The sequence below is a fragment of the Globicephala melas genome, chromosome 7 (assembly GCF_963455315.2).
Source record: "Globicephala melas chromosome 7, mGloMel1.2, whole genome shotgun sequence".
NCBI classification, from domain to species: domain Eukaryota; kingdom Metazoa; phylum Chordata; class Mammalia; order Artiodactyla; family Delphinidae; genus Globicephala; species Globicephala melas.
The window spans coordinates 56,602,843-56,672,718 of NC_083320.1; the positions used below are offsets into that span (position 1 = coordinate 56,602,843).

The 69,876-nt window shown below is 49.1% G+C and overlaps 4 protein-coding genes across 5 annotated transcripts in view; all 4 read right to left on the reverse strand.

The window, feature by feature from the left end:
- Positions 1 to 13,302: 13,302 nt before the first annotated feature.
- Positions 13,303 to 14,631, reverse strand: HOXD1 (homeobox D1). Its single transcript, XM_030849619.2, has 2 exons — positions 13,986 to 14,631; positions 13,303 to 13,637 (listed from the first exon to the last, which is right to left on the reverse strand). The coding sequence occupies exons 1-2, from the start codon at positions 14,629 to 14,631 to the stop codon at positions 13,303 to 13,305; spliced, it is 981 nt and encodes a 326-aa protein (XP_030705479.2).
- A 14,905-nt stretch (positions 14,632 to 29,536) lies between these two features.
- HOXD3 (homeobox D3) lies at positions 29,537 to 32,989 on the reverse strand. Its single transcript, XM_030851291.2, has 2 exons — positions 32,449 to 32,989; positions 29,537 to 30,294 (listed from the first exon to the last, which is right to left on the reverse strand). Exons 1-2 carry the CDS (start codon positions 32,987 to 32,989, stop codon positions 29,537 to 29,539), a joined length of 1,299 nt encoding a protein of 432 aa, XP_030707151.1.
- Positions 32,990 to 48,398: 15,409 nt separating this feature from the next.
- HOXD4 (homeobox D4) lies at positions 48,399 to 49,693 on the reverse strand. The gene is made up of 2 exons (XM_030851344.2): positions 49,273 to 49,693; positions 48,399 to 48,742 (listed from the first exon to the last, which is right to left on the reverse strand). Exons 1-2 carry the CDS (start codon positions 49,691 to 49,693, stop codon positions 48,399 to 48,401), a joined length of 765 nt encoding a protein of 254 aa, XP_030707204.1.
- A 20,047-nt stretch (positions 49,694 to 69,740) lies between these two features.
- Positions 69,741 to 69,876, reverse strand: part of HOXD8 (homeobox D8) — a 1,211-nt gene continuing 1,075 nt past the window's right edge. For both annotated transcript variants that reach the window (XM_060301480.1, XM_030851332.2), the window contains exon 2: positions 69,741 to 69,876. This exon is cut by the window's right edge. In XM_060301480.1, coding sequence (XP_060157463.1) covers positions 69,741 to 69,876 — 136 coding nt within the window.

A 69,876-nucleotide genomic window follows, 5' to 3' on the forward strand; every position in this document is an offset into this window, starting at 1 on the left:
GAGTGTAAATATTTAACCTGGGAAATGCACACCAACCTGTTGTTACCCTCCTTGACCTATTAGCAGAGAACAGAGCCCAAAGGGAATAGGAGACTGGCCAGATACATTTGAATCTGGGGTGAGTCCAAGGAAGATCTGAAAATGTAGCATCTCCAGGTGTTGGAAGGCCTCCTGAGCAGTGGAGGAGTGCTTAGTAGGTGAGCAGAGAGTACCCCCTACACACACACACACACACCCCCCACTCACCCCAGACACACAGAGAGAGAAAAGTTTGGCTTCAATTATCCAGAAGTTTGCAATCAGAAAACCCAGAAATAGGCTTTTTAAATTTAAGCATATACATAATGGATGTCATTTTGAAAAATACAACTTTATCTTTAAGTGACTTGTAATGGAGGTGAGGCACAGCAAACTCATCTGTTTTGAAAACTCTATGCTAATTTAAACAAGCCAGACACAAATGGACAGGTATTATGTTTCACTTATGTGAGGTGCCTAGAATAGGCAAATTCACAGAGACAGAAAGTAGGGTAGAGGTTACCAGGAGCTGAGGGGAAGAGTAATGTCGAGTTAGTTAGTTTTTAATGGGTACAGAGTTTCAGTTTGGGAAGATGAAAAAGTTCTGGTGATGGATGGGGTAATGATTGCACAACAGTATGAATGTACTTCACACCACTGAATTGTACATTTAAAAATGGGTAAAATGGTAACTTTTAATTTATGTACATTACCATGATAAAAAAAAATTGTTTTAGTCATTTCTGTTTCTAGAGCTCTAAGGTCTATATCTGGTCTTATCACTCCTCTTTTGCATCAGTCACTAACACCTTCCCATTTTTCCTCCAAAGTGCCTGTTTTATGTTTTTGTCTTCTTTGCCTCAAGACTTCAACATCTCTCACCAATGCTATAGAAATGAACCCTGAAATGGCCTGGATGACTTCCATCTCTTCCCATCTAATCCATCTTACAACACTGCTTTCCATGTCATCTCAGAGCTTAATACTCTCAGTGTCTCGTTCTTGCCTCTAGAAGAAGCTTAAAAGGTAGTAAAACAGTCTTCTCTCTCACACAGAGCGAAACCCAGTATATGTAGTGGTAGATACATGTCCTTTTTTTTTTTTAATTCAAATTTAACTGGGCATCCCATCTTTTTTCTTTTTAATTGTTTATTTATTTATTTACTTATTTATTTTTGGCTGCGTTGGGTCTTTGTTGCTGCGCACGGGCTTTCTCTAGTTGCGGCGAGTGGAAGCTTCTCTTCCTTACGGTGCATGGGCTTCTCATGGCGGTGGCTTCTCTTGTTGCAGAGCATGGGCTCTAGGTGCGTGGGCTTCAGTAGTTGTGGCACATGGGCTCCGTATTTGTGGCTCGCGGGCTCTAGAGCGCAGGCTTGGTAGCTGCAGCACATGGCCTTAGTTGCTCCTTGGCATGTGGGATCTTCCCGGACCAGGGATCGAACCCATGTCCCCTACATTGGCAGGTGGATTCTTAACCACCGCACCATCAGGGAAGTCGCAAGATACATGTTCTTAATGTGCATTATTTCACTTATTTTGATTGGAGAAGGGCGCATTGAAATTTTGGGTACAGTTTAAAAAACAATAAAAGAGACCACTCATGTAACCAGGTTAAGACAGAACATTGCCAGTGAGTGCTTTAGAGCTGACTTAATCCACGACTGACTGGAAGGTGTGGGTAGACCCACAGGGGAGTTATGACAGAAGGAGCCTCAGAAAAAGGAGATACAGAGACAAACTTGTCTTACTTTTTCATTCTAACCCAAGCATGGAAGGAAGCACCTTCTAAAAGGATAAGAGTGGAGCACATGGACAACTTTCTAAAAGAAAAAATCTCTCCAGTAATTATGGTACATAAAATCAGTATAACACCAAACATAGCAAAAATGGGTGTGGTGGAGAATCCAGAGTTAGGAAGATGAGCATATTACAGTTCCTGCCCTGGAGGAGAGAGACGTGGACGCAGATCATTGCAATAACCAGCAATCCGAATACAATAAAGATGTGTATGAAGTACAGAGTGGAGCACAGAAGGGTGTGGAAACAGAAGGAATTAAAATTAATCAAACTATGAAACCAAGCAAGAAGCAATTGGTAGTGAGAGCTTTGTTATCATTTAGTCCAAAATTCCCACTTTGAGCTCAGAAAGTTCTTCAGAACCAAAAGAGACGAAGGAAAAAACCCCACTCTTCTCCATTGCCAGAGTCTGTGAAGCAACTCCCAGCAAGCTCCCAGGGGTTGTAGGATCCCCTTCTCCAGAGATCTCATGATCCACCCTGCAGCCTTATGTATTCAATGGGCTGCCAAAATTATTAAAGCAACTGGATGCATGCCCAACTGCCACTTCATTTTGTGCTGTGTAGACACCGTCCGCAGCATGTGAAGCTCCCCTAAAGCACTTAACGTTATTTTTGGACTCGTCTGATCTCCCTTACTCCTGAGTTTATAAGTTCCTTGAGGGCAGTGCATCACACAGGGTTCTGAGAGACAAATATTGCACCCATTCAAGCCAGTTTAAACAGAAAACAAAAAAGATTAATTTTAGTTATATCTCCAGGAGGGCCATGGAACTAGGCTTGCAGGTGGCTCCACAGGCGGCTGAGAACACCCTGAAAGTAAGTCAGGCTCAGGCCCCAGAGCTGGCATCACCACCACGGCCACTAGAATCAACCGTTCCTTTCCCTTAAGGAAAAGTGAAGGGCTGTTACGGGAAGGAAAAGTGGATACTGGGCAGCCCAGAACAACCAAACGACGGCAGCCGTTGTAGAGCAGAGGCTCCACAGAATGTTCACAATTTCAGGCAAATGGAGATATCCAACACAGTTTGAAAAACATAGGCATCTATTTTAAGTTTTCTCACACATACGTAGAGGTATCAAGTTGCTAATGAAATAAGCCAACTTCGAAATAAAACAGTGAAAGAACTAGCATTTTCTCATCATGGTTATCTAATTCCTAACTACCCTCTTAGAGGCTTAACTAGACTCGTTCTTTTGTGTGTTTATCTCACAGACCACTATGAAATTTTGTCTTTCTGCAACAGAAATGAAAGAAAGAAATTAAAGAATATTTTGGTGTTGCTCTCCAGGAAAATGCAAAGCTCATTAAAACTGTGCATTCATAGGGACTTCCCTGGTGGCGCAGTGGTTAAGAATCCACCTGCCAGTGCAGGGGACACGGGTTTGAGCCCTGGTCCGGGAAGATACCACATGCCGCAGAGCAACCAAGCCCGTGTGGAGCAACTAAGCCCGTGCTCTAGAGCCCACAAGCCACAACTACTAAGCCTGTGTGCTGCAACTACTGAAGCCTGCGCGCCTAGAGCCCGTGCTCCGCAACAAGAGAAGCTACCGCAATGAGAAGCCTGCGCACCGCAAAGAAGAGTAGCCCCCGCTCTCTGCAACTAAAGAAAGTCCGCACGCAGCAAGGAAGACCCAACGAAGCCAAAAAAAAAAAAGAATACGCATTCTTATAAAAAGTTTGTTTGTATCTTTATAAACTTGCTTTTAAAATAAAAGGCAGGGGCTTCCCTGGTGGCACACTGGTTGAGAGTCCGCCTGCCGATTCAGGGGACACGGGTTCGTGCCCCAGTCCGGGAAGATCCCACATGCCGCGGAGCGGCTGGGCCCATGAGCCATGGCCCCGGAGCCTGTGCTCCGCAACGGGAGAGGCCGCAACAGTGAGAGGCCCGCGTACCGCAAAAAAAATAATAATAATAAAATAAAAGCCAATATTTCTTTAGTTTTGCTTTATAAGTACGGAAAAAATGATACTCTGAAGTGTAGTTTTCCATATTTCTTGGTTCTCCATTTTCCTTAGGCTAAAGGTATTCTTATGCTAGTCATGAATTCTGCTTTTATCAGCACAATTCAGAGCTGGTTTCCAACTGGTAGGATGAAAATTGAACATATGTGACACCCAAGTACTGAATTCCCTATTGAAGAAATGAATGATAGACCTTATCTATCATTTATTTGACTCGTGTGTACACCCATGTATATTACAGACATTTTTATTTAATTATTCAGGAATTGGCACATGAGATGCATTATCTAATTCCTCTGGGGTCTTCCACCGGCAAAAATAAATGCAAAGAATGTGGCTACCAAACGCATTTTTCCCTTTTTCATATATTTTAAAGTAACGACTTTATTATCTCTACATTTAATGATTCATTATTTGAAAATTTTAAGCAATATAGAAATGTACTACAGAGAAAACAAATCAACAAAATTCTACTATGTAGAAATAATCATCATTAATATTAACATCTCTATATATACATAGATGTGAGGAATGATAGATGAACACATAGAGAGATAGTTTGGTACACAGAAATAATTTTATAAAACTGGCTACATACCATGCATATTATTTTTTAAATAAAAATATTAAATTTAACAAAAGGGAGAAACAGGTAAAACTAACAGATAACTGTTTCTTCTTCACTAAGAGAGCAGCTTCTAATAGAGCCTTCTGACATTAAGGGAAGAAAATATTTAAAAGTTTGGATTTTTTAGTGACCCAAATGTGTTTTTGAATTTTATTAAAGTGTCCCTAATGCCACATAACCTTAATTGAGAAAGCTTTAAGTTAATTCTATTTGTCCTGAGTTCAAATGATAATTATGTTTTATAACTAAAATTGAAAGAGGACAGAATTGGAAAATATGAAACTGTTACTTATGAATAACCCGGGGCTGGCTTGCCTTTGTCCTTGTGATGCATACTGAGTTAGGGACAGGTATAAAACAATACTTTTATTATCTTTGATCATTCAGAATGAAGATTATTCAGTGCAGTGGTATAACAAAATATGTAACTTACAATAGCCTGTGTTTATGTGGGATGAGTTAAGGAACCTGTAACATTTTCTTATAAAATATATACATTTTCAAAATCGAGGGCCAAGGCAAAAATCACAAACCTTCGATAACAGTGGACTTAGTTCTTGGATAGTGTAAACATGTGACAAATTCCAAAGCGTCTTCAGAGGTACAAACACAGCTGCTTTTGAATTTTGCAAACGAACCATATGCTGCTAGAAAAATAGATTATTCTGATTGCATGTGGGATTTTATTTGCAGTCAAAACAGAAGAATAAATTGGGCTTTTTGTCAGGTAAACTGAAGAAAATGCAAATTGCTTTTAAAGTCAATTGAAGATGTTAGGGACAAATAGTATGCTATCTTCATCTGAATGAGAAATATTATAGTTTAATTTGTCCTTTGGAGCTCAGTTTATTTATTTACATTGAATCTATCTTTTCTACAATTCTTTCATAAGCTGATAATTTCTTTCTTGCCCCCTATAGTGAAGCCAACACAATTCATGAATTTGAAATGTAGCTCAGGTTTCAAATGGAAGAGAAGATATAAACATTTATATATGGTAGAATAATAACTCATGCAAGCAATTGAATACTAACACTATTTTGACAATTAGGTCCTAGGCATTTAGGAAAAATAAAATACTTTCTATTTATATAGGACTTTATATAAGACCTCAAAGTGTCCTTTTCGCAGCAAGTTGTTTTGTTTTGTTTTGTTGTTGTTGTTTTAGGTTAAGAGCAGGCTTTCTTAAACCCACAATGGAAATAGTTATAGGTTTATGCACAGTTGAGAAATTCACAATTCCCCACTGGCAGAGTAGGTAAAGAGAGGAATTCCTCCTTTCTGCAGTAACAAAGGAAAAAACGTGGTTGATCATATTTTAACTTTGAAGTCAACAGAACACAGCAGCCAGAGTCTATTTTTAAGGATGATCCATTCAACACAGGGAGGTGTCCCAATGTAGGAAAGTCATGTAAATCAGCACTTGGTTCTAATTTATGACACCTGACCCTTAAAATACCAGGCATGTCAATTCACATGTCCTTTGGATAGAGAAAAATTGAGCAGAAGTGTGATGGATTTAAGTTTTCTGCGTCGCCTGGAATGATCCAGTAAATTGAAAGCAGTGTTTAATGGCCTAATGCCCCCTTTATTTTTATTTATTTATTTATTTTGCGGTACGCCGGCTCCTCACTGTTGTGGCCTCTCCTGTTGCTGAGCACAGGCTCCGGACGCACAGGCTCAGCGGCCATGGCTCACGGGCCCAGCTGCTCCGCGGCATGTGGGATCTTCCCGGACCGGGGCATGAACCCGCGTCCCCTGCATCGGCAGGCAGACTCTCAACCACTGCGCCACCAGGGAAGCCCTAATGCCCCTTTTGGTTTTTATTTCCCCCAGGCTTCTTCTAAGGTCCTGGGCTCTTACTTAATTCAGAGAGTTCTCAGCCACTGCTCTCATCAGGTATCCATTAAGTGCCGTTTTACCTTAGTCTGTTACCATGTGCCACCAAATTTTGCTAACTTTATCAATAACCCTAGGACTTTACTTATTCTCTCCAAACTGATTCTCTGCAATTCTTGTTTTCTTCTCAATATCTCTTCAATTCTGATTGTTAATATTCTGTGCCTGGCACCCAGGAGCTCAATAAATATTTGTGGTATATCTAAATTATTTCTCTCCTTTAGCCTGCATCTTTTCGTTCTGGCTGCCTATTACAACTCTCATAATTCATTCTGTGTTAGTAATTAGTGGTTGTTTATTAAGCATCAGACATTGTGCTAAGCAGTCTGCATGTATTATCTCTGTTCATCTCCAAAAGTCAATGAAGTAAGGACGTTATCATTCCCATTCTTTTTTTCTTTTTCATTTTGTTCGTTGTTCCTTTTGCTGTGCAGAAGCTTTTTATTTTATTTTATTTATTCTTATTTTATTTTTATGGTTACTTTGGGGGGTTTTTAGGCCGCGCTGCGTGGCATTCGCGATCTTAGTTCCCCCACCAGGGATCGAACGTATGCCCCCTACAGTGGAAGCCTGAAATTTTAACCACTGGACTGCCAGGGAAGTCCCGTTATTATTGCCATTCTTAAGGGAGGAATGTAGAAGCTAAGTGTTACTGAGTCATCTGTCCCAGCATTTGCTCCCAAGCCTATCTGCCTCCACTCTTGTAACCACTACATTTAATTGTTTCCAGACCTTTCTTAATAAACTCCACACTAGACCTTGTTTGGTTTCAACAATCCTCCTCTAAAGGTTCTGCTCCCATAAGGTCCTCAAGTAACTGTAACTGTAGTAATTAACACAATATATTAGAAAGCCTCAAACAACAACCAAAGTGCATTATAAATTATAGTCTGAAAGAATAAAATGGATCGTTTTAGACAACATTCACACTCTTTGTTAGTTTACAATGTATTCAATCAAAAGAATGTGCCTCGAGGCACAATGAAAGAAGTCTATAGTTCTCCCTCCTTCACCTGCTGGCCTGCTATTGGTATTTTATCCTGTGGTCAAGAATAGCTTGTCTTCTACAGTAAATAATAAAATATAAAGAGTACTTAGCAAATAAGTGGTTATAGTGTTCTTCACCTGGTAGAAGAGGCACTTAACAAGTAGCACTGTATGCTTCATCTACTAAAACTGCATTCAACTTTCAGCAAATAGTATAGAGAGAGAACTAATGAGGGAGGGGGAAGAGGGAGACAGTGGCAGGGAGGAAGAGGGAGAAGGAAAGAGAAAGTGAACGAGAAAGAGGTCTCATAAAATGGCAGGAGGTTCTAAGTGCTGAACAAGTAATACAAACAATAAATGCTACAGAAGCTCAGAGGAGCTCACTTTAAACTTGGATGATGCAAAAAGATTTTACAGAAGTGATAGGATTTGAGCTGTGCCATAAAGGATGACGTAGGATAGGCAAAGAGAAGGTGGGAGAAAATTACAAGAGAGGAATGTAATAAGAAGTGGTTCAGAGGCAGTAAAGCATAAATTGCCTTGGGGAAAGAATGAACAGATCACACTACCTGGGGTTAAGTTTTTATGTCAGGCAATGGTATGAGATTAACATGGATGAATACAGATGTTGGGGGACTTGAGTCTCAGGCTAAAGACATTTGAGTTTCTCCTACTGACAACCAACCAGGAGCTACCAAGGATTTAAAAGTGGAACAACAGGATGGTCCAGCGGGTAAGACTCCATGCTTCCAATGCAGGGGGCCCGAGTTCGATCCCTGGTCAGGGAAGTAGATCCCGCATGGATGCCACAACTAAGAGTCCGCATGCTGCAACTGAGACCCAATGCAGCCTAAATTAATAAATAAATATTTAAAAAAAAACAACCAACAGTGGAACAACATGGTGAAGAAGTGGCTTTAAAATGGATTGGCCGAAGAGACTGAAGGCAAGGAGACAAGGAAGGCATCCATTGCACAGATGAATGATGATGGAGCCCGTGAAGGAAAAATAGGCAGAACTTGGTGACTAATGGAAAGCAGGAGTGAGTTGGTTATCCATATCTCTTGTCTTCAACAGAACGAAGCATTTACTTTGGAGTCCCACATATCTTCAAAGAAGACAAATTCAAAATTACTTCTTTATTCTGAAAGCTTGAAATATGGACTTAAGAACAAGGAGATTGAGAATCTGAATGTAAAGCGCTGACACCCATTTGAAGTTTCTTAGTAGACCCTAATTTATCTGTTCAGAGCAAAGTGGTAACTTCAGGGGAGGGGGCTATCACCATTGTTCATTGTTAACTTTTTTGTGCATCAAGACCCATGAGAAACATTACCCAGTTCGCACACACCACACATACATTCTAAAGCTCCGTAGGTTAACTTACCAAAGACTCAGATATTACTTCAATAAGTGCCTCTTGTGGATGCTAATCTTACAGAGCTACATTATAGTTAAATAAACTTTTCAGTAATAACCAGCAAAGGATTATGGAAGGATACTAAGATGATAAGGAAATGTAATGATCATCCAGACCAGCCCCCTTCATTTTATAGGAGAAACCAAGACCAGGGAAGTTATTTTCCCATTTAATCCGAAAATACAACTACTGCTAAAATCCAGGTCCCCTTCCTTAAGAACAGTGTTCTTATTTTCCCAGCCCTCTTCCTCAGCCTCAGTGATTCCACCCTTCCAGGAAATGCTTAGAAGTCAGCAGTGCAGCTGTGTCATCTTTAGCTCTACAATTCTCTTCTCTTTGTATCATTGAGAAGGAAACACACCAGAAAAGAACCTCCAGGATGAGACAGAGCTCCCACTCCAAGGCAGTGAAGTAATTCATCCAGCCGGCAGTCCAGAAGAACAGAGTGGGGTTGAGATGCTCAGAGAGCAGAACAGAGCCCCAGTCTGCCATTGTTCACATTACCTACTATTTGATACACTTGAAGAGGAGCAAACAGTAATTCTGGCTCCAAGATGTCGGAGAAAAGCAATTATTGATATCATCTTACAGGCAATGGCTGGGCAGTGGGAATAGAGCAACCATTTCAGGAAGGGACAGAGATGAAGCCAGAGAAACTTAAACTTCACTAACTTGGGCCCTACCAGGTCTAGGGAGGTGCCCTAGCCATTTTGTATTTATGATTTTGAGGCGTTTTTTTTTTTCTTCAAGAGTTTCCCTCAAATTGTAGTTTAGGCTGCACAAAACCCCTAAGAATGGGATGTGCTAAATAGTCTAGAGTCCTCTAGAAATGCCTCGAAGATGTCAGTGACCTGCTTTATTAGCTATTACAAGTCCAAATGACCACTCTTTGGCTGTTCTTTATAGTTATTAAATATACCCATAAGACTATTAGAAATAGACAACATAGTGTTTAACACTTTACAATCTAAATAATAGACCTTACTTTCATACCAATATTTAGGATTTCTTTCCATTTGGCTTGAATTAAACAGTTTCTATTGAAATTATATCTCTGCGTAACAAGTATAACTTCAGAAGCGGTTACAAGTGAGATGTTAAATAGAACTATCTTGTATATTTGTTGCATGTTCAGGCCCCAGAAATATGCTGTAGAATTCAAAGCCATGAAAATCTTGATTTCTATTTAGGTAGAGATTTATCATTAGTTGTGAGATACGTCCAGTATGGTTTCACTTTAAAACCACAAATCAAGTTTTAACAATGAGTATTTTTCTCGTTGAGAGGTCTGTGGTCAAGCTAAACATCTCTTAGAAGCTGATTAGGTCCTGATGTCTTCAAATTCAATATTCAGCAAATACAGAGCATTTGTTTGGCCATAAGAAATAAGAACTTCGGAGTTAATGCAACTCTCCTGAGCCTGTTCCTCTTTTCTGATGACATGATAATCAGACATAACCTCTTCTGGTCTTGGGCCTCACCTTATGTAAGATTGAGGCAGAATAAATCACATACAATTAATCTTTTGAGGATCTAGGTGACATTGCTTTTGGTTTTTACATCAGCAAGTCCTTTGTTTGCCAGTAGTCAGGAACAGTAATGAAAAGTTTTTATGTTATTAAATGCTTTATTTCTTCATCCTCACTCCCAGCTATCCTGAATCCAGAAAAATAGACACATGGTCATTCTGTGAAGACAAAAGAACATTGAATAGTTCATTATATAACAGATAGAGCTGTCCACTGTGTATTCATTCTTGTAGCGAGTTGCTAGAGGGTAAATTAGCATATTTAGTTCGAAACCTTATAAAATAGAAATGGGATGGATTGTTTTAGCAATTTCACAATTTGTGTAGTAACCATCATACTTCATCGAGGATCTGACTCAAAGTAACACAAGGCTCTGAATAATGGGAAGGGGAATGTTCTACAAACATCCACATGGGCCAGGTTATCTCCAATGGTGAGATGTATTTAATAATGTCAAATATGCACTTTTCCTGTATAAATACAGTATCACTGTAATCCTAGGGGCTGCATTCTCAGAACTGAACTCTTTCTTCCAATGATAGGCCTAAAACAAAATTGGCAGAAGTCATTGAGTTGTTCCTGTAACATGTTCATTGCTGGAAGGGACCTCCAGAGGTCACCTAGTTCGTCCCAATCTCCAGCCAGGACTCTCCCTAATACTGAATATAGCTGTAGAGCGATATGCATTAAGAAAGCTTTTAAAGATCCCTGGGGTTGGTCAAAAAATAGCTAATATTGGCCTGATTCATAGAACAGCATTATACGTATGACAAAATAGCCACCTTCATCAGGGAAGACATCCATCAGGGCTAAGTGCTAGTAGTAGCTTCAAAAGGAAAAGCTTTATTTTCTCAGAGAAGAGGGTGGTAGATTAAGGAAATGACCAAGCGTGTTGGTATTTTTTTGTTTAGGTGCACTTTTGAATGCTTATCAAAAAAGAAACATTGTCTTGTCAAAGACCACTGCAGGGTAAGCCCAGAGAGAGCTGTGAGCAAGCAGATCACAAGTCTTTAACGAGTCCTTTCAAATGGCTACAGAGCTCAGAGGGGGAGCTGTTGTCTCAAACAAGATCCGATTAGCATCAAGTTAGTGAAGGGCAGATGGTGAAACACAAGAATAATATTGACAGACCTGCTTTTTAAATGATATCTTTCCCCCCTAATCAGCTGAGTTTGTTAGAGCTGATCATTTTATTTCTTCAAATCCATTCAACTGTGGGTGCAATGGACAAGAGTTTAAGTGTAACTTCAATCTTCTAAGACAATCACGACTGTTTTATAGGGAAAGTATTCCTCCACAGTTATTAAACTTCTGAATTATTGGGTTGAAGTACTACACTAGAATCTAGAAATTCAGCTAACAGGAGAGCTGAAGCTCTTAGCTGGATTATTTTGGGCCTTTAAGCCTTTCAGTTGAACTATACAGAGAATTTAAAGATAGAGCTATAGCTATCTATAAAGTGAGGGAAATGACCTGCCCTCTCCCCCAACAATTGTCCCAAGTATCCAGATGATTTTGTGTATTAACACCACAGTTTTTCAAATCATATTTGAAAAACCACAGTTGCCTTCAGGGATGGGAACTGGGGGGCTGGATGAAAATAAGGTTAGAAGTTTTTTATCACATACTTTCTTGCCAACTTTCCAATTTTCTGCCTGTACTTCTTCCAAAGAATTCATTTGAAAATATATCATTTTTTAAAAAACAGAAAGGCACCCCTGTGCTCTTACAAGGCTAGACAGTCCGGGTTACAGGAAGTGGAAAGCTGCGACTACTGGCCTCTCCCATCCTCCTTTGTAATTCTTGACTTTGGAAATGGGAATTCAGCCACTGAGATATTTTGATGTGCAGCTACCTTTCTCAGAACACTAACCAACTAACAAAGTCTTCAAGTTGTCTCTCCTCTTCCTTTTGTGAGAGCAGGAGAGAAAAAGACAAGGAGATCTCTCTGCAGTGTCCCCTTGGCTATACAACATTCCCACAGTGGACATCTAAACTTAATGTGCAGTCTACATATTCACCATAAAACTAGGGCACTTAAGGTAAGGAAATACTTCCATAATTACTTGGATATTGGGCAGAGTAGAGTTTTTTCTCCCTTAAACGGCTCAGATAATCGTCCCTAACTAGTTCACATACACAGCCTTTAAGAAGTGTTGTTTTTTAAAGTTATCAGCCTAACAAATTCCCATAGCTGGATCAAGAAATTCCAAACAGAAGAAACTGAATCAGCTTTAAAGAAAGATAATCAAAACATAAGAGTGTAAGGAAAAGCAAAAGGTAGCACATTCTGTTTTTTATTACAAAAAAAAAGTTCAAACCCTTTACATGCTATGACATTAAATGTCATATATGAGTTCACTACAAGCAAACCTCTTAAAATATATACATACTGTATATATTTACATTCAAGTTTGAGTAACTGGTGTCAAGGTATAGTTCAGGATCTTTACCCACCCTGCGGATTTGTTCAGCTACTAACTAAACAGAGATTGTATCTTCACTCAGGCACATGGAGAGGTAGAAACTGCTTTTTAAAAAAAAAAAAAAAACCTGTAGTGCAAACATGAAGATCATTGCTGAAGCAGCTTATACATCAAGGAGGCCCTAACTATAACTAGCTTTGGTCATCTCTAGAAGCTGAATACATGTAGTCTTGTCTTTTAAATTAAAACCAGATAAAACTTTGGGTAGATGCTCTTCTGAGCACATCAAGGTGTTGGTTGAGCTCAGCAAGGAATGCTCTGCCACTCTGCACCGAGAATTGCACATGACTAAGTTAGGCAACATAGCAGCAGGGCTGGGCGGGCGGCTGGGCTCCTTTTCCCTGATAAGACACAATTAATACACAGATCGGTGGCTTTAGAGACTTCAAATTAACATCTGGACACCCACAGCTCCGAACTCAGAAGCCACCAGGATACTTCCTCTCCCAAGTGAAACCTCTTATTATTTCTTCCCTGCCCACCTCCATCCTAAACTGAGCTAATAAGTCCAGATAGGGGTGGGGTGGCCTGTAAGTTCTACAGGCCACAGTTCCTCAGCCTCGTGACTAAGGCTCATGAAGGTTCTTGGGCCTGAGAAGGGCTCCCCAGGTTCTTGCCAGACTTGGTGGGGCTCGTTCCTGAGAGGGGAAGTTGGAGGGAAGTCACGGTGGTGGCCAAGGGCAGAAGCCCTTCTCGTTCCCTTTTCTTCTGTTTCATCCTGCGGTTCTGGAACCAGATTTTGACTTGGGTGTCATTCAGCTGCAGTGAGTTGGCTATCTCGATTCGTCGGGCCCGAGTTAAGTACTTATTGAAATGAAACTCCTTCTCTAGTTCTGTTAGTTGCTTAGTGCTGAAATTCGTGCGGATCGCGCTGGACGAGTTGGCGGCTCCATACTTGGCAAATTTGCCTGCAACGTAAAGACAGGGAATCAGCGGGGCGAGAACACGCGGAGACAAGGCTCGGGAGAGCTTTGGGGCCACATTAGAATCAAAGTCACTCTTGGGTCTCCGAACACAGTTGTGCCAGGAGAAAAGCTTCACCGAGTGCTCCTTCCCGCAATTTTCTCAACGCCTGGCACTCGGGGCACGCTCAATGGAATTCGCCTGCTTTAATGATGCCTCGGACCGCGTTTCCCCCATAAAACCCAAACCGCCGTCCAGAGGGACAGCTACAGCACGCCCCCGGCGCAATTACGCGAGGCAGGCTCCGTCCCCAGCCCCAGTGGCGTCCGTCCGTCCAAGGCCCAAGCACTTACTTTTTTTCGGGGCGTTCCTCTTCACTTTCATCCACTCGAACGTGCTGAAGGCGGCGGGGAGGCCGGAGGAAGGGGACGCAGAATTGGGGTAGACGCCGGGGGCGGCGGACGCGGTCTGGAAGGCCCCGGAGTGGTCGTCGGCCGGCTCTTTGAGACACGCCGGGAAGGGGGCGGGCTCGCCGAAGGCCGCGTAGTCCACCTGGCTGCTGAGGAGGAAGGAGCCGCCGCCCGAGAAGACGGCCGAGGTGGCGTAGTGGACGTGCGCCCCGCCGTCGTCGGCCGGCCGCCCGAGCGCGCACGGGAAGTCGTACGGGGGCCCGGGCCCCGGGAGACCGTAGTCCGCGCCGCCAGTCGCGGCAGGTGCCGTGCCCGGCTCGTAGGTCCCCTCCAGGGGGCACGGGGCGTACGCGGGCGCGGCCGGGGGCGGCGCGGGAGGCTGCGCCGGAGCAGCCGGGGGCGAGGGCGCCGCTCGGGCCGCGGCCAGGGGCAGGCAGCTCACGAAGGCGCCGTCGCCTCTGCCTATGGGGAAGGCGGGCTGCAGGACCACTGGCCGAGCGTCGGCGCGGCACAACTTGGGCGCAAAGCTCAGCACGTCGCCGCCGCCCCTGCCGCTGCCGCACGACACGTAGTCCAGGTAGGAACTCATGGTTCCGGTCCACCCCACCTGAGCGCACCGGCCGCGCCCAGGTGCGGGGCCCGCAGGACCGCCGCGGTCGGCGCCGCTCCGCCTTCCCTCTCTAGCCGAACTACCCTCGCCGAGCCATGGCAAGCCAGCTGGGGGTAAATAGAGGCCTAATATAGGGGCGGGGTGGCTACGTGGCGCCGGCCGGCCAATGGGCGCCGTCTCAGCACGGCCTGGGTCCCGACTGGCGCGCCGCTGCACGCGCCTGCCCGGCCGCCAACTTTGCCAACCGGCGGGTGGCCGCCGACCAGCGCCCTACCCCAGCCCGGCGGAGAGGCGCCCTGGCCTGGGGCTGCGTGGGGAAGGGCGGGGCGAGAGCGCGGGACGCCTGCTTCCCGGACAGGTATTGGACCAGGTGGGGGCAGAAAGGCAGGACTGGCCGCTCGGGTGAGGACAAGAGGATGGAGAGGGTGTGAGCTCGTTCTTCTGCATCGTGGGTGGCTAGTCTCTCGGGTGTGAAGGGTGGGCGCCGCGGTGTGGAAAGTGTTAAAAGGCCATCGGGGACCGCTCCTAGCCTCCTCCTGGGAAGGTAAAGTTATTCCTCTTCCCTTTTTCTCTGAGCCCTTAAGCGCTTTCAGTGTTCTTGGCACTCCTCCTAATCTCTCTCCTAAACCTTGAGTAGACGTTTAATTTTTCCTCTTTTCCCTCTCGCCCCTATTCTGGGGACTAAATTTTATGCTGTAGGTGCTGTGTAGCAGGGGCGGCACAAACTCTTCACTTTTAAGCTAGATTTTTCACGTTATTTCGCAGCTTCTTCGATTGCTTCCATTTGTGGCGGCATCATAAGGGCGAGTATTGGAGTCCAGGGGTTTGATTTGGACAGAAGAAAGTTTCTGCCTTGTGGGACGTTTAGCAGATTCTCCCCCTCTGACTAGGTTGTAAAATAAAGAAACTGCCCTTGGAGTGGAACGCTCGTTGTGCTGCTCTCTTGGCGGTTGGCACACGCACCGTTGCTGCGCACGGTTTCTCCGAGGCGCTTTGGCTTCAGGGAGCAAAGGCTTCCCAGGGACCGGTCAGATCTCAGAGGTTTGGAGAGCCTTGTACCTCGAAGCAATTAAAGCTTCTGTTCCATCAGATAAGTGCTGCGTCGTCTCTTGCGAGTGAAATCTGAGGTCTCACAATGTTAATGGGCTCACGTCTTTCCCTTGATAATATGGTTTTGTTTACTGAGTGTAGAGAGACGGGAAATAAAAGCGCAATTGGCACAGGAAATGAAAAGTAGAATGGTTACAAAGACAAGCTTTACATGGATAAACCTTCCAACTTCCTTGAACATTTTTTTAAATGTTTCCCTCTTTGGGGCTCCAGGACAAATAACAAATTAAATAAATAAATGTTATTTACACACAGCGGTAATGAAAGAGGGTGGTTTCCTAAAACTCTGTGTGAATAGAGAGTCTACTTTTGGCTTATTCAAGTGCCCTTGAGGACTTGATCTATTACAGCCTCTAAGTTATGGTGACCGAGGTTTTATTATTGTTTTACTGATCCACTTGTCCTGAAAGAGCGATTGAGCCCTTGCCTAAAATTCCAGTCTGAGGAAGTCTGGAAAATAGGAGCTTTTACAGTCCAGGGAGCCAGTTCCTTACAGGGATGTGAACTTGTGAATAAACAGAGCCACACCAAAAGTGTTACCAGTGTTGAGGCTGAAGTTGAGCCAGGATGGGGGAGGGTTGAGCCTGGAGGGGAGAGGGTAGGTAGAGGGTAGACAGCTAGGAATGAGCACAAAGCTAAAGAGGTCGAGGATTCCTGCACTGCTGAAGTTCTTGGATTTAATTGGGAAATAAAATCCTGGGCTGGAAGATAGCCCTTCAAACTTGACATTGCTACTTCAGTTCTCTCCTGTAGCCAGTCCCACAACAAAGGTCCTAAATAGGTTTGTTTTTTTTAATAGTTTTTAAAAAGAGAAAAAGGCTCTTCTCTAGCACCTTGGTTGGGAAATGATAGAGCTCTTCAGAGCTAGCTCAGGCGTCACATATAGATGCATTTCTTCACTGTCCTCCTTCTGTGCCCTTCTGCAAAAGTATCAGCAGGTCAGATGCTGCTGAGTTCACAATGCCCCCTCATCCCCCCACTGGCTAGACTTTAATTTTTACCAGTTTTTACCAGCACAATGTCTCAGCTCTCACACTCTTGTCTCAAAACTATAAGACCCCGCTCTCAAATGGTACTCATCTGATCACAGCTTCTAGGTCCAGAGGCCCCAAGGGGTCAAGAAGGAAGGGTGGCCTTGTAAACGTCTCTAGAGAAAGACACCAGCTGGCAGAAACCCGGATGTAGGACAGGAAACCCAGCCTGATTGTTTGGCAAATCTGACCGAAACCTAGCAAATTAAGGGCCTTTTCTCTAAGGTTTCAGGAAAAACAGGCAGCCTAGGTGCCTTGGCAACCTTCATTGCAACAAAGACCAGGTTTTTAATGCTAAGCGTTTGGAGCAAAGGTTGGGTCCTTCATGTCACAGTTGAGCATTGACTTTGGTGCACCAGTGAGCTGTGCACACTATTTCCCCAAAGAGAAATTTTGGAGATTGAGCTTTTGCTGAGAGAAGAGAATGTCCTGAAAGGGACATCTAAAATTAATCATCTAAAAATTAGATTTTAAAAATCGTGCTATTTTAACAACTGTGGGTGAGGGTGGGTGGGTGGGGTGTTCAGTATGTGTTCAGACCCAGTAGCAGTTCCCTGATAACTGCAGGCAGAGAGCTACATTCTGTTCCTCCTTCTCTCTACTCCCTTTCGTCTCCCAGCCTTTGGCATATGCTACACCTTGGGGCTCAGAGTGGCCACATCTCCACTCCTGGGCTGGTTCTTGACTTACTCAGGATGAAAGTCAAGACTCTGATCATCTCAGACTCAGATTCAATAAACATTTGCCAAGGACCTACTGTGTAAGAACTTTTTTGTTAGGGGAAGCTTAGGCTGAGAAAAAAGATATTCTCAAACCAAAGGAACAAGGGATTCATTTCTGGCACATGTTAGCTATACTATAAATCTACTCTAGGAAAATCTGAATCTATAATTTTCTAAGGAGATGTTGGAAGATATTATTGGGGCAATTGTGTGTATAAAGATACGAATATAGGATATTTTTGGTAACTTTAAAGTTTGTCTCCTAGAAGTTCACAGAGTATGGACGAAATGTCTTACTGATTTTATTGCTTGTTCGAGTCATGGATTCTTGAGGGTCACTTACCCTGCTGGGTCTTGGTGCTGTGAGTTCTCAGCAGGAGGTGACAGCCTAGGGGCCTGATTGCCAGGTTGTGTTTGATGTAGGAATGCTTTGAAATCTGTCCCATCGTACTCACCACAGCAGTCACCCCCTAACCACCCCCCAGGACTACCCTTCTCTCCCACTCAAACAACAGTCTTCTTTTCTGCAGACAGAAGTGATGGAGGGTGGCAGTCTGGTCTTCTGTGTGTTTACAGTTGTTCCTAAGAAGCCTCTTACAATCCCTCTCCACAAGCCCCACTGTGTTATCCCTTGGAGATGCTTGAGCACATGCAAACTCTTGGCTCCACAGCCCCAAAGGACAGAAAGGCTCTTGCTTGTTGGGATAAAAAGGAGGGTTCTTTTCTCTTAAGCAAGATTTGCAGCTCTCTGCAGCATCCTTCTATCCTAAGGTAGAGGTAGGGATGAACGGGATCCTAAAGACAGGAATTCAAAACCTGTCTGAAGTCTGATAACGTGACCCTCCCTGAAGAAAACAGTTTAGTGTGCTGTGCCTTTCCCTAGAGTTTTGTGAAAGACTTGTGGGTCAAGCCCGTGTCTGGCACACAAGAGGCATTCGAGAAATGTTTGTTGGCATATGGACACCAAGAGGGGAAAGCGGGGGTGGGGGGGAGCGGCGGTGGGGGGGAAGAATTGGGAGACTCGGATTGACATATATACGCTAATATGTATAAAATAGATAACTAATAAGAACCTGCTGTATAAAATAAATAAATAAAATTCAAAGGGGAAAAAAAGAAACGTTTGTTAGGCAGAAATAAAAATGGACAGAATGGTGTGTCTTCACCATGACCAATATTGGCTAAAGGATATCCTTAGATTATTGGCTCCCGGCACCACTCCAGGTGGGTAGGAATCACCAGAGAAGCTTGTTTAAATGTGCAGGTTCCTCAGCCTCCCCTGCATCCCCACTGAGCTTCTAATCTACTAGGTCTGGCTCAGGAGTCTTTCTTTTTAATAAGCCTGTTGGGTGATTCTAAAGCAGTGTTCTTCGGAACCACACTTTGAAAATTTCTGCTTTAGGAGCGGGGGTGGGGGGGCAGTGTGGGGAGAGAGGGGTGATTCTTGACCAGCAAGTGAGAGTTCATGGCTAAATGGAGCAGGATTATACCTGAAAAGTGTCCAGAAGCCTGTTGGGTAGTAGGGGCAGAGAGGTCAATGTCAAGGTCAAACTTAAGTCTGGCTGGGCTGAAGTTCCAGAAAATATCCTTAAAAGGTAGTCAGTAGGAATGTCTCAAGTTTTGCTGACAAAATAGTGCTTTGAAGAGACCCAGCTTACTTCTTGCCACTTCCCTAACTTGGCTTTGAGAATGCCAGTGGGGTAGGAAGTGAAAGAAAGGATTTGTCTCTCCCAATCCCTTCAGAGAAAGATGAGTGGCTCTGAGGCAATGGGAAGAAGGAAGGAGTAGGAATGGGGGTCTCAAGAGAGAGGAGCCAACTCTCATTTCCTTCCATGTCTTCCAGATTGCCTGGAATGAGCACTTGAGCCCTCAGGATCCAGAGGGGGCCAACCGTCCCTTGGCCTAAGGTGTGACTCTCACTCTGGCTAGAGATTGACCTTTAGCAGCATAAGATGTCAATGCTAGGAGACCCCTTAGAGATAAGCGACATCAAACCCCTCATTTTAGTGGGGAAGTTACTTTATTTACTCAGACTTTAAAAGACAAAGCCATCCTTCAAAAGATGAGGGAACAAGCTTGGGTCTCCTGAATCCCCACAGTGTGCAAAGAGGACGGAGTCAGGCAGCCCGTCCTGTGCACAGTGGTGGCCTCCACGCTGAGCAACAGAGTAGTGTTCAAGGACACCACACTGCCAGTGGGGCTGACTGGGAGGCCTGCAACCCTCCCTTTGCCATTTGTTTGCTAAACCTGTGCCCCAGACTTCTGAGGTGCCACCTTGAGCTGCTCCTGCGAGAAAGGGCAGAACTGAGCCCGGGTCCTCACACCCTCCACCAAGCAAAGGTAAAGGATCCCCTCATTTCCTGTTCAGTTTGAGCAGCATCAGGGCCCTGGAGACAAAACAAGAGGCGTCCCTAGATTAATGTAGCTGGATAGGCAAGTACAAATAAGGACATGTGTGAACACACATAGGTACACCCAGGTCAATTATACTGATCTTTTTTTTTTTTTTTGCTCCTTTATCTTTATAAAGGGTATTAAGTTTGAATTTACATGGTTCAAGATTCAAGGGTACAAAATGGTGTGCAGTGAAAGCCCTTCTCCCACCCCTGTCCCCAGCCACCTAGTTCCCCTTCACATGGACAACAATTTTCCGAGTTTCTTCACCACTTTTATGAGTATATCTTTCCAGAAATACTTTATACCTTTACAATTATAGACAAATATATATTTGGTTATAGATACATCTCCCCGCATTTTTCCACAAATGATAACATATTACAAGACCCTTCTGCACCATGCTTTTCCCCCTATTATATCTTGAAGATCATTTCATACAGAACTTTCTACTTTATTTTTACAATTTTATGCTGTTCTATTGTATGCATCTACCACAACTTATTTAGCCAGTCCCTTATTAATGGGCATTTATTTTCATTTTGGTATTAGAAACACATGTTCAAATTTTTGCCTATTGGAAAAATTCCTAGACATGAAATTACTTAGTCTAATGTATGTACACTGGCAATTTTGATATATATTGCTAAATTGATCTCTTTAGAAGTGAATCAATTTATACTTCTACCAGCAGCAAAGGAAAATTCGTGTTTCCCCACACCTTTGACAAGTCAGTGGGATATTAAACTTTTTTTTATTTTTGCCAATCTGATCAATGAAAAATAATACCTTTTACTTACCCTTATAGCATCTCCAAAAATGTCATTCTTCCTTATCGTATTTTATCCTCTTATAATTTTATTTTACAAACGCTAATACTGACATAGAAAAAAGATAAACAATTTACTGTAGTCACATCCAATGTAAATGGCCAAAGTCAGATGTTCAGCACTCTTTCCTATACTACACTGTGCCACAAGGAAGCCTAAGGAGGTTCAAAGAGCATTCCCTGAAAGACACATGGTATAAAAAAAGCACAGAAGCTTTGACATCTGCTAAGAGCCCTCTCCTTTAGTGGTCTGATACCAAGACCACATTTCTGCATGTTCCCCTGGAGAGTACCCTCTGGAAGCTGAGGGACTCTGATTAGCAATCTGATCTGACCTAGCCCTAAGCATTAGGTTGGATTCAATATCTGGGAAGCAGTAGGGTGTTGTTTTTAATTTCCCTGAGACATTTCTCACTGGCCACCCAGGATCTAAGTATTGATCATCATGGTGTGGGTAAGAGGACGTTTTCCCTAAGTTTTAGCATTATATAGGACACTCACTTGGACCTGGTAAAGATAATACCTAAGTGTGGGAGTACACACACACACATGCACACACGCACACTGCTCTAATGATAAACTTACAAAGTAGATGTCTTTATTGACTGTTTTATTGATGATGAAACTGAAGGCCAGAAAGATTCAGTGAATTTCTTAGGGTCACACAGTGTATCAGTTAGCAAAGCAGAAACAAATGTACAGAGACCTAAACCTGAACTCATTCATTTCCCCTATGGAGTCTTCTCTTCCCCCTCCACTGTTCGTTTTGGTGGATGACCTGACTACCCCCTCAGGCGTCAGAATCCTAGGGATTAATAACCACAACTCCTCTTTCACTGATCCGATTGATCACCAAGTCCTGTGAATTCTTCCTCCTAAATGCTCTCCTCTTCATCCGTATTCAGTTTCTTCCTCTCTAGGCTTGATGATGGCAGCAGCCTCCTCCTTTGTTCTTCTTGCTTGCTATCTCTCCTTTGTCCCCTCAGACATAGTATCCCCAAGAGTCAGCTTTCCAAATACAGATAATAGGTAACCACATGTCCCAGCTTAAAACCTTCAGTGGCTCTCCCTTGCCTACACATTAAGTCCAGACGCCTTTCCATGGCCCTTACACAACCTCTCTTGTCCAGCCAGATGCCCCACTCCAGCTCCTATCCTTGTTCTAGGTCCACACCTTGCTCTTTCTTCCCTCCCTGCTTTTGTATGTGCTGCTCTCTCCACCTGGTATGTCCCTCCTTCCTGGGCCTAAAAAAACTCCTGTACTTCAGGGACCCAAATTCACCTCTTCTGAGAAGCCTTTTTTGACACGACGATACTGTTAGTGGAGCCTTTATTCCAGGAACATTTTGGCCACACCTATGTTATAGCATCTGTCACACTGTCTTAGGATTAATTCTTTTTCTCCCCCCAGTAGATCGAAGGGCGTACACATCAATTTTGTATCCCAGAGCCCAGCACAGTGCACATAGGAGCTGTTCAGTAGCTATTGGTGAAGGGAGAGAGGACTCTGAACCAAGGACAAGAGTATTTTAATTGTATTTTAATTGCTTGAGAAGTTCAGGACCCTGTGCAAGGCTTAATGCTTCAGTTTATATCTTTCTGAGGAAAATGGCAGTAGACCATTCCTCCAGAGCAAGTTTTTTCCACCCAAGAGGACGGTGAGAGAGAAGAGGGCTGAGGGGAGGGAGAGAAATCTGGGACTTTCTATCCTTCAGGGGCTCTTTCCTATGGGCTGAGGCAAACACATTAACTTGAGAAACTTCTCACCTGTTGTCACTTAGAACAAAGGTTAAAGAGAGGGTAGCCCAGAACTCTCTTAGAACTTATTACAGAGAGGACAACAGGTACCGCTCAAGAGGGGGTACAAGGCCCGGGCTACCCGCTCATCCAGGCCTTCCTGCTGTGAACAGCTGTAAGACTTGAAGCCTGCCCGCGCCCCGCCCCCACCGCTTGCAGTCTCCTCCTTCACGGTGTTTCAAAAATGAACCCAAAAGAGCCAAAGCAGAAATACTGCAATCCTTCCCTCACACCATAAAAGAGAGAAGAGACATATCATTGTGGTTAGTGTTCTAAGTGTATTTTTATGGTTATTTTAAATGGCATTCAAGTTTAGTTCCAAGTTCAATAGGGGTCTCATCCTGCTTCCTCCCACACAAATAGTCCTGCAGGTGAATGAGAGAACGAAACTAGTTCAGCGTCTCCCCTAATTCTGATCCCTCGGGACATCGTGTATAAAACTCTTAAATAAAAGTGTATGCAAGAACCTTCCGACCCACTGAGATTTTTCTTGTCCTGCCCTCAGAGATGGATTTGTCCCTTTCTGGGGGGACAGGAGCGTTGAAGGGGGTCGGGGGGGGCGGCGGGAGGTGCGTGGGAGGCGGGGCTGGGAGGCGTTGGGGCCGGGCAGTTGGGGGGCCTGCGCGCCCTGCGTGCTCCGCGGGCTGGGCTGGCGGGCGGCCGCGCGGCCGCGGTGCCCTCGGGCCTCGCGCGGCAGAGCGCGTGGCGGCGGCTCGCGCCCTCAGCGCTCAGCCTGCGTGCCTGTGTCTCCTCCGCTTGCGGTTTCTGGTCGGATCCCAGCTGGCCCGGACTTGCTCCGAAGTAGGAGGGACCGCTGTCGAGCGAAAAGTGCACACCGGTGATTGATGAACTCTTAATAGGACTAACCTCTCCCGCCCCCACCCTAGACACACACGCAGAGCAGGCCTTCACCCCCGCCCCTCCCCCGGCCTCCCCGCGGGCCAGGGGGACGCGGTCGCCAGCCGGTTGGGTGATTAACTCACCGTTTGTCTCTCAGAAAGTGTTCCAGGTGGATCAGGAACACCCACCCGCCCGCCGCTCCGCGCCGCGCCGCCTCCGGGAGACGGGATCGAGCGTGCGTCACATGGCGCGGGCCGAGCCGGCCTTTGTGCAGCGCGACCGCCCCGCCGCCCCGGGAAGGCGGCGGCTATTGTTCCCCGCGGGGGTGGGAGGTGCTCGGACTCGGGGTCCACGCCAGCCCCTCCCCAGTGTGTCCCCAGGTTCGAGGATGGGTGGGGGCCTCCTTTGTGTGTTTTCTGCCGGCGGCGGAGATGGCATCGTTGCTGCCCCAAGAGGTTAGGAGACGCGGGTGAGGGAGGTCAGTCGTGGCTCTGCCACTGCCTGGAGCTCAGCCCAAGTGACCCAGTTTCCCGCTCCCTTGGCCCTTGGGCCCTTGTGGAAGTTGGGAGGGATGTGGTATTTGTAAGGCAGCACTCTGAACAATAGAGCCATCAGAAGACCTTCTCCCTGTCTCCTCATAAGTCAGGGACACTCTTTTCCGATCCTTCAAAAAGGCCCTGGTCCAACAGGTCCTCTTGGCCCGGTTTTAGCCCCACTTCCCCAGCAAAAACACTGCATTTCTATCGGGGTTCTCCATGCATCCTCATTTAAATTAAGATCTCCTCCTTGGGCTCTTACTAATGTTAAAATCCTATTCGAATGGTTTTCCAGTTATTATTCTTCCATAACAATGATCCAGACTAGATATAGGAACCAGTCAAGATATTTTGCCACAAGACCTGGGACAAGAAGACTTCCGTCATATCTCCCATCATGCTGATCTCCTGGGGACCCTTCGCCTGCTTCTGCTACTGCAAATGACTGGACATGCATTTATTTACCTTGGTTCTTCCTGCATGTGTGGAAACCTTTTGTTCACTGTGCTTCAGGCTGAACCGGGCCTGAAAGTGGGTCTTTGAATTGTCTTTGTACTTTCCTAACTTGCCAAGGTGAGTATGAGACCTGAGCGAAGTGTTTAGGCATGGGCTTTGGGCCAGGTATAAAAATCCATTGGGAACCAACTTTGAGCCCCAAAAATAAGGGCATTTGTAGCTGGAGTAGAATACAAGGGAGCAATGATAACTAAGATTTCATCCTCTGTGATGATCCTCTCCACTACCAGTATCACCAGTGTAGTAAGTACAGAGGATTCATCTACCCTATCTTTTTTCTCTCCATCCCAGCCTTCTGCAAGAGAGGTCTAAGTGAGCCAGTAGTCAGAGGTGATGAGGGTGTGGCTGGCAACTCAGCCTCAGCTCCCTGTGCCCAAAGTGTCTAGGGATGGGTCTGCTCACCCAGGCCCCTCTAAGGGAAGTTGCAGTGCCCTGAAGTAATCAGGCTGTAGGCCTGTGGGGACTGGAGACTTCTGTCTCTCTTTTTATTTTTATTTAATATAAACTTCTGTTCGCCCTATTCTTTTCTTACAGTTTCTGAAAGAAGGAGCAGAGTAAGGCCAAGAGTTGCCAGATGAAGAGGACCTTCCTGCATCTAACTGGGATTAACCCATTCTTGTCTATAGGAGGAAGTTTCAACTAATTCTCAGGATAAAGTCAAAACAGGCCTGTGACTGTTCCTTGAATATTCATGGTGTAAACAAGCTTCTGGCTCCCCCAGGTCAAGCAGAGAAACACTTTTTATTAGAATGTTGGGTTTCTTCTTTGTTATTCAAACATACACCCACACACATATCCTCTTCACCCTCCCTAATGAAAAACCTCAACAGATGGGGAGCCTAGGCTCCCAAGCCTGCTGGCTGAGAAGATCACTTCACTCAAGGGTCAGTTGGCTGGTACTGAATGGGGGAGGGAGAAGGGACGAGTAGCTAGTATAGTTAATCACTATTTTTTAATACTCCTTACAGATAGAAATTCAAAAACTCCTTTTCAGCAAGGTTAGCAGCCTCCCTCCGGGGCCTGGGAAACTAATTTGGCTGATGTGTCTCTGATAGAGACTAGGCTTGGGTTGCTCCAAGGGGAAAGCACTTGCTCTGTATTCTCTCCCTCTCTCATCTGAACGCCTGTACAAAGAAATGGTACAAATGGAGGGTTAACTTAATGATTCCATCAGAGGCGGATTCTTCTCTGTCAGGTCGCTGGATAAGGCTGAGGTCTGAAAGCCAGGAGGTAGAATGTGTAGTCGCCCTTTCTTGCCACCTTTCCAGGGGCCAGGACTACTCTTCAGGCCTTTCCTCGGCAACTTCCCCACCCCCCTGGCTAGCTCAGTTGGGTCTTCTGACTCCACTCAGGCTGGGTCCTGAGTTTCTCCTCGTAGCCAGGGCAGGCTCTCCCTCGGCCGAAATCTTTTCCCACCCCACCTCCCATTTTGTAGCTGGCCATTCCAGCTACCTCACCTCAGCGCTGCTTTAATTCACGTTTGACTGCCTCGACGGAGCAACCAGGGGCTCCCGAATGACCGCCACCCCCCATACGTGGGCCTGGGCTTGAGGCCCCGAGCCCTTTCTTCAGGTCCCAGGAGACTCCCCCACAAACTCCCTGATCCCACCTCCCTCAAAGCGTTCTCTGTAGGACAAAGGCAGAGCTGGCCACGGCCACAGCCAGACAGCCATTTCCTTCCCTTGCGCAGACGAGGTAAAAGCCTCCTGGAGCCCAAGGCCCGGAGAGAGGCGGGCCCCTCACCACCTGCCGGTGTCGGCCCCCGCGCCGCCTTTGTGCGGCCTCCCCGCCGCGGGGCCCGTGGGAAGCCGCGCGCACAATGGCGCCGCCGCTCCCGGAAGACCCGCTGCTCCAGGCGCCCTGGACCCAGCGCCCGGTAGCGAGAGGCCAGCAGCCTCGAGGCCGTGGTGAGCTCCCCACGGCCCCCCGCGCGCCGCTCCCGGGAAGAAGCCTCGGTCTGAGATGGCGGTTTCCTTCCGCTGCAAACTTGCCCCTTCCCGCTGCAGTCCGCTCCGGGAGAAGGAGAGGCCTGGACCCGGAGCGCCAGGCCGGGCCCAGGGCTCCCCTCCCCCACTCTTCTTTCTCTGCTTTTCCGAGACCTGGGAGGGAGGAGGCGGGCGCCTTCGCTGATAGAGCAGCTATTGTGACCTTCCCTCGCAGAGCGGGAAGCCAGCCGGGTGTACACCGCCGGTGGTGGCGGGGGAGGAGGCGACTGTGTGCAAACCTCGGGGTGCGGAGGGGGTGGCACTGGGAAATAAAGGTTTGCAACCTCGGGCATTGGAGCCCTTCAGAGGGCGTTTGGTTGTGTTTAGACTCCGGTGCTTCCTAACACTAATTGCAGGCTCAAAAGCAGCAGAATTTATGGCGAAGGCCAAGGCGGCTTGTTTATAATTTATGAAGTTTTAAATGGCCGTGCGCGGGCCCCCGCTCTCGCCCTGGTCGGCGGCCGCGCAGGAAGCGCCCTCCCCAGATTCGCCGCCGCCCTCACTCGCGCCGGGAGCCACCGAGTGTGGCTATCGTATGACGCTCACGCCAGTGGCAGGAACGGATCCATCCGAGCGGCTCTCAGAAGCTTCAGGGAACCTTTCTCCAGAGGTGAGAGAGGACCGCAGGTTTGTCCGAAGAGAACTCCCACCCCACTAGCGAGGGGCGGCTGCGGCTGCCTGAAGAGGGAGCCCCCAACCCCGCGCTTCTTTCAGCCCGAGTGTGAGAGGAGGCTATGTCAGCCGGGATAGACACCGTTTAAAATCTAATCCATGAAACGCTAAGCCGCAGATGACACTTGGGGCCTTGCAGACACCCGCAGACTCAGCAGATACTCCTGCGGTAACACACCGCGCTGGAAAACGCCTGGAGCCATGATGCATTATGTATTTTTATTATTTATGGTGGGAAGAGGAGATGAGGGAAAACCGGGCGGAATCTAAACAGCCTGACAATTCATCTGTTTAATACTTAGCCAGTTAAGAAGGGTTGTTGTAATCCCTGCAAGGCAGCAAGCTCTTCTTTGATTTCCCTAATAGCTTTAAAAAATAATTCCTTACAAGACAATTAGAAATTCTGCCTATGGATGCAAATTTCACAGAAAAACAATTTTAAGCCTTGAAAGTGGGTAAAATATCCCTTCGGTTGAAGTCATTTATTCTGTTGATACACTTCTACAACATGTATACTTTAAACCTGCTCGGATGAAGTGAAATTTAGCAAAAAGGATAATCCCCTCCCACCCCCCAATCTAACATGCCATTTTAAAAACAGCACAGAGGAACAAGAAAACTAAATATTATTTTCAGCCATCACTATTTAGCGAAACACAAACATCCAAATAGAAACGATTGTTGTTCCACCAGAAGATCAGAAGTTAAATTATTTCCACACAATAGGAATGTCACCTCGTGTCACCGGGGATGTAGTAGGAGTTGCATTATTTGTCAAACCAAATAGAGATGCGTGGGCCCACTTTGCTGAAATACAAAAGAATTGAACCTTATCTGAAGGCGTTCTCCGAGTGCCTCCTTCTAGAGAAGCGGGGGTAAGTAGTGCGCCCCAGCTAAAACCACACTAATATTTACAAAATGGTTATAAATCCTCGAAGACATTTTGCCCATTTTGTCCAAAGAAGCAGGAGTGAACAAAGTGTTTATACTTGTTATGTTCCATTAATGAAACTTTTATTACTTTACATCACGGGGAACGTTTGTCTTCTTGAGAAATGAACTACTGACTTCTATAAGGAAAAAATCGTGACAGAATTTCCTAGAGAAAAAGCTTAGGTGCATGGCTTCAAATGATTATTTCTTTTTCAGCATCTTAGCTTTTTCATAGCTCAGTTCTTCTTATGACTTCTCTTGTGTCTTTGATTGTCAGTTTTCTTTCAAAGTTTATTTTTTACTACTTAGCGCAGAAAAGTGAGCTCTGGCCTCCCCAATGTAAGTGCAATCTAAAAAAGTGGATTTGTGTCTAGAAAGAGGGCAATAGAAAGAGCAAAACAGGCAGCAGTGAAACACCCTACCCAGGTCATCCCACACAAAACATTTCTAGGTTTGCATCCTCAAATATTCCCCCCCCACACACACACAACCTAAAGTCAATAGTTGGAAGGTAATCAAGTATCCCCAGAACCAGTTTGTGTACTGGATTCCAAATAAGTGGAAAAAATATTTCAAAGTGTCAGCCTACTGGGGGGCCTTCCACCGGGATTGTGCGCAAGATAAGGGTAGAGTGATCTACTTGCAAGTGTGCGTGATTAACACAGATACACTTAAGACTGAGAAAATTTTTTATTTTAAATATTTGTTCAAATAGTACCAGACAATTTGAAATCAATAAACTGTGTCGAGTGGCGAGGGCTGTGGCTATTGGGAAGAGAATAACGGGTGTCATGCCACGCCATGGGGCCGCCTGACTCTACCCGTGAAGGACAATTTGCGGTCTTAATCCTTTACATCAACTACACACACCAGCCACGGTTACAACTGTTCAAAACTACTCTCTCAACTAGTTCAGACCAAGGGGACTAAAGAGGTGAAATGTGGCCCCCGCGGCCTGGGAGCGCGTTCCTAAGCTCGGCTGGAGAATTCTACAGATATACACATAAATACATTAAGACGAGGATAAATAATCAGGAAAACGAAATGACTCGCTTCAAATAATAAATACAGATCGTTGAGTCCGATGCAATCCTTACGGGACGGGAAGAAGCATATAAATTAAGGTCTCCGCAACTAAACTAGACGCGGGCCATGCCCGGACTCGCCGGGTTCTGGACCCTCTGCAGGGCGCGTCGCCGACGGATCTCAGACTTACCTTCGGGACACCATTACCAGATTAGAGTCCCTCGGTCCGCAGTTATGTGGCACTGTCAGGCTTACAGAGGAGAATCCTTGCGGCTGATTTATGGCGAGTCACCCAAAGCAGGGCGAGCCTGGAGAGGAGGCCCAGACGCCTGCGCCTCGGCCGCTGTTGGCCCGAGACCGGAAGACAGCGACCGGGCCAGAGCGAGGGCGGGGGTCACCGAGCTGCCCCGCGGGCCCCGCCCGCCACCCCCGCCACCCCCGCCACCCAAGCAAAAGAGGTAATCGCGCCGCGAGTTCGGGCCGGTGGCCGCCGCTACAGATGCGTCAGTTTGGGGGCCTCGGGCAGGCGTCCCTGAGACGAGTGGTGGGCCGAGAGATCTGTGTAGGTGGGATGAGGGTCACACGGTCCGTGGTGGTGATTGCCGGGAATCTGCGCAGCGCAACTGTAGTCCACGCTGGCTGAAGATGGGTGCGAGAGGTGGCCCAGGTTGAAGACGGGCCCGGATGCGGGCGCCATGGAGTCGACGAAGTTGCCGCCCACGTACACCGGGCTGCCCTGCAGGTTGGCGCTGGCGAAGCCGCCGCCGTTGCTCGCCATGGGGTGGGGCTCGAATTCGGGCGCCGCGTAGCGCTTCTGCTGCGGCAGGCAGCTGCTGAGCGGCGCCGTGTAGGCAGCCAGGCCGTACATGTTGGGCTGAGATTTGGCGAAGGCGGGCGGCGAAGGCGCGTCGTAGGCCAAGCCGGGCACGGGTGGAAGCTGGCCCGAGTAGGCCACGTGGCCCGCGGCGCCGCCGAGCGGCGGGCTGCGCTCCGGGGACTGACCGGCCGGCGAGTGCAGGATACCCTTGGCCTTCTGGTCCTTCTTGTACTTCATGCGCCGGTTCTGGAACCAGATCTTGATCTGCCGCTCGGTGAGGTTCAGCAGGTTGGCCATCTCCACGCGGCGTGGCCGGCACAAGTAGCGGTTGAAGTGGAATTCCTTCTCCAGCTCCACCAGCTGTGCACTTGTGTACGCCGTGCGCACCCGCTTGGACGCTGGGCCCGGTGGGCTCTTGTCCTCGCAGCTCTCTCCTGGGCAAGGAGGGAGAGAGAGGGGACGCTGAGCGGGAGAGGTGGGGACACCCTGGGCCAGAGAGAGGTGCTTCCCAGGCTCCTGCCTCTTCCTCCCTCCCTCCCACCACCTTAATCACGGATGGAGTGGGGGAGGGGCGTTTGAGAGGTGAGATTCCAAGAGATTCCAAGAACTCAAAGGCCCCAGGCCTACTATCAGTGGCACCTGAAACTCCCATCTGCCTTCTGAAGTCCAACTCATTCTGCCCACCCCCTCCCCTTCAGCCTAGCCCATCATCTCGTCCCAAAGGCTGAGGAGGAGTTTAATGAGAGACTAGTAGCAGCTGGTAAGGCCTTCCCCCCTGTCAAAGCAGGGCCAGACTTTTTTGAACAGTCCTTCCAGCCTCTACAGCTGGGAAGGGGGTTGGGGGGGTGCGGTTGGAGGCAGCCCCAAACTGCCTTGCTCAGAGTCTGGCTCCTGGGCAAAGTACCCCAAGCACCGAATGAGGGTGGAGATCCTGGCACCTCACTCCAGCTCAGCTGTACCCATGAGCTCAGTACCCAAATGCAGGGAGGTGACAAACCATAAAATTACAGCCCCAGAGTTTTAGAGGATCCAAGACCAGGCTGGGCGTATTTTGAATACTGCAATGCTAGGAGCAGCAGCCTCAGCCCTGGTTTCCACCACCCCTGCCACCTCTCAGCAGCTTGTCCACTCCCTCCCTGGGAAGACAAATGGATTTCTCCTGGGAGGGAGGGCCTGGGTGTGCAGCTGAGAAGGAGGGGCAGAAGGAGAAGGAACTTAAAGACTTGAAGACACGTCCCCCTACGAGCAGCAGCCCCACAGAGCAGCAGGCAAACCAGAGAGCTGACAACAAGCTAACTACATCCCAGGCCTCAAGCTAGCCCTGAGTCTGGGAGCAAGTTCATCTACCTGAAGATAAAGTACATCAGAGAGCACAAGGCCAGAAAAGTTCAGGAACCAAACAGGCTGAGCACAGAGAGGCAGAAGGCCTCAGAGCTCCCGGCCCTACCTGTCTTCTTCCACACCCCCTAAATGGACCTACGGGAAATATTCTCAACTCCAGGGTCTCCTTTTCCAGGGAGAAAAACCCAAGGCTGCTCCTGTTTCAGAGTACATCCTCTTCCCTTAGGATCTGTGCTTCCACATTAGGGATTTAATGGGATGGGGAGAACTGAGCTGGGGTGGGCTAAGTAGAGTCCCATGGTTATTTTTTGCAGACCCTGGTTGGATTCCGGTGTGTAATTTGGGGTTTTTTGGTTTTGTTTTTTGTTGTTCTTGTTTTTATTGTTTGGGCGGGGGTGGGGGTGGGGGTCGCCAGGCCTCACAGCTTGCGGGCTCTTAGTTCCCCAACCAGGGATTGAACCTGTGCCCTCGGCAGTGAAAGTGAGGAGTCCTAACCATTGAACCGCCAGAGAATTCCCCAGGTGTGCCATTTTGTAGTTTTGTTATCTTGGGCAAGTGACTTATCTCTAACAGTTTCCTGATGGGTGTTTTGTCATATACCTACCTCAAAGCGTTCTTTGGAAAATGAAATTAGACAACGTTTGTAAAGCGCTTAACATGGTTCTTAACATAGCATTCCATAGACTTTAGTTCTTATTAATTTAAGCGAGTGGGAATCATGTGATATGAGCTACATAACCACCTGGATTTGGGGATCATAGTATCTGTCTTCAAGTTTTGAAGAGCTGTTGGTGGAAGAAGGAGTTGAGTTATGACCAGCAGCCCAGGAGAGCAGATATTAGGGCAGTATAAGGAAGAGCTGTCTATGAGTAACTCTGAGACATGTCCAGCAATGATGCCAGCAGCCTGGAATGGACATGAGCACCCTGTCACTGTAAGGATATGACCACAATCAGAGACACTAAAAAGAAAGAACAGGGAGTTCCCTGGTGGTCTAGTGGTTAGGATTCGGCACTTTCACTGCCGTGGCCCGGGTTCAATCTCTGCAGTCCCTGGTCAGGAAACTGAGATCCCTCAAACTGCGCAGCGCAGCCAAAAAAAAACCTTTTTTTTCTGCATGAGGAGTTTACACATATGGCCTCCAAAGTTGCCCTTCCAGCCCTGAGCCTCTTAATTCCTGGGCGAGCTAGTCTCTTGGGGTCAGTCTGGGGGACTTAGCCCAGGCATGAGCCCCTTCAGAGAGCTACCTGCAGTGGCACAGCTGTTCTTCTGCTTGGAGTTCTGTCGGGACTCTTTCATCCAGGGAAAGATTTGCTTGCTGATGGTGGCTGAGGAGCCAGAAGCAGTGGGCCCACCCTTGGCCTTCTTGGCAGGTACTCCACCTCCAGGGTTGGTGGGCGAGGATGGGGGCAGGGCTGGTGGGGGAGGAGGGGGTGGTGGTGGCTGCTGCTCTGAGTTCAGACCAGGAGGCTGGCTGCCACCCCCACCTCCCTGACTGTTCCCAGTGCCAGGCCTCATGCAGCTTCCATTGAGTTCAGCCCCCTTGTGGGCTGGGGCTGGCAGAGGTGCAGAGCTCTGGATGGAGCAGGCAGAGCCCGGGTAATCAGTGTCCAGGGAGTTGGCAGCAGCAGGGGGTGGATAAGGCTGATGGGGGGCACTATAGCCATAAGTGTCAGCAGCTTTGCTGTAGCCATAGCCTCCGAAGAGTCCTGGGCTTTCATAGTAAGCAGCCTTCTGCATCGTGTACTCAGGAAGCTCCGGGGCCTGCTGACCCTGCTCAAATAACATTGACCACCACTGTCTCCTTCACCACCACCTCCAATGTCTGCCAAATCCTGAGAGAGCTGGGGCAGCTCCAGGCTCCAGACAACCTGCAAAGAAGAAAAATGAGAGGCCCCAGAGGGACTGTCATTGGCAAGACCAGTCAGTATAGAAGGACTAGCCCAGGCTCTCTGCTTCCCACCAACTTAATAGTAGGAGGATCTGAGATTTTATAAAGTTCAACTTATTTGAACCCTTGGAAAAGTCAGAAGGAATTTCTCATAAACACAAAAAAAGAGTTTCCTTTATCCAAGGGAAGGGGCTTTTTTTTTTTCCAGATACAATTTTCTTTCTCCAAGATTGTCAATTTAGCCTTTGAAACTACATAGAAGAGCATTTATGGCCTGATGCATTTTAATGACTGATTCTCCCACTAGACTCTGAGCTTTTTGCAGGAAGGGACTGTGTCTTATTCACCTGCGTATTCCTAACATCCAGCCCAGCGCACCACATGTAGTAAGTGCAGTAAATGCTTGTTGAATGAGTGAATGGATCAGTCAGTCATTAGGTCATCCCAGGGTTTTGATGGGCAAAAGAAAGTCCTATAACACTCAGAAAAGCCAGAGCTCTCAAAAAAAGTATCTCCCCCACCTGGTTTCAAAATCACAGCATCTTTCACGGAGATGCAGATAGTCCACTCTCCGGTGACTGGGTGAGAATTGGCCGGTTAGCTCATGGGTCAGCACTGTGAAATCTACTAGGAGATAAAAGCCAAGAAGAGGACTTAAAGACTCCCAGACTTATTTTGAGGCTAGAAAAGTTTCTTCTCTTTGGTCTACATTTTTCTAGATGCTTAACTTTTTCCTCCACTACTTTTAAATGGATACCACTGGAAATGAGTGAAGAGATTTAGAATTTGAAATGCATGGAGCATGGGCGAATGAAAAATGCTTTATGTTATAACTCTATCATTTTAATCCTGCATCCATTGTATAAATAGATACTACTATTGACCTCTGCTCTGGATCATCCATTCCACCCCACCTCCCACCCAATCTACAACCAATGAGAGAACCTCTCTTGGCATGATGAATGGACCCAGAATTAGAAGAAGAAAAAAAAAAAACTAAGAAAAATTCTACCGCTTTTGTGTCCTCTGACTCTTGATGGGGGGCTTACCTTCTCACCCACCCCCCTCTTCTCCTGAAAGCCCCTAATGAGTTAAAGTATAACTAATACCATTCAACCACTTTCATCTGCTTGATAAAGAAAACTCATAGGTCAGCTCCCAGGTCTGAATTCTTGATCTCATCTTTCAGGCAGCTTTCCTTCCCCCAAACTCCCTGGTTTCCATCAGGGACATCATGATGGACCACATTATCTAGACAACTTATGTAGCCTAATGGATTTGACCACTAGTACTAAAACCACTCCTCCGTTTACTCATTTCCCCTACACTTTCACCAAACAGCCTAACTCAATTTTTTAAATTCTTCATATTAGCCTTTATTTGGTAGTAGAGTTGCCCATTTTGTTTTCAAATAAAAGCGAATATGCCATTAATCTTGATAAGAGAAAGACCCTTCTCAATGGAATAACAGAATACTAGGATGTAATGTTTTAGGAATAGTTTCTATTGTTGTTCTTAAACTTATGTAATTAGGATATCTACCAAACAAAGCTGGTCTTAATCTTTCATTCATTTTCTGTATCATTCTCTGACTATTAAAGTTACTGCATATTAAATGGACAGCTACATCCTCATCCTGTGACTAATATTTGTATGTATTTGCCCACAGGCCAAAGGACTACATGTACTCCGAGTTTGGTTAAATCTCTGGACTTTTCTGGGATCCTGCTTCCAGTCTTAAACCTTGGTCCCTCTGGATGTCAAAATGGTCACATTTGACATTCAGACCACCAGAACTCGCTGCTGTTTCTGTCACTCCATTTACAGCAGTGCAAGCAAAACATCCCCCCTCTTGCCTCCCAGGATGACCAAGTTTATCTTGATAGGTAGACCAGTCACATTAAAATAGCTTCTTTAGGAACTGACCAAGTCTTTGAAACAGATAGCTTTACATATATAGTTGTTCCCATGGCATATTCCTAGACAAACCTCTGTGCATGTACCTCAAAAGTGCAACTACTGGGCAGCTCCCTGAATAAGCAGAGTCTGTTCTCCCACTTCTGTTTTCATTGTCTTAAGGAATTTCAAGGGTCACTCAGTGATGATCCACCACCCAAATGTCCATCTTCCCAGAGGCAAGGGCAGTAGCTCTCTCCTCACTGAAAAGGGCTTTGCAGCCTCTCCCCCACCCCAAAATGTAGAGCCCCAAAGAAGTCACCTTTCCTAAAACAGAACCTGAGGATATTGTTACAAAACTGGTTTTTTTTAAAAAAGCTTATTTCTTTCCAGAAATCGCTACTCCTTGTGAACTCTGCTTGAACCTAAGAAGCAGGAACGGGTCATAAATCACTTGGACAATGGTCAACTGTTCAGTGGCTCATCTTTTCGATCCCCCCCCCCTTTTAAGGCTTTCTTTTCTCGCCCTTTGGTACCTCTGCTCATTTGGGCCCCCGACCCAAATGCCTTGGGGCGAAGACTAACTCGCGTAGGGGGAGGGGCGGTTTTCGAAGTCCTCAGCTGCCCTTTCCTCTCCTCCTGCCCTCTACCTCCCAATCCTGCTCCCACCCTACAACCAGCACCCCCCCGGCCCCCCCCCGCCCGGAACACCGGTCGAGGCAGCCTCCCCAGAACCCCGCCGGCGCCATCCCCGGCTCCTCCTGGGGAAGGGGCACCAAACGGGGTTTGGCTGGTTCTTTCTCGTGGTCCCGGGAAGTTGCCCAGCTCAGCTCCGAGGCCCAACCGCAGGCCGGGAATGCAAGGCCAAACTGTTCCCAGCCGGAAGGAAGGCGGCCTCGGAGCGACCACCGCCCGTTCCCCGGGCCGTGGTGGCCCGCCGCACCCGCCGCGCCTCCGAATCAGCCGAACCCTGATGCTTGCTCACTGACTGCACTTAATTCTGCCCGGGATCAATACCTAAATATGATACCGAATAAATAAAAGGCGCTCACAGCGGCCGGGGGACGGAGTTATTAAGCAGCTGGAGCTCTCACGGTGCATATCAATGCACCTGTCATTGTGGTTTGTAGCAAAATTTATGACTGCGAGCACGGCTGCAGTAAACGCTTCAGTAAGGAAAGGAATGAAAAGAAAAACATTTCCCAAGGCCTGGCACTTTTCAGAAGTGGAAAACAGGCTCCGCGTAGGAGGAAGCGCAGCAAAAGAATTCCCTGCTCCGCACTTTTCCCGGCCCCGCGCCCCGCGAGCCGGGGGATTATATAAAGTGGCCGGTACCGGCCTCTCGGAGCAGCTCTGCTCGGCGGCCGGACGCGGGACGGGACGTGCGTAGCCTGGCCGGGGGCCGAAGACCTGCCGCCCTCCGCGGTCTCGGGAGGCCGGGAGGCTCGCCGGACACGCGGAGGCCGGCCCCGCGCTGTTCGCCCGCCGCCCGCGGTGGCGGCGGAAAGGCCGAGGGGACTGGGAAGAGAGACGGCTGCAGTCACTGGGCTGTGACTAGCGCCGCGATCGTCGTAAATCCCGGACGGGTAGAGTTAGACCGTGCGCCTTGAAAGAGAAGGGGGAGGCGTTGGAGTAACGGTTGCTTCTGTTCCTCTCAATTTTTCCTAAGGTTCGAGCTGGCCTCGGTTCCTCTCTCTGTTTTGCCTAAATCAGGGCCTTGGAAACCCACAGATCTCTTTCTGGCGGACACCAATATTGCTGGGCATCCCCATTAATTCACTGGAACCTAGCAACGATTCTTCCCTCTCTGTGGGCTTTACTACCTCGGGATTTCATTTCGAAACTACTCCTTTTCGGGTTTGCTCAGAACGGGATGTATTTACCGCAGAGCTGAGGTAGCTTTCTGCCCACATTCTCCCGATCTCTCAGCCAGAGCTCTTCTGCCCTATGGGAAGCCCTGGACGCGCCTTCTAAATCACTCTTATTTAGCCCAGATAACTTAATATGTAATACACCCTGCATTTAAGGCACTGGGCTCACCCCATTAAAGCGCCATAAATTTGAAGGCCGATGATCGGTTATCATGTAACCGGCGGCAGTTCACACTGAGGTGATCCACTTCAAAGCCGCCCTTTGTTTTATGTCTTGATGTATGAATCCTGAGATGGCTACCTTGAGTTGCAGGACAAATGGAAATGTAGTGGTAATTATTTTTAAAAATCACACCACTCACCACAATGTATGTGTGTGTGTGAGAGAGAGATTTTTCGAATTTTGTTTCTAACTCTTTGAAGGCTCTTCGGGTTCCTTTTGATAGTCTATTCTGTTGAGGTGATCTGGAACAAAATGGAAAACTCTCAGTGGCAGCCAGTTCTTTCTTACAAACACATGCAGAGACTCATTACTCCCTTTAAGGGTGTCATAATCAATGTCACTATTTTACATGGTGTCCGCAGCCACTCCAGGCACCTTCTTACTGGCAGAAAGGAGACTCAGTTGGCTCCTGGGGAGCAGGTGGCTTTTAACACCAAAATCCTTGACTGGATGGGAGAAGGGGGAGGCAGGACAGTAGGGAAGGGCCAGAGCCTCCGCAGGGGGTGAGCCAAGTGGGTCAGAGGCACAGGGAAGCCATTTCCTCTCCTACTCCAAACAAGCCCTAAACGCCCCAGGTTCCCCAATCCCCCAGGCCAAGCCCACCCCTCTTAGGAGCTAAAGGGAGGGACTGTGCAGTACTGGGATGGGAGGGAAGCTATAGCACAGGGCACCAGAAAAGGAGGGTGGACATGTAGATGGGCCTGGGTGGGTCCTAGTCAAGGCTCCCGCAGGCAGCCACAGTGAAGAGGGAGCTGGGTGTTATTTCTTGGTTTGTACGTTATATCTCCGATGATTTCCCTCAGTTTATTTTATTCCAGTAGGTATCCACCACATTCCTGGCCTGGGCTGCCCACAACTGGGTCGAGTTTGGGCTGCAAACCGCCTAAGACGCAAACATCCCTTCCACCTCACCCCAAAACAGACCAAGCTGCCCACCACTGCCTGCGCTCAGTGGGTGCCCGCCCCGGTCAGGTGAAAGGAGAGACGCAATCCCCCCTCTTGCATCTGCCCTGTGCCAATTAGTCGACTCAGTAGTTTGCAAACACCAAACTGCGCCCGGGAAAGCCCCACACAAAGCGTTCAGGGCCCTTCTAAAGACCAGAGCGCGCAGCCATAAGCCTTTGAAGTGACCTTTGGCTCAGGCGGCAATAACTCACCCCTTAATGAACACCCAACGGAAGCGCCTCGGAGAGATCCCGTACCGGTAGGGCTCCTAACATCGCGCCCGGGCTTCAGCTCCCCAGCCAGCCCCAGACCCAGGGGCCCCACTCCACCGAGCCGGCCCGGAGGGCCGGCTCGGTGGAAGCACGATGCACCCATGCCCTCGGACCGGATCAGCGGGTCCCGAAGCCACTTTATATGATACATTCACGTGAGCGGACGTCAACTTTCGCCGCTTGGTTATTTATTTATTTGGGAAAAAAGAGTTCTTTAAAATTAGGAGCTTCCCCTCAGAAGAAGGGCTAAATTGGGAGGCCACCCGGTGCCGTGATTCCCCCGTGGCTGTAGCTAGATTTTTTTTTTCCCAGCTGCGGAGGAACAGGGTAAGTTTGCTCCCGGGGGGTTCTGGGGTGCTCGGTGCACTCTGGGCGCAGGAGGCTTGGGAAGGGGAAAGTAAAGAGGACCCCAAGGTGGCCAAAGTTGGGCTACCCAGAGCCCCCACCATCTTCTCCCGCGCTCTTTCCCCAGCCCACCCAGCACCCAGCACCCAGCACGGTCCCAACCAGCTTCAGCCTTCTGCTTGCCCAGAATCGCAGGCTTTATCCGGCTGGCTCTGAGCCACCAGCCTCAAGTACCCTTTCCACAGCCAGGAACTGGGTGAGCAAACGGGAGGGAGAGCCGTCTGAGAGCTGTCAAGGAAGAGCTGGTTCCTAGCAGACCTGGCCCTAGACCCCATCCCCCACCAGGAAAAGTCTTTTGAATAGGGAGCCTTGGTGCAGATTATTGAAATTTTCGGGGAAGTTATAAGTGAGTGCTCCATGGGGCCAAATGAAATGCTGCTCGCAGTAATTGGATTCAGCTGACTAAGCTGGCAGGCGCGCAGCTCCAAGGCAGCGAGAGAAGAAAAATGTCCAGCGACTTTAAGTTCTGATGGAGCCAAGCGCTGGAGACTGACAAAACAACTTTACTGCTCTCCTTTGATGGCAACACCCCTGGAAGTCGGTCCCTCTCCGGCTGGGGCCCGTCCCAACCTAGGCTAAGGGACTGCGCCTTGCTTTCTGGGTCCCTTCCCCACAGAGGCCCAGTCTGGCCTTGCCCTGCGGCTCCCAGGAGCATGGAGACGCTCACTCCAACTCATGGAGCGGCTTTTTCAAGCTTTGGCCCCGGGGAAAGACCCAGGATGACCTGTCCTGTCCTCCCACATCCAGGAGCCACAGGACACAATAAACAAAAGGATGTCTGGGATGCAGGAACCAAAATATGATTTAGTTTTCATTTGGGGTTCTTTGAGGCGAAGGACCCAGAAGCCCTAAACCTTTTCTCTGCCACTATCGCAGTCAAAAACCAGATTAGTGAGGGGGAGGAGCCTCCCAAACTCTTTTGGGTAGTTTGGGGGTTCTACTGAATTTGGGGGAGAAGATGGAATAGCACCTTAACCTAGCAAGAAAAAAATATTAAGCCAACAGCAAGAGATAAAGGCATACGTATGTGGAGCTAACTCCCAGAACAATGCAGGGAGCTGGCTGGCCACAGAGTTTCTTTTAAATACGTATAAATCAACCTGCCTGCACCCAGCCAGGCGGCTCAAGACATGGAATTAATATGATGCTCCATCTTACTTTGGCAGTGACAGTGTAAAAAAAAGTTTCTTTTTATTCATTTCATTTTCAACCCGTTCTCATAACTGTAATTTACCCCCAAAATACCTCCTCCAGCCCCCACCCTCCTCACCGGCCCTCTCCTCAAACTGCCACCTCCCCCCACAATGCCACTGGCCACCCTCCCAGCCTGGCAAGGTAGTGTGTCCTTCTAACCTTTGGGTAGGCGGGAAGCATCTCCACAAAGCTCACCTCCTTACGATCAATCACCGTCCTGGATGTATATGTAGAAGTGTATTTAGGTCTACGAGTGCTGCCTCACCAATGGCAATCATCAAAATCACAGATTACACAAAATAAATCATATTTAGTATCCCACTCAGGGCAGCAAGTAGCCCCGTGCCCGAAGATTTCATTTTGTCATGCAATTGCTTACCTGGATCCCAATTTATCATAAACCTGGTGTCCTCGGCCTCACAGTGGGCGCCAGTGGGGGGCAGAGCTAGCCTTCCCCCTTTGTCTGCAGACAACACTGTCCCAACCCTGGTCTTGCGCGCTCGAAGACTCGGCCATATACCCGAGCATACGGAATTCCCGGTAGAACGGAACCAGACTGAGGTTCAGCTACCAATAAACGCAGGAAGAACGAGTTCGTAGTCCCCGCGCCGGCTTTGCCTGCGCTGCACGACCGTCGGTCCACCCGCCCGCCTGTCCGCTCCCAGGCCCAGAGCGGCTGCCACCCGCGCCCCCACCCACTCCTGGGTTCCTGCCCAGCCCTCCCAGGCCCCCCAGAGCTCGGCGTTTGTTTTCCTTTCGGAATGTGGCCCTTTCTGGATTTGAAGAGAGCCCCGGAAACACCCCCTCATAGTCGGCAAATACAGACGCTGCCTTCAAATGCGAGCATATTTGTTCACGTGACCCCGAGGGAAGATTGTACTGATTGAGGCTGAAACTTTCACGCCATCCAGCCCCGGAGCGCAGCCAGGCCTGGGGGCTGGGAGGAGGGGCAGGAGACGTGGGATCTCGCGGTCCCTTCCCTTGGGCAGACAAGGGTGGGTATGGGGCGGAAGGAAAGCCCCCATCCCGCGGCTCGGGAGTGACCTAGCTCCAGCCTGGCCGCCGGCAGTGGGATGCGAGCGCTGAGAGTCTCTTCCCCCACGACCTCTGACCCTGGCCCAGCCTTCCATCAGGCTGGTCCGGGGATCGGAAATTTTAGAGGCTGCCTCTCTTACGGGCGTCTCCGGAGGCAGCCGTGGAGTATCAAAGGCCCAGGGCTCGCCTAGCTCCCCGGCCGCGCCCGGTACTCCGCATCCTCAAGCACCCGGGCAAGGCGCAGCCTAGTCGGAAGCGCCGCTCTTCCCCTCCCCGGGGAGGCAATTACGTTGTGGCACAGCGCAGGCTCCGGCCCTAAGGTGAGAGGCTCCAGCTCACAGACCAGGCTGGTCACCCCGAGGAACACTCCTCTTCACCACCACCACAGTTTGGGGCCTTGGCTCATTCCGCGGACGCGGCCGATGAGCCTACACTTCCAGAGCCAGAAAAGGCGCAGAAGCACGGGCCGAGACCCGGAGCGTTCTCCCCTCTCTGCGTCTGGCGAACTCCACCCAGGTCCTGCGCGGCCTGGAGCCGCCGAGGCGCGAAGTCGCTGTTTGCCGCGACCTGTGCGCCTCCAGATCCAGGCAGGGCCCACGGATCCCGCAGGCCCAGCAACCGCCAGGCCGCGGCTTCCCGCTTCCTGTGGCGCCTCCAAGAACGCGAGGGGGTCTGCGAATCAGTCCTGGCTGGGCTTATCTGGGAGAAGAGGGAGCTTCTATTTTAGAAATATTAAATCAGGATAGGTTTCCAGCACTGTCCGAGTGGTCGGGTGGAATTTACAGTAACAATTCTGCCTGCGGGAAGAAGAGTTAAAAGCTCCCGGCCAGGGCGAGCAGCCAGCCTCCAGCTCCCGGCTTGCGGTGAGCCCCACGGCACTACCCCAGCTCGGCCCGCACCCCGGAATCCCGCACCATCTGGGGGTGTCCATTCCATCCCCGAAGTCTCGCTTTCATAGCCAGCTCTGCTTCTTAGCGGCATCGGGCACGGAGCAGATGCCCTGTCGCCACTTGCAAGGTCTCGGACAGGCGAAGGCGAATGTGCCCGGCAGCCGCGGAAGAGCCAGGGAGAAGCGGGTAAGATCCTCCGCATTCCCACTCCAGAAGCACGGGCAAGTCCCGGAGAACAGGTCACAGGCTCGAGCCCCCAGACCTGTCAGCGAGCCCCTCCTTTGTTCACCCGGCCGGGCCTGGCTGGAGGCCCACTCGGGGCGCCTCTTGGAGTCAGACCGTGGGTGCCCCCAGTCCACCCTCACCCGGAGGACCCCGCCCCCTAGCCTCCCGCCAGGGGCCGAGCAGCCGGCCCGCAGTAAGTGTTAATCTCCAGCCAAAGAGGGGGGCTGCTTTGCGGGAATTTGTCTCCAGGAAAGGATCTGAGCCTTCTTCAATCGGAGCATATGTTCATAGAGCAATAAACCGGAAAGATTTACAGTCCTCGCCCGGCCCCCAACAGCCTCGCACCCTTTCAGGAATTACTTACGATGATTTATCACACCAACCCAGGCAATTGTCACACTGATAAAATAGCCCGGGCCGGTGCCCGCCAAGCCCGGGCCTTGGGAGGCTGTTGGCTGCCGGGCTGGCGGCGGGGCTGAGGAGGTTTTTTGTGGGTTCCTCTCTGGGCCTACCAGGGGATGTCGGGGTGGGTGGGTGGGTGGGGTTGGGGGGTGGGAGGGCAGCCAATTCTCATTGAGAAAAAAACGCAAGCAGCTCAGAGAAAGCGCCCAGAATCTGCGCCAGAGTCACTTGCAAAGCACATAAACATTTGTCATCTTTGAATAATTGAATTAATGTGTTATTGTTTGAATGTATAATTCACAACGGAGGAAACTTTGTCTCTGTCCTGACGAGGAAATATACACACACCAAAAAAGAAATCAAAACACACACAATCCCAAAACAACCACCACACGCAGACAGCCCCCAGCTCGCCGATGTCATCCTCAAAGCCAACTAGAGGGAAGGAGGCAAAAAAAGAGAGGCCCTCCTCCCCGGCATCAGGGCCGGAGTGGCGAGCTGGAGGAGAATGCCCACTGCTGCCCCCAGCACAGATCTCCGGCAAGCTGGGGGTGGGGTAAGGGGGTGGGAGTGGAGTGGTCCGTGGGACCTCGCAGCTCCTTGGAGTGCACGAGAAAAAAGGCTGAAACTGGAGCCAGCGGGAGAGACAGCTCCTGCCTCTCACCCTAGCCTCTTCCCCCCCAACCCCGTTTCCCTTCCCCCGAGGCTTCTTCCCCTCACCCCAGGGTCTCCCATTCCTCGGGCGGCGGGGACTTCTCCCTGCCTTTATTTTAGATCTTCTCCCCAAATTAAAGATACAAAAATCGAGGGGAAGGGGGGCAAACTCCTTGCTGGGGTGACAGAAGCAGCAGAGCGTGGGTGCGTGGGTGGGTAGTGGGAGAAGCAACTCGGAAATCATTATCTGTTGGTTGAAACCTGCCTGGGGTAAAATTTCAACTCGATTTTATAGCCTTCCATTATGACGCAAAGAAAAATTTACGACCCTCGCTTGAAAAGAGGGCCGAGGCCTTTTCTCACCGGTTTAAGAATAGGCAGCAGATGCCGTGACAGCGACCATTGTTCCCGGTAGACACAGGCGACCGAGCAACCTCGGCCCGCGTGCGCCAGGCGCGTCCCCCAGCCGGGCGGGTTTTTACTACTCCTGTCGCCTCTGAGCAGCCCGCGCGCACCCTCGCCCCTCGCCCCCCGCACACCCTCACACACCCTCTCTCTCTCTCTCTCTCTTTCACACACACACACACACACACACACACACACACTCGGCGGCTCTCAGTAATTTTTCATAAGTGCAAAGCTTTGCTGAACCAAAGGTCACCATCCAAGCCACTAACAACTTCTCGCCGGCGCACGGTTCCAAATCAGGAAGCAAAGGGAACTATTTGTCAGTGGCCTGACAGCTAAGTTCATTAAGGATTTAAATCAGAATAAATAAAAGTCGCGAAAATATTTACCTGCCGGCCGCGCTCCCGCGCCCGCCGCCTGGGGCCGAGGGTGGAGGGCTGGGGGCGCCGCACGGCCCCCCTCGGCGGGTGATATTCTTGGGATCCCTGCACTTTCCAAGTCGGAGAGAGCCCTTTGCGTGGCAGATTAATGACGACTCCGTGTTTCTTAAGGGACGTGCTGAATTAATTATTTCACCAATCACGTGGTCGGGACTTGTAGAAATCTATTCTTATCATCTTCCTCGCACTTTGAAAATTCTCCGGGTTATGAAAGGCCCTCCCCCGGCTGGCGGCGAGCCCCGGCCGCCCAGCCCGGCGCGGGGGGCAGGGAGGGCTCCCCAACATGGCGGGCGCGCGGGAAGCGCAGTCTGCCGAGGGTCCCGATTTACTGTACTGTACTCCGGCGGGCTCGGCTGTGCACTCGCTTCCTCCTCATCCCTGCCCGCGATTCAATACACACAACCGTACTGATGTATTGGTGGGCACAGGAGGAGCCATTAAGCAGAAGACGGGCAGAGAACAATCATAAAATGTGTCTGAATATTTAAACTTCTGTCTGCGCACTTATAAATACACATGTCCACGCGTCTGAGGCGAGCCCTTCCATATATTAAGGACACATGTCTGATTTTATGCATTCTGCTCATTTCCTGTCGCGAGTAAGGCCCCCTCCCATCTATTTTGGGACTCCTGTCTTGGCCCCCTTTTCAAGGCGAAGCCAAGACGAGAAAAGCCCTCGTGAAAAAAACAGCACACGCCACTTTTTATAGTGGGGAGTGTTTATTGTGGTCTGGAGGGCGGAGGGGGCACTCGGGGGAGGAGGGGCAGGTGCTGGAGGCCCCGGTGGGGCTGAACAGCACAGAAGAAGTAGAAGGAGCCCAAGATTGGAGGCCAGAGGGGTGAGATCCGAGCAGCCACCCGCCAGCCCCAGGTTGGCCCAGAACCCAGCACCAGACACGCCCTCAGAGTTGGGGGTCCAGGAGATCTCTCTCACCCACCATGTCACAAAGAGAGACCGAGGGGGCCTGAGGCTGATCCGGGCCATGCTGAGAGCCAAACTGGAGCCTCCTTTTAGCCCGGGAAGGTACTTATTTTCCTTTTAAAAAATAATGTCCACCCCGCTGCAGCCTGAATCCAGCCTTAGGCTTCCCAATTCTCACAACATATGATGGCCAAATTGGGAGTGTAGGTATGGGGGAGGGAGAAAATGGTAGAACTGCTAAGCCTTACACAGTTTAACCTTCACACATCAGGCACATTACAGAAAATAATAAATTGTTTATATTGGATGTTAGCTTTTAGAAGACCTAATGAAGAATGCTTCTGTGGAGGCACCAAACAGGAGGGAGATTTCGCTACACCTTTTATTATTTCAAATATAGATCAATGAATTACATCAAAACTACAGGCAACAATTAGTATAAATAATACTTTAATCAGTGGCAGCAGAACATTGGTCAATTCTATTAAAAAAGCATCTTGTGTGAACAGACACCATGGGGCTGACTGACAATGTCATCGCCCAACAAAAGGCTGCAATGGACAAAGTGAGATGGGAGTCTGAGGAGCAATGTCCTCGCCAAACACTTCACTCCCCCCAGTCACGACCCCAACATACCATTAAAAAAACTCAAAACAAACACTTCTGGCTCATATTTGGGGGAACAAACTGGAAACAAATAAAAGCAAATGGGCACTGAGGCTTCCTACATCTAGGTTTCTCCAGAGTACGTTCCCAGATGGAAACTCATTTCCTTCCCTGCCCTAGGTGACTGGGGGGCCCTGCTTCTTCCCTGCCCCACTCCTGTGGGCCCAAATGGACGCTGGGGTCCGATTGGGACCTCAGGGTTGAGGGCCGCCCTCTGGGCCATCCAGGCTCCATTAACATTTCAAAAGACAATCCCTAGAAGAGGAGAAGGAGAAGTGAGACTTATAAACAAACAAGTTGTTTCTCTGATTAAGTTACTTTCCAAAGTAGTGGGGCTATTTTTAAGAAGAACCTTGGGTTTTCTTCATCAAAACATGCCTCTTGGCTTTCCTCTGGGGCAGGGGTGAAGGCAGTTAAGTAGTTTGGCATTTGGTCTGAAGCTGGAGTGAGTAACCTGAACTTCTGGGAAGGGGGAAATCTATATAATAATCTTTGCAATACATATGTAGTTGGATGTTGTGAAAATATATACTACCCCCTCCCAAGGAGAAGGTTCAATGTATTCACAGATTCGGGTTTTAGGAAAGAATCTGAGCAACTTTCCAACTTGCCTAAGGATAGCGGCCCTTTTCAAATCCTACATCCAAAGACTGCTCTCCATGTTCGAGGGGGAAAAAAAGAAGAGAAGGGTAGTTAGAGTCCAAAAGGTTAAGGGTTTAGAGGTCAGTCCTCCTGGCTGAAATACAGCTAATCGAATAGAAAATTTGTCCTCTGGATGAACCTGATTCTGTAATTTAGCCGAACTTCAGTAAAATACCTTTTCAGCTTCTCAACGTGAGGGCATCAGAAAAAAGACGTCTTGACTATGTATGAACTCTGTGCTTTTTGTCATAGAAACAATGATGCGAATAATGCAGGAATATCCATCTTTAATATCCCGACGTGGCGATATTCAAGTATTGCCATGTGCAAGTCTGAGAGCCAGGCTCACCCCAAGGAGGAACAAAGAGCTGTCCCTAGGGTCTAATACAAAAGAGCAAGGCTTGGAAGACACTTTAGAGAAGTGGAATTTCAGCCTAGGGACTCCAGTGAATACCTGCCCTCAGCTCTCAGGAGACACAGAACCAAAGAACATGCCTGTAGAGAAAGTCTTTTTCCCCCTACACTTAAATATATTTTAAAAATTACCTCTGAAATCTTCTAAAGTGTTCTCAAGCACTGAAAAAATAGCCCCAATTCTGAATCTCCTTTTCAAGCTCACCCCCTCTCCCTCCCCACTTTTGTGACTTTTCGGTAGCTACAACCAGGGGTTTCTTTTTGGAGCCCGAGGCTTTGCGGTTTAAATTTCTGAAGCCTTGTTTCATTTGAGTCTATGAACTCTGGCCATTACCTTTGACTCTTTCCCTTATCCTTAAGGGTCAACATTTTAGAAAAGTGAGCTTTGAACCCTTCCCAGGCAAGGCATAAGAAAAATGACTAAAGAACATCTCTCCTGTTGTTTGAGAGCGATTGTTTTTAAACCACTATTCTCAAGGCAAGGGAGAGGAGAGGGCCTGAAAACTTTTATACTTTCACAAATTCTGCTAATTAATGGGTTGAGGAAAACTTCCTTAGATTTGTTTTTTAAAAAATTAAAACTTAGGGAAAAAACCCTAAGACCAACTTTTGTGGACTTCTAGATTCAATTAGTTTTTCTTTCATTTTTTACAGCAAGACTTCCTCACCTTCCCACTTTCTCCCCAATGCACATTCCCTCTTTCATATAGGCAGGCCATACACCAATGCTTATAAAATACTGCTATATGGGGTATTTGGGGACATTTGGAATCCAGTTGGAACAGAAAATTCAGTCATTATCTAATGACCCAGAACACAGAGGTTTTGTTTTCTTTCTCCAGAAGGAAAATGTTGGACCATTTGTTTCTTTCTTTTTTCCCTTTCCTTTAATCACCCAGAACTGGTTGTAAGCACAGTGCTGAGAAAAGCACATGTGGAAATATATTTTCAGGAACTCAACTTTGAGTGGATCCTTTGCTTCCCTCTAGAAGGGTTAAGGGCCCCCTACACACATTTCCGGGGAGTGGGGAGGGGGTGGAGTTCAAAATGCCGGTTACAGCCAGAAGTAAGTCCACGCATCTCTTGATTCTGCTCCCTGAAACCCAGCCCCTTTCACCATGGTAAGTTTTTTGGCAATAAGATGTCAGTTATTTCTGCACCCCAATTCCCCAACAAATAAATACTTAAGCAAATATAATCTAAACATACAACAACCCGTTTGCACTTCCTTCTTAGACTCATTTCTTTGGGCATGGGGCCACTGGGAGCAAAAAAAATTTTTTTTCACACTGGAAATTATACAGACAACCCAGAAAGTTCAGAAATCCTGGCCCAGCCCTCCTGCTTCCACTGAAAGCACCTAGCGCAAGGGTGGCCAGCCTTCTGATTCAACACGCCCACATTATGAAACCACAAAGATCCCTGGAGGGGTGGGGGGGGCGGGGAGGATGTTCAAATTCACACTGGGATAAAGCATCCAACCTTCATTTGCAAATTCAAAATCCAACAGCGGAGATTTTCAGGAGTTTAATGACTCGCCAAGGTTTTATGTTCCCAGTAGCTCCTGCCATTTGATAATATATTTAGAGAGAGAATCCCACCCCCCCCCCGACCCCCATCCCCGCTCCAGGGAGGGGGCTACCCTCGGGCAGGGTGCTAACCTAGTCCGAGGTTAGGCCTGCCTGTCCCAGGTCCACCCTACAGTACCTTAGAGCCCAGGGAGGTGACAGCAGGCCCGGCCTGCCCCCACAGCTTCGGCTCAGCCGGGAGCTCAGGGAGGGATGGGCCCAGGGTCCCCACTTCTATAAGGTCGTCAGGTCCGTGTGGTGGTCCTTGGCCAGCGGCTGCAAATGCTGGCCAGGGGCAGCTGAGGAGGAGCAAGAGGAGGAGGAGGATGAAGACGACGACGACGAGGACCTGCCTTTCGTGTTGGGCAGCTTGTGATCTTTTTTCCACTTCATCCTCCGGTTCTGGAACCAGATCTTGATCTGGCGCTCGGAAAGACACAGGGTGTGAGCGATTTCAATCCGACGGCGCCGCGTCAGATACCTGTTAAAATGAAATTCCTTTTCCAGTTCTAGGACTTGCTGCCGGGTGTAGGCCGTCCGGGACCTCTTGGGCTCCCCGCCGGTGTAGTTGGGGTTCACTGCGAGACAAGCAGACCGCACAGTCAGGTCAGCGCCCGGCCTCGGATTAGGCCACAGCCGCTCACTTCCTGGCGCGCCCCGAGGCCCGGGCCCTCCCGGCGCGCTCCTGGCCCACTCCCTGCCTCTCGCCCGCCCTCCCAGGCGCACACGCTCACTCCCACCCAACCCCTCGGACCCACCTGCTCACCTGGGCTCTCGGGCGGGGATCCCCAAACGTGCCCCATCTCCCCAGCCCACCTCCCGCTCCAGCACTCCCAGGCATTTTGGAAATCCCCTCTTCCACCGCGTTCCCTCCGCTCTGAAAATGGAGTCCTCCCCCACCCCACCCCCATCTCCACCCCCTTTTGCGCCCAGAGCCAAGCAGCCAGCCACATGGTCCCGGCCTGCTCCCTCGGCTATAAAAATTTATGGAGAGAGTAATTGCAGCGCCCATTGAAGCCCCACACGCCCCCACCCACTCGCACCCCCTCGCGGGGCCCAGGCCGCCGGGCTGGGGTGGAGACTGAGAGGTCCTGGGCCCGTGCCTTACCGGAATTCACGTGCACCTTCTTCATCCACGGGTAGACCACGGCCGGCTGCTTGAGGGCCGTCCCAGGGGGCGGCTGCTTGGGGCCGCCCGGCTGGCTGCAGGCCCGGGAGCCGGGCAGGGGCGGGGGCGCGGGGCACGGCTCTCCCGGGGCACCGTAGTGGCCGCTGGGGCCGCCGGGTTCTTGCCCGTGACCCCGCGTGGGCAGTGCCGAGCCAGGCCCGGGGCCGCCGCCTCCGAAGGTCTGCTCACCGAAGTCGGGCCGTGGGTAGAGCCCCGGGGGCTGGAAGTCGGCCCCCTGCGCGCCGCCGCCGTAGTAGTCAGCGCCCTGCTCGCCTAGGTAGCCACCCTGCAAATATTCCTCGCACGGAGGAAACTTGGGGTCCACATACTTGGAGTTCACCATATACGAACTCATGGCCATTAATTTCAGAAGGTAGAAAATACTAATTTTTCTCGTGTTGTCTTTTTTTCTCCTTCCATAGGGCCCTCCTACTTGCTGTCAACTGAATAAAGTTGGCGGCCATGTGACCAGACCAGCCAATAGCGAGGGAGTGAGTTTATCACCGGGTTGGTGAGCATCTCATAATTTTCACAAATTTAACTAAATAACATACGTGTAATCAAGTGACTTGCCGTGGCACATTTGAGGGCCCCCGCCAGATGTTAAAGTAGTTCTAATCCCAGCATCCTCATTCCCCACAGGTAACCCCAGCTTTTGTCTGCCACTGACTTTGCTAACCTCCAGTGCCCCCGCCACTCACCCCGCCTGTAATCAGCCCCCCAAAATGGGCACAGTTCAAGCGGGAATGAATCCTCATATCTGTCAGGGTGCATGGCATCAAAAAGTGGGCGGAAGAGGTGGCTTCTGAGTTGGGCAGAGAACCCCAGGCAGGCAGGACTCCCGCCCGCCCAGCCTGCGGAGCGGGGACTCTGCCATACAAAGGCCGAATCCCGGCTTTGTCTTCATCAGGGTCACCCAAAAGTTACTACAATCTGGCTGGCCTGAATCAAATTAGGCAATGAGTAACTGCCAAGCTTTCTTCGAGGCCGGGGTGTTTCCAGCCAAATCTTGGCCCTTGCTGGTATGGCAAGAAGCCCCCGTGCTGCTCTAGCCAGGGCAGCTGAAGGGTAGCCCAGGAAGGTGGTGAGGGCACCCCCAGCTCACCCAAATGGACCCCAAAGGACCCTAAACTCCTTCTGCCCAGCTCACCTTCTTCTCACATGGCAGTAACGGCCAATGAGGCCCTTCATTGAGCACCCTCCAACTTTATGCCCCTGGAGGGCAGACCTGGGGCTGGGGTGACCTGGACTCCCACCTTGCTCCCCAGTGCCCCCAAACCTAACCCTCTGGCCCTGCATTCACGCAACCAATTAGGGTTTTACACAGGGGGCCCTGTTTAAAGGTGAGGAGCTTCTCCAGGAAAAGGCTGCTCTATGTCACCAGGCTCAGACGATCCACCTGGAGTCCAAGGTAATAAAACAGAAAGAGGCGACTGACCCGCCGGCTGCCTCTGGCCTCCAGTTCTAATTCTGGCTATTGCGGAGAAATGTGAAGTTTTTGCATCGACCATATATTCCCCTAGAATCGAATCTGTGACTACGTGGATACCACACAAATTCGGTTCTACAGGGTATATATAGACAACGTTACTACCTCCGGGTTCCACCCAGAGCGAGTACCCAGACCGTTGCCAGCCCCCGCCTCTTCCTCGGAGCCGCCACCAGCCCAACGCGGCCACCCTGCCTTTCAGAGATGGTTCAGGTAGCCTGAAGCGCCTGGTGGCAATTTGCAGCAACGAGTTCCCCATCCTTGTACCAGGGCCGGGGTTACCAAGCAGCCAAGGAGTCAGGACAGTCTTCTTAAGAAAGAAAGAAAAGAAGAAAAATAATCCATCCCAGAAATGGCGGCTTTATTACCCCCCTCTCCGGATCCACATAACCCCCACTCCCTTAGCAAGTGGTATTTTCCAGAAAGGAGCAAATGCCCTCAATGGCAGAAGAAAAAGAGGCAAGAGGGAATATCCTCTGCTCATTCTTCTGCCCACTGTCAGGGCAAGCCAGGTTGGCTGACAAAGCTAGTTCTCCAAGAAGTCGCGCATTTACCTTCCAGGGCCCTGAGCCCGGCTGGCCTCTCCGTCCGGCTGCTGCTGCAGACCCCGAGGCAGGCGCCGCTTGCAGGCACCGAGCTGCCCTGGGCTGGGGCCGGCGCACTAATGGTGAAGGGCAGGGCAAGGGGTCACTCGAAATCATTTACAAACATATCACAAAGTTTCATTATTTTTGCTTTGCCGACAGCAGCACACAAGAGTACAAAAGTTCACGAGTTGTGCCCGCCCCAGCGCAGTCCAGGGCTCACCCCTCGCTTCAGGGCACCAAGAGCACTCAGGGCCCGAATGGGTTTCAGAGGCAGAGGGGTGCCCGGGCTCGGGTGGGGCTTTTGGATCCCTGACTGTAGGCTAGAGGTGTTTAAATTTTTTTGATTGTTTTGATTTTACCCTCATGATTCAAAAATTATTTTCAAGCCCCAACCTGGGCCTGGTGCGGTGGAGCCCCCCTCTGCCTGGCAAAATTGGCTGGCTTCTCCTACTCTGCACTGTGCACACTCCCTGCTCACTCCCCCACCGCCATCCTCTGGGTCCAGTGCTTTGGCTATTTTGTAGGGATATCCTGGGTGCCAATTCTAACAAGAGCTCTGAGGCTGCCCCACACCCAGCCCCCTTGTCCCAGGGGGGCTCCCCCCAACTTCCTCTAATGCCAAGAGCTCCCACACACCTGCCTTCCTGGGAACCTTGGGCCTAGGCTTTATCCAGACAAATTGGAGGAGGCTGCTGGGACAGGTGGGGAACCGGGTGAGGGTACATACACATTTTCATATTTGTTAGACGCTGTGACCTGCATTTCACCTTATTGCTCAACTTGTTCAGACAGGTCAAAGCCAATGAGTTATTGATGAACAAAAGCGTTAAATATTCACCTCCCGCCCAACTGCCCATACAAATGCTTTTGATGTCTCCGGCTTTTTGTGCTGTGTTCAGCTACAGGGTGCTGATCGTGGGTTTGCAAGCAAGGAGCATCCACAGAGATAAGCACCCAGAGCCAGGGCAGCTTCAGGAAGAAGGCAAGACCAGGAGTTCCTGGGGACACCGGATTTTCCAGCCTGGAGCCCTGAGCCCTGTTTCACTTGACACAGCCTGATTCATAGAGGTGAACTATGTACTGGGCGGAACCTCCACTCCTGGGGGGTTGGCACAGCCCCCAGCGAGTCGATTAGGCTGCCCAGCCTGGAGGGCAGAAACCTGGCCCAGAGCCAAGCCTTAGCTTCCCGGACCCTAGAGAGAGGATGTCTCACCAGGGAGGGAGGGTGCCTGGTTCCTAACATCTTCGCACATTCCATCTCCTATGAAAATAAAATCAGCTCCGTTTTGCATGAGGGAGGGGCCCCTGGTCTTTCCTTGATTCTCTCCCCACTACCATCATCTTAATGAGAGAGCCTTCCTGGAGATTTCACAGGCCTCCTCAGAAATGTACCTGTCTTCTGCGGCATATGCAACTCAGATCCAAACTTCCAAGCCCAAGACCCCAAGAATCTCTGCCCCCCCCGCACCCCCCCCCCGCCACGTCTGCCTGCAACGCTAGCGGCTCAGGCGCAGAAATTCTCAAATTGCAGTTATAGAGAAGCAGAGGTGAACTAGAAGGGCCGTATCCCTCCCTCCTCGCTCGGCCGCAGTTCCCCAACCCAGGGCCTAAACCGCCGCGGCTGGGGCTGGGGCCTAGGGAGGGGGGAGGAGGGACTTCCACGTAAAGCTCAGAATTCGCAGCCCTTCCCGGAAGCCGGCCAACCCCACACACCCGCAGCCACAGAGGGTTGCGGGTTTTTTGTTTGTTTGTTTGTTTTCTTTTTACAAAAAACTAGAGAAGGTTGGGCCAGGCTGAACCGGGTTGAGCTGGGTTGGGCGGCAAAGGGGGATCGCGCTGCCTGGGTGTTCAGCAGGTTGATTCGAGCAGAAAGCGATGCTCGCCGCGACTTGTTAATAGGGCGGGCTGCTAATTAGCTGCAAGCTCTTCACAGACGCGTTCGCTGCGGCGGAGCTGCACCTGTGCGAGCTGGGGAGGTCTGGGAAGGCCGGGAAAGTCCAGGGAGGTCCAAGGAGACAAGGGCGAGAGGCCGCGGCCCGTTCCCTTACTTTAGGTGACTGTAAACCAGGCCCCAGAAAATTTTTCCAAGAGTCCAACTTAGATCCTCCACCTCCAGCTCGAGCTCCCCTCTCACAGTCAGGCCTGGGGAGGCAGGACTGCTCTTCCACCCGCCCACTCCTCTGGCGCGGCCCTTCGCCCCTACCACCCCAGTTATCAATACCGCCCCTTCTCGATTCGGAAGAAACGGGAAGGTACTTACAGCGGCGGTTTCTCACGGTCCCGAACCTGTTGCAATGAAAACGGGGGTCACTTAAATTCCACAGGATAATAAAGATAGATGATACACAGAAAAATGACAAGGCCCAGACACCCCGCCAATACCCAGACCTCCCTCCTGCTTCGGATGCCCGCCCCCAGGAACTGCGCCAAGTTCTCCGCGCGCGGAGCGGGAGACTGCAGTGCTCAAGGGCAGACCCACGAGGTAGGAGAGTATGGCCCCCATCACCTCCCCCACTCTATGCACCCCTTGAGCAAAACCTTACTTTTTGCTTGGCCCGACTCAGGCTGTCTGTAACAGGGTTTCCCCCGTGGGAAAACGGGAAGCGAGGAGAAAACGGGCCTTTGTGTGTTTTCTTCTGCACAATCGGCGGGGTGGGCGCAGGTCCACTGGGGAGGGGGTTAGCCGCTGCATCTGTCCCCTGCCCCAGCTCCCCGTCTGTCTCGCGCTGGGAGCAACTCAGACCCCTTTTCCAATTTCAGATTGGTTTCAAATTCCCCAGCTCCAACCAGCGCTCCCCTAAAACTGTCTTTTCCTTCCCAAAGAAGTACCAGACAAGGCTAGGACTTGCCTTCCCACTTCTGCTCTAATTCAAAACAAAGAGCAATTTCCAAGGGAAATGAGGACCCAAATGATAATCAAGGAAGAGGAAAACCGATGGGTTTAAAGGTAAATGGCAATGCTTTAGACTCTTATCCAGCTCTATGGATATGACATCATTTCGTCAGCATTTTTTCTGGAGGACCCACAAAGCAATCTTACAAAGCAGTGATCCTCACAGGGGCTGGTGTCCAGCTTTAAGTTTTCAGTCTCCTCTAGTTTTATTCTGGGATGGCAGTCTTCTCTGAGAAATCACAAAGGCAAAGCCATCTCCATCCTTATCCTTTCTCTCTGTCCACCTAGACTACCCGTTTGATTCCACTTCAGAAGCAGATGCCCCATTATGAGGAGGAGAGAGACAGAATGTCCCTCTTGTGAGGTGGGAGCCCTCAATTCCTAACTTTCTATGTCTAGAAGGGAGAGGAGAAAACCAGGATTTCCATCCTATTTCTTGATCTAGGTTTAAGCTAAAATTAAAATTAACTTCCAGGGGACTTCTCCCCACACCAGGTGGAAAAGATGGGGCAGAGAAATCCCCCACCCCTGGAGTTGTCCTGGAAAAAGTAATAAGTGACTTACTGGTTTTCTCTCCTAGTGGGCAGGGGAGCTGGGAGCAGACCTGTCTCCTGCGCCCAGCGCTAGCTGGAGCCTCTCACTTTTCTATTGCTGCTTCAGGAACCAAGCATCTGCACTTGTATGCTCTTAACCTAATTTATGGTGGGAATTATATTTTGGCTTGTCAACTCTCAAGCCATAAAACAAAGTTTATTGGGATCACGTGCTCGTAAATAGCCACTCAGGTTCCATCTCTGGCAGAACCATAAATAACCTTCCGCTTTAAACTTTTATTCACTAAATAAAGGTTCACTGCAACTGTTCCCTCACATTTAAATAGTTCCAAATATCTAGGATGCAAGGGGGGAGTCATATTCATATCAATACCCCAGGCTTTTCAAATAGCATCTTTTCAGGGATGTCTATTGAAACTGCGAGATAGTGCTATTTGGAAAAGGCTGGTTGATGGGCATGTCTTATGATTCTTTGGCTGCATCCGCTGTGAGTACCATCCACTCCTTTATTTCAATCATTTTTTAGCTTTGGATGTGGTAAATAAAGAGGAAAGCCAAAGGCCACTTCTTACTTGCTTATACCAGAAGTTATTTGAGATTTTGTTTTAGCTTCGATAAGAAAAGGGTGGTTGGGAGATGCTGGGTGGGCTTGGGGGTGGGGGGGCAGCTGGAGTTAACACTTGGCTCTGTATTGTTGCGAATGAGCTCAGCGAAAGTTGAAGGTAGCCACATGCCTAGGGGTTTCTATAATTTGCTTAGATCTGGAAGGGAAGCCTTTGCAAGTGACCAAACTGCTTAAAACAGCAAGACTTGGGGTTTGGTAAAGTGAGAAAGTGGAGAATAGCCCCATCGGCATCTTTGGCGACTGAAACTCTAAAGAAGGTTATAAAACAATAAAAACAGCCCTGGTGTGAAGGGGACAGGGTGTGAGGAAGTAAATGAGGCTCTCAAGGAACCCAAGCCCAGGAAGTCAGATGTCCCCAGTCCCACAGTGTCCCAACCACAGGGCTTAGGGGTCCAAACCTGGGTGGGATTCTCTCTCTCCCCCACCCTTACCCTTCCACCAGCACCAGAGGGAGAGCCTAAGAGAGGGGGAGGCAGCGGGCTCTCCTGCTGTGAAAGCCAAGAGAAGGAGCTTGGGCCAGAGCACTAATCCATGGGGTAGAATGTGCCACGCTATGCCTGAGGTAGGCGCGGGTGGGGAAGACACCCCCAGCTCCCACCAAGGGCTGTGAGTGAAAAGAGAATTGACACCCAACATCCTTCCATAGCCTGGCAGAGTTGCTACCAAACAGTGTGAAAACGTATGATTTTTACTATTCCGATTAAAAGAATGGGTGTTCTGTGTAGCTTTGTAGAGCACATATACGTCTATGATTTCTAAATCAAATTCAGTTGTAAAAGTTCTCATCAGCAAACCCATCAAGCCCTTGAAAGAGACTCCTTTCCACAAAAATCTCTCTGCATCCTAATTTCCACCCATTCTCTGTGCATTTCTAAACCCATTTCTTGATTTCACTTTCACTGGCTAGAAAGCAGGGGGCTATTAGCCCAGACTGTATGGCATCTACTTCTTCCCTCCCCATGCCATTAGCCACTTAGAAGTACCTTTTTCTTTTACAGTTGGTAGCATCTGTTTTTAAAATATGAGTAAAGATCAATCCTTTAAAAAAATGTTTTCTGACTCTATTAGCACTAGGTGAGCAGCTTCAAAACAAGCCCCCCTTAATCCACTGTAAAAAATAACAAAAGTTTGAGGGGCTGGGAAAAGCCTTCTTTATTTTTCCTTAAGTTAATAAAAGAGGATGAATCAAAGGACCTATGACATTCTAGGCAATTGTTATGAGCTTTTTATGGGGGAGGGGCCATGTAAAGAGAAGACCAGGCTGAGAGAATGGTGTTTGAAACAATGTCTGACACCTACTCGGGGCTCAGTAGATATTTTTTGAATGAATGGTGATAAAGGATGGTAACTAGGACTTGCCTGCAGTATTCACAGTGGCTTTCGTAAGAATAAAACTATATAGCCTACTCTGTACATTTAGATAATAACAGCAAAGTAACTAGCTATGCGTAAGGGAAAAGGAGAAAAGAAAGGAAGACACTGAGGCAGACAACTTCAATTACTTTCTAGTCTTAGGACAGGCAGGCGACATGATTAAAGGAGAAAGTGTCTACCTCCCTCCAATCTTCCTTGGCCCCTGCCCTCAATGCTGGGCTTCTGTAGATGAATGACAGAGTGCAGATGGGGAAGAGCAAACTCTGTCTATTAAGAAGGCTAAGCACCAGGGAGAACAGAAGACTACTTTGGGCCAATTTGTTGGGGTTTTTCCAAGGACTTTCAATGGTGGTGGTAACAGTCCTGAAGAAGAGGTCGGGGAGAAGAGGTGGGGTGGGGGCCTTCTTAAAAACCTGTAAGGAATTTGGTTTCTGGGTAAATTGAGACTCTAGACACTGTCCTTCCTCACTGGGCTGGAAAAACCCAGTCCTGGGAATTTCTGCTCAGAGAGCTTCCATGAGCTAGGGTTCCCTGAAGGAACCCAGATGCCAGAGCCGCTCCCAGGAAGAAGGAGAGACTGAAGGGGCCCCAAGAGGCATCAGCTGCACTCCAAATGTATTGAGGTCCACTCTCTGCCCACCCTAAGGGCCCTTGCTATGTGGCCCAGGAAAGAATATCCTGACCTTGACTTTCAAGAGGCCTCTTGCCCAGAAGTGGTACTGAAGTGGTACTGAACTCTTCCCTTAAACTGTCTGCACAACCAGGATAGGGGATGGAACTTTGGATGAACTCCCTAGGCTGGGGGCAGATAAAGAAAGACTGCCAGGCCTGGCACTTAGGGACACAGGCTGGCGGTAGAGCCAGAAAAGGGCTGAACAGGGAGTCCCAAGCAGGAGAGAAATATAATTCCATATTCCTGGCATTATATCCCATCACTGAAAGAGGACCACTTCTCCTGCTACCCCCGCCCCTCCCCCCCTAAATGGAGTCTGCTCATTGGAGCTCTGCCTTGGTGTCCTCTGGGAAGGAAAGGTGACCCCAGAGGGAACCACTCTAACAGTGAGATGTGCCATCCAAAAGAACAGGCTCTCGGGCAGGATCTCTGATGGCAGGGCCAGAGATTGGATAAGGCTCCAGCAGTCCCAAGAAAAGCAGGATCTGGGGGGTCACCTAAGTCCTTTGAGAACCAAGAATAGAGGGTAGATGGCACAGGAGATGGAGGTGGCTGGGTGGCTACAGCACTGCCCGGTTTCATGGGCCAAACTCTGCCCAACGTGGTTGATAGCAGAAGAGACTAGGTGGGTTTGGACAGAAAATCTGACGCAGGTGGACTCCTGGTTAAGCCAAGAGAAGCAGCTTGACCAAGGGCTGCGGAGGCCCTCTTACAAAAAGTCTACAGTCAGAAGTCATGGAGGCCAGGACTAAGGCGTAGAACCTGGTTGCAGGGTGTGTGTGTGTGTGCATGCATATGTGTGGGTTATAGCCTGAAATAGTATACATATAATTATTTTTAAAAGATATAAATAATCTAAAAAATTGGAAGGGCTGATGGAGATTTGGGGGGCATAGGCCTCTTTAAGACACACCTTGACATCACTGTGGCCCAAGTTTGGAGCTGTGGCTCAGCCACGGTCCTGGAGCCCAAATCTTGGAACACAAGCAGATTAAGGGGGAGTTGGGCACTCCTTGCCTCCTTTGCTGTTGCTCACTGGCCTTTTGCTTTCCCACCCTGTCCCAGCTTTCAAGAGACTGAAAAGAGGGTACTTGCCCTGGGGCTGTAAAAGAGGATGCTTGGCCTAGTGGGTGCGACTGATGGGTGGTGGTGGAGAAGGTGACTCCAGAAGGTGGAAAGTAGGGCCTGCTCTGTGGTAAGGCCTGAGCCTTCTGTAGGAGTCACAGATGTGCCTGTGTGGGTGTGAAGCCTCCCTTACCTGACATCTGCCCACTGAGGAGCTAGGGGCACTTTCCTCCTAGGTTTGGCCCTGAAGTCTACCTGTAGGCAGGGGCCAGACACTGAGACCCAAGGGAGTGGGGCCTATGAGGCCCACTACAGCAAAAGGGAAAGTCCCAGATCCATGTTCTCCTGTGACCAAACCTCATCCTGTCTTCTCTGTACAATTCAAGGATTAGGTGAGTGAACCAGTCTCTTTCAGCTCTAAAAGTCTAGGCCTGATTACTGAACAGAAAAAGGATAGTGATGATAAGAACTCCTATTGAACGCTTGCTATTCAATATGTGGTCGAAACAGGTACTGAATGTTTGGCTTGTGCAAAAAAAAAAAAAACTTTTAAGTGCTTAATCGGTGAGTTAATGTATGTAAAGTAGTTAGAATAGTGCTGGGCATATAGTAGTGCTACGTAAGTAAAAATCCTCATAACAACATTTGACGGTATTCTTATTATCCCTACTTTCTAAATGAGGAAACAAGCCCAGAGAATTTGCCCTACTTGCCTAAAGTCACACAGCAGGTAAGTGATAAAGATTTGAAAGAAGGCAGGTCTGTACCCAGAACCTACTCGCCTCTTTGAAAAAAATCTCCAAGTTAGCAAGGGATCAATGTCTCCTTCCCTATATGGGAGCAACTAGTCAGCTTATGGGGTAGTGACATTAGAAAACCTAATTAAGGAGGGAGCCCCCAAACCTAGGGGAATGGCTGTTGCTGAATGGTAGAGAGAACTTGGCCTCTGGAGACCAAAGAACCATAGAAGAACCAGGAGATACCCTTGGCCAGTTCTCAAACATAAGCGTACATACTAACTGCCATGGTGGAGAGTGTTTACAAACTGCAGGTTCTGGACATTCTGATTCAGTAAGTATGGCATGAAACACAGGAACCTGCATTATAAACAAGAGGTTTGAATGCAGGCCTTCATTAAGAATCACTGACCTAAAGTAGGGAAAAGAGGGAGGCAAAAGACTGTGCTGCCAGGAGGCAACGAGGAACAGTGGGCTTGGATCTGAGCCAGTCGTTTAAGTTGGGTGTCACAGCTGATGCAATACCCCATGGAGCCCACCAAAGGCCTGAAATGGGCGCAATGGGGGAAGAAGAGTGTGTGGGTGGTGTGGAAAAGGGGAGAGAGGAGCACCTGCGTTGTTCTCAAGCCGCACAGTCAGTGGGATTCACCCGGGATCTCAGAACCTCGAGAGAGGCCCGAGGGAGTCCCACCCCAGGACGCAGGCCTTGTTCTAGGTGAGCCAGGGCGAGGCCCGTCAGCTTGAGGGAGGAGGGGCTGAACGCTCGGCTTTTCAAGGCTGCCGGTTCTAGGTACCAGGAATTACGGGAAAGGAAAGTGGCAAGAACAGCAGCCCAAATGAGGGGGCTGGTTGGGATTGGGCGCAGCTTGCCCCACCACCGGACCCTAACTCTTTCTGCTCTTAGGAGCGCAGCGCGCGAAAATCGCGCCCCCTCCGGGAAGGCAGAGGAACTGAGGTGGCCCGCCACCCCCGAACCTGCCTTCTGGCTCCCGGGACTCTGGGCTGCCTCTGCTCGGGAAGCCGCCCCTGAGTGTAGGCGCAGCACCGCCAACTCTCCTCGCAGGCGGAAAACACTCTCCTAGCAGGCGGAGGCGGGGGCGGGGGCGGAGGGGCGGGGTCACGTGTCCTCCCCTCCCCCAGCCCGCTGGCGCCCGGGACATCTCCCGCGCCTCCGTAGCCCACAGGACGCTTGTCCTACAGCGCCTCCTCCTGGACAAGGCGCCAGACAACAGAGCAGGGGGACTGCGCCAGCCCCGGAAACCCGAGGCCCGGGCTTCTTCGCGCGGGCGGAGGTCTTCCCGCGCCGGAGGCTGCGAGCTGGTCCTCCCGTCCCCTGGGGCGGTCGGAAGGAGTTGAGAGGGCTCTGAGGCCGCCTCCCCCCGCAGCACTGACAACAAGCTCGCAGCCCAGGAGCGTGCATCTTCCATTAATTAGGCGAGTCCGGGCGGAAAAGCCCTCCAGTTTGTCCGTTTATTTATTTATTGTTTGACCGCTCTCTGCTGAGCCAGTGGTCCCCACAGAGCCCTCGAACGTGCTGCGCTGGCGTAACAAGATCTGGGAATGGTCCGGCTGAAGGATTGGCCTGAAGTTTGGCGGTTTGAACAGGCGCCAAGAGGAAAGGCCTTTTCCCAAAGCAGAAACACCAGGCTGAAGAAAATCTATACACCTCCCCAAGGATCAGATATATATATATACACACACACATACACATATATATATATACATATGTATATATATCTTCTTTTAAGGTGTTAAATGTATGTGTGAGTGCTTATTTTAACACCTTGAAAGAAGATTTGGTTTCCTTTTGGCCACTAGCTCGCATTTGCAGACTGTTTCTAAAGTACAGATTTAAATTGGGGTGGGGTGGTGAGTCAAGATGATTGAAAATAACGTAGTCAAGGGCAAGATGTTTGACTATATTTAGAATGAAGGCTGGAATAAAGGAAAGATGAGTGGCGAATCCTGAGGGAGGAGTTGGAGAGATCGGGTTATATCTTCCTGCTCTGAGTCCACTCGCCCCCTCCCCCCTTCCGTGCTTTGCTGGTTGGATCCCCAGGCTGGACTATTTCATTGCACATGCGCCGGACGCTGGGCAAGCGGGCAAGGCAGGCGCTTCGGGGCACTGAGCTGTACGGTAGCTGTGCGCAGTGCTGGGCGGTGTGAGGCACCACGCACTGCTTCTGCGCCTACCTGCAGAAGCGCTTGGACGCCCCATCTTATAGAGGCAGGAAACATACTTTTTCAGGAAAACCTGTGTTAAAAGCCTCAAACGTCCTTTCTGATCTGCAAGCCCTGTTGCGCCAAACCAGCAAAATCGCCATGTTGCCGGTGAACCCTCTCAAGGTTTTCGTTTGGATCAGCAGTTTCACATCTAGTGCACGCCTTCTCCCAAGTCGTTAATCAAGGCGGGGTGGGGGAGAACCACCTTACGTTCAGAGAGCACAACTTCTCCCTCAGTCTGCACAACTATGAAGTCTAAGGGACCAGTTCCTAGAAAGAGGGTATCTATTCACACCAATTCCGGAAAAGTGGCCCTAAATTGGACTTAAATAGGAATTCCGAGTTCTTGGTGGCTTCTCCCCAGCTTCCGGTGCCCCCGCGTGCCCTGTCCGGCGGCCGCACTGCGGCAAGGCCGTAAATACCTCTAACAGCTGCCTGCCAGTCCAGAGTGAAATACTGTCTTTGTTCCTTCCCCTGCTTCTCGAGCTCGGAAAACAGAATTCTGGCGAAATATATTTATTTGGAGGAGCATCTGACAGGAAAATACGTTTGGTTTTCAGCCCTGGTGCTTGACCACATTTATAACAACGAGCTTTTCTCTGGTCCTCCCGGAGAGCGCAAGCCCAGCTCACTGCCTGACCTTAGACACTAAGGCCCGGACGTGCCACCGGCTCCCTGATGTACAAAGGGATAGAGGTTCGGCCCAAGGACGCTGAGAGTTACACTCTCCCACTTGTGAGGTCCTAGGGTCCAAGTGGTTTTTTTTTAGTTTCGTTTAATTTTTTAAAAATTGGGTTAACTGGGACAGTGGGGGCATTTCTGGCAGTGGCAAAAGCGTTAACTAGTTCCTCTTGGACTAAATGGCCTGCGTTCAAATGTGATTTGCAGATTATTTATTCCCTTAGATGCAATTGACCATTTAAGGTCTTAATGCAATTGACCATTTAAACTCTTAATGCTACCACGGGACTTACAAAGAGCCCCCTAGTCCTCCATATCTGCCCATGACGTCACCCTCTGCTGCGTAATCGGACCTGCAGCCCGCCCAGGTTCTCAGTCACTTGGGCGCGCTCAGCCATCGAACCCAGGGAAAGGCGACTGAAGCTCTGAACACAAGGGCTTGGCCATTATGGCCACAACTCATCCCCACCCCCACCGCGCTTTCAGGCAACCTAGGGGCTCCTTAGGCTCTGGAGTTGCCAGGGGAGGGCCTTGTGAGCCCCTGACCAGGGCCCTGATTTTCAGTAGGTAATGCTGTAAACCAATATGAAAGAATGATCTCAGCAGTACCGTAATAGAGAAGTATTTACAGAATACAGACGTTCCAGATTTAAAAATCACTGAGTTTCTAATTTGTTAGTGATCATAGCGATCCACAACAATTCTGCTAGACGTCAACTGACCACTAATCGTGGCCCTCCATTTTGAAACTCGCATGATTCCGTCGTTAATTACTAAAAATACCTTTCTACAAAGATGTCATTTATTGTTCTGAAATGCTTTTACGGCCAACACGGTTACACTGGAAGATTTGGGAGAACATTAAAATGTTAGGGTTTTCCTCTGGGTGGTTGAAAAAACGATACTCCGCCGCGCGCAGGTCAACCTCATGCGCAATGCGGCAGATTGTCCCAAAGGTTTTAACATTTCACAACGTGTCCACGAGAGAATAGGCAATAGGATTTGAGAACTGCATCCTCAAGTGCCGTTCAAAATCCGTGGGAGAAAATAGCATTTTTTTCTGCAAATAATTTTCTTTCGACTCATAGATATTTTGGTCCAGTAATTTTGAAGTAGAGTTGGAAATGTTGCTATATAATATTTATTCGTAGGCAACACACACACACACACACCACGACAGTACATTTAGAGAGCAAAATATCCACTCTTTTCCCAATCCGGCAAATAAGAAACACACGCGATGTCTGAACTTAGACATGCTTCGAATTTCTGAAATGTCTCTTGGTTTTTCCCCAAGACCTGCACCAGATTTTCTGATACTACTACCTCTCAAAACATGCATCCATTTTGTGGCATAGAATAATACAAATGCACCTGACACATTATTAGATGTGTGAGGAACCTTTCTTGAATTGTTACAAAAATTATCTAAGAACTAGAGAAGCAGTTAATATTTAAAATTCCATCTCATATACAAGGCCCAATAAACCATCAACCCTAGAAATTAGCATCACTCGTCAAAGCCTAGGTTAACAAACCAAGCACATCCTGGATACACAGAATCCACCCCACCCCCAAGCTCCAACCCTCAAAACACACCTGTTAGCCTCCCAGGTACCTCTGACCACAGACAAACCGCAAAACACTGCTCTATACTACAGAGTGCCTTTAGTGACCCCCAGCAAAGCTGACACATCCAGGAAGCATCTGCACACTCTTCCCAGGGTGGGGATCGAGGGGCTCTCCATCTATGCCGCTATCCACCTCCCATAATCTCCAGAGGAAATAGGGCTTCCCTTCGACTTCTGAGCTCAGCTGGACCCCACCCGGGGCCCCAGGGGACGCCCGCTCAGAGATGGAGTGATCTGGGGCAGGGGGCGCAGGCAGCCACTCCCAGGTCCCGGGGAAGGGGAGGGGGTCGGGCAGGGATCTCCGAGCTGCCCAAACGGGTGGGCGCCTCGAGCTTCTCGGTGGCAGCGCTGGGGGCGCGGGGAGGGGACGGCTCTTACCGGAGGTGCCGAGCTGGAGGCGGCGGTCGGCCGGGGCGGCTGCTGTAATCCACTAGGCGCTGCCGGGCTTCGCGCGCTCTGCGCGGCAGGGACCCGCTCATGTTAGAGAAGGAGCCGCGTCGGAACCGCGCGGCTCGGTCACCCAGAGCAGGCCGGCTGCTCCCTGCGGGCGGTGTCGGCGCCGGCCGGGGCCTCGGCGCCCCGGATTCCTTCCGGGCTCTCCCGCCTGCCGGGCTCCCCACCGGCTCCGGGGGCGGCAGCGGCGCGACCGGGGCGAAGGAGCGGCGGGGCCAAGTTGGGCGCCGGGCGGGAGCCGAGACCGCCGCGGACCCCGCAATCCCGCAGCCGGCGACTGGAGCCCACCTCTGCGGAGACAAAGGTTAGAAAAAGAGGGGGTGAAGCTCTAGGAAGGCAGAATGCGGGAGGAAATTCGCCTGGGAAATCAGGAAAAAGGCCGTGAAGGCGAGCGGAGCCTGCACATGACCAGCCGCAGCCAATGACGACCGCAAATAGGTCATAAAAAGGTCTATTACCAAGTTGTAAATTTTCTTCAAACAAAAAGGAATTTACTGCAATTCCTTGCGGATTTTGCACATACAGCTCGCAAGCGCCATGTTTTTCCTCTCTTTCTCTCTCGTCTTCCCTCTTCTGTTTTTCTCCTCTCCTTCCTCCCCCTCCTCCTCCTCCTCCTCCTCTTCCTCCCTCCCTCCCTCCCTCCCTCCTCTCCTCTTTCTTCCTCTAAGTCCCTCTCCACTGCTCTCTCTGCCTTTCTTGCCTTCACGGTTCCTTTTTCTAGGAATTCTTTTCCTTTTATTTTTTTTTGGTGGTTTGGCTTGAGACCTCTGCTCATTGGGCGCTGTGTTACAGGGAGAATGAGTGCGGTGTGCTGCCCCCCGCGCTCACTTGGGGAGGTGATCCTGGCGGTCACCCCTCCAACTCTCCCCTCACTTGGTTTCCCCTCCCCTTACCTCACCAAAAGGCCGCTCTGAAAGAGGAGACAAGCACTTTCGGTTTTTGCCCCTCTCATCTCCAGGCAAGCCAGCCCGTCTGACCTTGCGCAGAAAACCTGGGCTCTGCAGGCCAAGAAAATGTGCTCTCCCCACACCGACCCTCTCCTACATAAATTGGGGTCCCTCCCATTTCTTCCAGTTTCTGCGGTAGAATTGCCAACCAGCTCAAAGGCTGGACATGGTTTTATGTACTTGTCAACTTCTCCAAAATAATAGTTTGAACCCCCAATGCCTATTCTTTTTCTCAGCAGAAACATCTTCCTGAACAGTCCTGGGTTAGAGGAAAGGCAGTATTTTTGGATTCCCTCTGAAACCCCTTGTTTAAGTCTCCCCTAAGTGCAATTCTCATTTATATGGAATTAATTGTAGCCCCTCTTCCCTTGCCCCCCAAATGTTTGTCCGCTGAAAAGCCTGGTCAATGCAACATTGAAGAGGAGAGGGGCTCCATTTGTTTAGGAAAAAAGCAACTCCCCAGTTTCAGGCTTGAAAAAAAAATAGTCCTTCTTCTTCAAAGGCAGGAGTCACATTCCCTTTGCACTTCTCATGGAAGCTGCCCCAGTGAACCCCAGATGAAAGTAAATGTCCTTGGCTGGCTCCCCTCATCATTAATGCATGGGCATGGCCATCAGGCTTTAGAACCTGCCTGTTAAGAGGTAACCTCTCACCCCCCATCCTTTCAAGGACACTGTCTTTGGATTTCTAGTAATACGTTTATAAACATTTGCATTGGATGTCTATTTGAAAGTTCTCTATTAACATCCTCACACCCAGTAAGTACCTAAGTGGACGTGGACTTAAGCAGGAAGCACGCAGCACCCTCTGGAGCAGGCCATTTGTATCCCTTGAAAAAGCTCCGATGACCTTGGATGTTTTTGATTAAAGTACTTCTGTTGCCACGTGTCAGCAAAAGTCATATTCTTTCTAGAAAAAGTCAGTGGGCTCCAACTTTTCTGGAGGTAACCATAGCAGCAGCCAGGGTCCATTAAAATGTTTTCTCTCTTCCCCTGTTCACCACCAGATGCTCGAGGATTCAGCAAACACTGGGGAAGCAGAGGACAGAGGTTTGGTCGTGAAATAGCAACACCTTCTGCACTGAAGAATAATTAAACAATATTTTTAATTATACAGGAAAATCAAGCACGTTGTTGGACACTCCCAAGCTAGAGCACTTTACACTGGTCTGTATGTGTGGAACTGAACAGAGCTTGTTCAATTCTGAAATATTCTGAGAAATTACTTCAATTGTCAATTTTCCTCTACCCAAATAAAGGCAGAGCTTTATGACCCTCCTTTTCGGCTGAGGGAAGGAGGGCTGGGAAAAGACTCCGCATTTTTTAAAAAGAAGCCATATTTGCACTTCTCCCCACTGTGCAGCCTGTAAGCCATGTGCTGGGCTTTGTGGAATCTCACAAAATGGGAGCCCCTGAACTGACTTTTCTCTAGGAACCATTGAGACCCACACCCTCTTTTGTGTGTTTCTGGTCCACGCAAACAGAGAACCTAAATCACTTCGGACTCTTGGTTTTTTCATCCAGTGTTAACATTGGAGGGTCCGATCTTTCTGTCAACGGTTTACAAACCTCTCTAAGCAGACTCTATAAGCAGTCCAGAGCACCAGAGTGTCGGCTGTTTGCAAAGGGTTCTCTGAAGGTTTATGCAAATTGCTGCAGCAAAAATGTTGGTTTGCTTATTGCGGCAAACCCTCGGATGTTTTCAGGTTTGAGCCAATTAGAAGGGCATCTCCTGCACTCGTCATTGCGAGTTGTCTGCATGAAACACTGTGATGGGGGTTTCTAGCCACTGGAAGAAAGAAGGTGGTGAGTGTGTGTGATTTGTAATTCCACAAGCTCTTTATTTGGAGACAAATCTATGCTTTTCCTAGCTACAAAAGGAAGCATATATACCTACATTTATTACCAACACTTTCTACACATGACTAATCTACGTATATGTACAAATACACCAAATATATACCAAAAATACCAAATTTGTAAATGTACAAATACGCTCAAATGTACTAATTATGCAACAGCCTTTTTCCGTACATGAGCTATGAGTTTATCATGGGTTAGGGGGCCGATGAGGCCAGAAGGTACAACATTTTCAGAGGAGCACAAAGTGGAGAGGAAATAAGAACATTTTTACCTCCCTTCCTTCACTGATTTCCACATATATCCATGCACCAGGTCCCACACCATACAGAGAGTCTTGCCCATATCGATGGCTCTAAGAATGATTTGGGGGGAGCATTGTTGTGTAGGAGAGAGCGAATTTTGCTAATAGAGGAGTCCCTTAAATGGAGGGCAGCTGGAGCTCAGCCAGCACCAGTCTCTAGCCAGCTTACTCCCACCCTCTCCCCAGCCAGGCTGTTCCCTAGCCATGCTTTCAGGCACTTGGTATACTTGCTCTAAACCAGTCAACAGCAGAGTCTCAGGCGACACACAGAGCAAAATGTTTCCAAATGCAGCATGCACGTTTGCAGCTGTCTCCTCTCGTGCAACACCCTTGATTTAAAATTGTCTTTCCTGGCTCAGGTCAGCGAATGCCACAGCCATGGCCTCTTCCCTGGATAGAAAGCCAGGTGGTGCTTCGCCTCTTGCCGAACCAGTGCCAACATCTCCCTGGTCCTTGAAACAGCAGGCAGACAGCTCACCAACGCCTGAGGGGGTGATACAGGCCTAAAACTATAGGATTCCAGTTTCTTAACTGTGCAATAAAAGCCACTCTGGATATTAAAATGTACCTCTTTAAAAATACACAGGCATCTAGAAAAAGAAGAGAATTCTTCAATGCCTACCTGATAAAGGTGCTTTTCCTTTTGGGGGGAGAAATGTTAGTTTACTTGAATTTCTCCTCTTCCCTCCCGCCCCTCTTCCCCCTCCTCTTCCCTCATAAAATGGCAGCTGTAGGAGCAGCCTCAAATAGAAAATGGGTATCTTGTTAATAACAGATCCCAAACCCCAGCATCAGCGCCAGCTCAGTGGAATAAGCTGTGGTGTAACCTGGACTCCGGATTGTTCCCCACTGGACCTATGACTCCAGTCCTTTGCGAAGTTCAAAGCTTTCCAAGTATCTTATCAAGGTTATTTAGAGCAAGATGAAGCTGGGATAGCCTGGCCAGCTCTCTCTGGAATGAAAGAGAGGCCCCCCTCCTTGCACTGATTTATTTATTTTTACAGCAAGGGTGCACATACCCCCCCCTTTTAAAAAGTCAAGTAGACGCTTTAGCAGGATGTTGCCTTCACGTGAGCCCAGGCGATTGTTCCTGACTCAGGAAAAGGGTTATTGACGGCGCTCAAAGACACTAGCTCTAGAAAAAAGATTCATTTCTTTTATTAAAGAGCTAGCTATGTTCTGCAGCGGTTGTTTACACTCGGATTTTTCTGCGTTTGCTCTCAAGGATTGTTTCAAATAGGTGAGGCCAACCTGGAGAACAGCAGAGGACGTACCAACCGACATCTGAGACGTGCACAGCAAGTTGGCTCACAATGGGCGTGCAAACAGAGCGAAGGGAATACAAATAAATATGGCACCTCCTCAAAAAAACGGAATCACAGCGGCGGCCACAGCACAGAGACCTAGCAATTTCAGGCAATACCAAGCACAGTTCAAAACGAAAGCAAGTTCAGAAACAAGAGGCGTTCCACAAGGCGACTTGCCAAAGTAAAAAGTATATGAGTGAAAATGTTATAATTGGCTTTTCAAGTATTCATTCACTCTAGATGATTAAATTGCCATAATTTGTATAAACTATAGAAAAATGATTAAATGTCAACTTTGACATTGTCCTGAAACTTCTGTCACTGGCCCAACATTTTCCCCAAGTTTAAGGAAGCTGCAGAGCCAGGACTACACATTACACTCTTCAGCTAACATGTGCTTTTTGAATATTTGGCCCAGACTTTTTCCCAGAGATATTACATTTACAAAATACTCAAAGAAACCTTTTAGGAGTAAACAAAAGGCACCCGAACCATTCATTATAAAAGTAGAAAGAAAAATATAAATAATACATTTTAATCAAATAACATAAAGTAAATATTCTGCAGGCATAATTTTTTTAAAAAAATTAATAGACTTCTTTTAATTTACTCACCATAAAGAAAAAATTTAAAATGTTCAAGTGCACTTGTTTGATTAATAAAGCATTTTATATTCAATTATTTAGTGCTAAACATTAGGAAGTTTACGTTGTTGAGGCAAAATCACCAGCTCAGCCATTAAAAACTACCATTATAAAAATATAGCTACAAGGTCAGAATCAAATTACTCTTACATAGGACAGCTCAAGGGCTGTTCCTGTACGACACTAGAAACTTTTTTTAAACACCCAAATCCCTCTCAAAGCGCAGAAACCTCAAGAGCAGTGACATGAAGGTAGCTTGAAATACAGGTAAAGTCCTTTCCAACAAAGAAAATAGGTGGTGTTCACCAGCATATGCTGATCATTAGTTTCAATAATCTGCGGTAAAATTTTAAAGGTGGAAGTTAATTTGTTGGGCCTTCGGCTCGGTCTTCCTCCAGCTCTTGGGCTTCCTTTTTGGTTTCCCCATCCTTCACCTCCTGTCGGGAAACCGGGAATTTGTCCTTGTTGTTCTCCTTTTTCCATTTCATTCTCCTGTTC

Bases quoted from the DNA above. Each gene is read 5' to 3' on its own strand.
- HOXD4 (XM_030851344.2), bottom strand. From the start codon at position 49,693: ATGGCCATGAGTTCGTATATGGTGAACTCCAAGTATGTGGACCCCAAG. The intron at 48,743-49,272 runs GTAAGGCACGGG...CTTGTCTCGCAG, and splicing joins GAAGGTGCACGTGAATTCCG to TGAACCCCAACTACACCGGC.
- HOXD3 (XM_030851291.2), bottom strand. From the start codon at position 32,989: ATGTTATTTGAGCAGGGTCAGCAGGCCCCGGAGCTTCCTGAGTACACG. The intron at 30,295-32,448 runs GTAGCTCTCTGA...CTCCTTGCCCAG, and splicing joins GAACAGCTGTGCCACTGCAG to GAGAGAGCTGCGAGGACAAG.
- HOXD1 (XM_030849619.2), bottom strand. From the start codon at position 14,631: ATGAGTTCCTACCTGGACTACGTGTCGTGCGGCAGCGGCAGGGGCGGC. The intron at 13,638-13,985 runs GTAAGTGCTTGG...TTTACGTTGCAG, and splicing joins GAGGAACGCCCCGAAAAAAA to GCAAATTTGCCAAGTATGGA.